General features: G+C 48.3%; 1 protein-coding gene across 1 annotated transcript; it reads left to right on the top strand.

Moving 5' to 3' along the window:
- Positions 1 to 39,728: 39,728 nt before the first annotated feature.
- On the top strand, positions 39,729 to 51,330 carry LOC119250889 (golgin subfamily A member 2-like). Its single transcript, XM_037518467.1, is given in 21 exon segments — positions 39,729 to 39,776; positions 41,392 to 41,514; positions 41,877 to 41,969; positions 42,270 to 42,320; positions 43,820 to 43,939; positions 44,345 to 44,407; positions 45,841 to 45,879; positions 46,109 to 46,171; positions 46,256 to 46,349; positions 46,454 to 46,560; positions 46,928 to 46,986; positions 47,242 to 47,383; positions 49,459 to 49,704; positions 49,797 to 49,872; positions 50,085 to 50,158; positions 50,389 to 50,547; positions 50,549 to 50,611; positions 50,690 to 50,780; positions 50,866 to 50,972; positions 51,044 to 51,197; positions 51,281 to 51,330. Coding segments are annotated over 21 exon segments (2,022 nt in total).
- Positions 51,331 to 72,089: the final 20,759 nt, after the last annotated feature.

Raw genomic sequence — 72,089 nt, 5'->3', positions numbered from 1 at the left:
GCCTCTGAGCACTCACAGGATGTTCCACCCAGTCCTGCGCCGCCTCATGGACAGAGCAGGGCCTCAGGGCTGGGCTATTTGAGCTCTGGAGCTGGTGTCCACATGTTGGACATGGTCCAAGGTCCATCCATCAAGTGACTTTACCCCAGAGGGACAAGCGCCCTTTCTCAGGTCACTGCCTTAATTGGCGTCGTCTTGTGGCTCATCCCAGTGATCATTAGTGCCCTGAGTGTGTCAGAGGCCATTTCCTTAGTTTTTACCCCTGTGAGGACAGACCCTGGGCCCCCCTCAGGCCCATCACCCCCCTGATGTCTGGAGGTACCATGGTGGCCCCGGTGTCAGAGCCAGGAAGAGTCCGTCCACAGGGACAGGAAAGTCACTTCCACCCCCGTGTGCCCTCCTGGGCCTAGCAGGTGTTGGGTGATGTGATGGCGGGTCGGGAGTGGGGGACCGATTGGGGGACAGAGCGAGCAGGACAATGAGCAGACACCCCAGACTGGGTGGAGACGGGGCAGAGGCTGGACCCCCTGAAGTGTGAGCATTAGCGCCGCAGCTACTCTCCCTGTCCTGACGCTCCCGTCGGCCCCTCTAGTGGCTGAGAGTCTGAATTGCTGCTGACCTCGCATGAACATCGCCTTCACGTGGACAGTCCTGCCCGGGTGAGTGTGGGGTGGACACGGCTGGGCTGGGGTCCCCTGGGGGGTGGGGGTCTGGGTCTGCCTGTGCCTCCCAGGCCGCCGCCTCAGCCATCGGAGCCCGGCCAGCAGCTTGGGGATCGTGGTCAGCCGCTGGGAGGGGAGGGCAGGACTCAGGGGACGCTGAGGAACCTGCATGCCAGGAGCCTCCTCCACGCTAGGAGTCGGCAGCAGGTCACTCTCCGGCATCAGAGCCAACCTGACAGTGGTCAGTGGAGAGATATCTACGCCCAGGGGAGCTGTGTGGACCCTGAGGCCGGGGGAGGGACACAAAGTGGCCGAAGTCCGTTTCCTCCACTGACGCGAAGTGACCACTTCATGTGAGGTCCCAGCTGGGCCCGCGGGACGGGAGGACACACAGGACAGTCCCAGAACTCCCCAAAGGGCTCTGCGAGGTGGAGGCGGCCCCAAGGGCAGGAGGTGGGGGGTCAGGCAGTATCTGCTCGGAGCCCGGGACTGGCCGAGACCAGGGTTAGGGATCACATGATGCCCAGCAGGGACAGATAATGGCCGCAGACAGGAGGACGCCTGGTGCTTCACCCAAATCTGATGATCCCCATTGGTGCCGTTTAGGGGTACAGACTCTGCGCCCCGACTGCCCGCTCATGTGCCCACATGTCCCCCCAACCTCAGCCTTGCAGAGGACACATGCCTACCCCTGGGGGATCCTGCCTCTGGGCACTGTGACCACCGGTGCTCTGGATGCCCTAGACCGCCCGGGAGATGACACCCACTTCTTCCTGCTCTGCCTGCGTGGTAGGGGCAGGCGGTGTCAGCACCGGGTGGGGTGTCCTTTAGGCCTCAGAGAGAGGGTCATGGGTGGCTGGAGGGTCTGGGGTGCTGCTCACGTGGGTTGTGGGGGATCCCGCGTCCTCATTTAAACTCTTCTGGTAGAAACGTCTCAGCCAATGAAGGGAACGGTCAGTCCTTCCTGCTCACCCCGGCTGAGAAAGGCTTCTCAGTCCCAGGAGCAGATTCCCCACATTTAAATGCTCCAGACACAGACTCGACTCTGTCCACCATGTGGATCCCGGTGTCCAGCACCCACTGAGGGAAGGGGACATGTGGAAAGTGTGGGCTGGGTGTGAGGAGCTGAAGAGTCGTCATTGGCAGCTCTCAGAGATCCCAGGAAGCAGTAGAACAGAGTCCGCCCAGCTTATTAGACATTAATGCTGAATAATGACATGATCACACCCTGGACTCTGCTGGCCCCGCGGAATGAGCCCATCCCAGGACGGGAACAAACACATCCGTGCTGGGGTCATGACGCGCCAGCAGCTTAGAGCAGAGTCTAGAGCCTGAATCCACCTGCCCGTGACTCTGCAGGCACCAGCGTGTCCTCCTTAGAGATTGTCCGTGTCAACCTTGGCCCGTGTCTTGACTGGGGTGCTGCTCCCTGTTGTGGTGAGGACACACGTGTGTGGATGGAAACTCGCCCTTGTCAGGAGTATGGGGTACACATGGCTTTTCCCAGAGCATGGCCTGTGCTCTCAGTGGTTTCTGAGGCCCAGGAGAGCTCTAGTGTGGGTTGGCCGCTTGTTTATTACCCTTGGGGTTCCCTGTCCTTGAATTTTGGAGGCAGGAGGGTGTTCACATGGGTGTTCCGTGGAGTGTGAGGGTGGCACCGCACACACAGAGGGGCAGCAATGGAACCCAAAAACAGACAGCAAAGACATGACAAATGTCAATTATTACCAAGACCCCATGACACCGCTCTTGGGAGGTCAAATCCTCTTCTCAACAGAGTCAAGAAGCTTCGCTCAAAGCCAAGACAGAAAGTGTGTAAAGGCCGTGGCCTGACAATGATGGAGGCCCAGGGGGGAGACACCTGCCTTCAGGGTTGTTCATAGAAAGATGAGCAACTTGGGGGACTTCCCCACACAGATTTTATTCTGAAATCTCGATGGTCTCGGTCTAGTCATTAACATGCATGTTATCAGAGAAATATTGTCTGGACTTAGTCTGTTATGATCCTTCAGACGTGTTTGGAGACACTGTGTCCCACTGCAGAGAGGACGTGTGAGGGAGGAGCCTCCCCCCAGCTCATGTTCTCAGGATGGGTGAGCAGCCATGAGGGCCCGGTGTTTACAGCACAGAAGCTGCCAGAGAATAAAAATTTACAGATATTGCCGTGCTTCACTTTACATGATGTAGAAAGTGACATAAGCTCCAATGTACCAGAAAGTGGAGAAGAATACCTTGTGCAGGACATCAACAAACAACCTTGTGAACCCCTAAAATGTAGACTCCTAAAAATAAACACAGGAGCAACAAGTGTCTTAAAAATTATAAAACTTAATTGACGAAACATATTTCTTCAAAAATAGTTCACATTTTTAAAACAAACACGCTTTAATGGACTGCAATCAAATCAGAACACTGTATAAATGACCATGAAATAGAGGTTTCAATCATAGACTCCGATTCTTTTTTATTTTTAATATTTTTTATGTATTTTTACACAATTCTTCATTTTTTGCACAATATATGCTTTCTCATGTCAGATGTGGTCCCTGTGAGATCCCAGCACCCTCTCCCCCGCGAGCATCACTGATCACTGCCGTCCCCTGTGCCCATCCCACCTGTTCTGATCCTGCTCCCTCCTGCCTATTGTAGTGTGTCTGAATGATAGTCACCTGTTGGTATTGATTTTTACTTTATTATAATTACTTTATTTTTCCTTTTCTCTTATTTGAATCCTCTATGTTCCTGTTATGAGTGAGATCATCTGGTATTTCTCTTTTTCTTTCTGGCTTATTTCACTGAGCATGATCCATTCCAGCCCTATCCACGTGCTGTGAATGACACGAGTTTATCTTTTTGATTGCTGAGTAATATTCATTGTGTGCATAGACCACATCTTCTTGATCCAGTCATCGATGAGGGGGCATCCCATGTGGAGAAAAATGAACTCTCCTGCACTGCTGGTGGGAGTATGAACTGGTCCAACCACTATGGAGAGCTGTGTGGAGATTCCTCACACTGATAAAAATGGAGTTCCATATGATCCAGCAATCCCACTCCTAGGTACTTACCAAAAGGAAAAAAAAACACATTAGTTCAACAGGACGCCTTTACCGCTAGTTTATTGCAGCACTGTTTACAATAGGTAGGCTATGGAAACAACCCAGATTCAGATAGTTTAAGAAACTTCCACCCATCTGTGGGAGATTCATTTCAAGTGCAATTCCTACTTAACTTTTGAATAGAAGAATGAATTTCTCTTGGAGGACGTTGGCCCAATATGAATCCTGAGGGTTGGGAGGCCCCACATTCTGTCTCCCCTCCCCTCCGCTCCACAGGGTGGGGTCCTCAGTGGAGACACACACAGGGGCTATGGGTACCCAGTGCCCAGAACTGGGGTCCAGTGACCGTGTACTCCCAAGGACAGACCGCCTTTACAACTGCTTGATTTCATGTAAATGTTGGAGATGAATGAGTTCCAGAACATTGTTTCATATACCAGCCATAATATTTAAAAAAAAGAAAAAAAAAAACTAGGATTCATATATTGAATGTCACACAGATATGAGTTTTGAAAAATGGCTGCATTATTTTAGGAAATATATTTTTTAAATATTTATTTATTTATTTATTTATACAAGCACTGGGAACAGTCAGCAGTGCGGGAGGGTGAGAGAATTCACCAGAGCCAGTGTGGGGAGCAGACGAGGCCGACTGACGAAATACACTGCTGAGGGCAGCAGTGGGCGCAGCAGGAGAGGTCTGCGAACCATGTTGGAACTTCGTCAGTGACCAGAGATCGAACAAGCACTGCAGACTCTGCGGGCAGGTTCGCAACACAGTGCACAACCATTGTGCCACATGGGAGGCACAGGAAATATATTTTTGAAGAATAGAAAAATGTTAAAATTTGTCAAAGGTAATCTGTAATGAAATGTCTAATTTACTTTAAAATGGTGATGGTAATAGCTAGAGGGAAAATCTAAATAACTGCAGGATTCCTGAATGTAGATGGTGTAATTAATTAAGGAAAACAACAATATCTCACATGCTGGTGTACTGGCCCTTCATCAGTCTCCCCACAGCCGACTTCATGGCTTGGTTCCTCAGACTATATATGAGGGAATTAAAGTTGGGGGTCACCACCGTGTAGAACATAGAAATGACCAGGTCAGACACGGACAGGGTCTCTGAGGTCAGCTTCAGATAAGCAAAGCATCCAGTGGAGATAAACAGCACCACAACCAGCAGGTGGGGAAGGCAGGTGGAGTAGACTTTGGCCTTCCCTTCTGTGGATGGGATCTTCCTGACAGCAGAGAAGATGTGGACATAGGAAATGATGATGAAAATGAAACATTAGATACTTAAAACCACACAAATGAGAATGGAGACAAGTTTGTTCATCAAATTTCCTGAGCAGGTAATAGCCAATAAGTGGGGGATGTCACAGAAGAACTGGTGGACCACATTGGATCCACAGTAGGACAAGGAGAAGGTTCCAGCAGTGTTCATCATAGCATAGAGTCCCCCACCCAGCCAGGAAACAGCTGTCAGCTGCACACACCTGTCCCTGCTCATGAGGACATCATAGTGCAGGGGGTGACAGATGGCAGCATAGCAGTCAAGGCTCATCACTGTTAAGAGGGTCATCTCTGCACCTGCCGAAAAAGTCATCATGAAGAGCTGAATGACACATCCCGGGAATGAGATGGAGCTGCTGTGCCTCAGAGAGTTGACAATGGCCTTGGGGACCGTGGCTGAGAAGAGGCAGAGGTCCGAGAAGGACAGACTCCTCAGGAAGAAGTACATGGGGGTGTGGAGGTGCCGGTCCAGGGTGGTGATGGGGACAATGAGCCCGTTCCCCAGCAGGGCACACAGGTAGACCAGAGAGAAGAGAAGCGGGTGCAGGAAGCCCATGGTCCCCTGGGTGGGGAACCCCAGGAGGATGAATTCTTTCACGGCAGTGAGATTTGTCACACCTGGAGCCGTCATCTGTATAGAAGAGGAAAGAGGAGCAAGATCTTAATTCTTCCTATATTGAAAATAGAATGGATTATCAATACAAGATAATAACTGAATGTATTTTCTACATGATTATTCCTTCCAGTTTTATGAACACTAAAATCAGCTATGCCTGCTGTTTCATTCAACCCGTTTATTACCACCTCATGTGAATATGTCATTATTACACTCTCCACATAAGTACTGAAAATTGGTGAAAACTGAAAATTTCATCTGTCCCCTACAAAACTTGAACAAATTAGAATCTCGTATTTGTCAAGAAAATCAGCAGAGCTCCTACGCTATGCTCCTCGCCCAAGTTGTGCTGCTCCCCCTCCTGCCCAGGCTCCAGCGTCACTGCCCAGCACACCTCCCAGAAGTTTCCAGGGCACAGCCCCAGAGGATAGGTGACCATGCACAGACCGTCCCCACCCTGGAGAATCTGTTCCTGCTCCTCCAGCAAAGCCCTGTCTGGGGAGGCCCCAAAGTGACGGGTATGCAGGGAGATGTGGTGTGCAGGTCCCCATTTTCTTGCTCCCCAGGACCCGACAATGTCCTGGAACTGAATGATCTGGGCTCCGGGTCCCTGTGTGGCATGTCCTGATGCCTCCTCTTTCAGATTCCTGCCCCTGTGGCCTAACTGCTGACTCCTGGTCCGTCCCCTCCTCTCCTCATCTCCCTGCCCCTGACTCCCCACATCTGAGGACCCAGAGACCACGTTTCCCGCAGAGTCTCCTCCTGAGTCACACCCACATGTCCCTCCTGCAGGATGGGCTCGTCCATCCCGGGTCCCTCCCAGCCCTCTGTCCCCCTCAGACTCATGCATGTCTGTGCAGGGCAGAGGCCTCTCCAGTGCTGAGCCGGATTGTCTGTGCGTGTGGCTGTCCCTGCTGGTCCCAGGGCCCTGGGTCCCCCTGGTGTGGGTTTGTTCCTCCCCAGGCACATGCATGAGTGGTGATGCCTGGACATGGGGCAGCCTTGCCCACTCTCTTCCCCCCAATCTTATCCTCTCCCCCCTCTACTGGGTGATAGAGGGGCAGGCACTGGGGAGGCAGAATTTTTAGAAGAGTATAGTATTATAAAATAATTGAATCACATCGGTTTGAATATTCCAAAAAATTAATAAATACAAGATAAAAAATCAGGATTTTGGTTGTGAAAAATGTTGACATCTGCTGCGAGACCTTAACTAAATATTAAAATGGATAAAATAACTTGACACAGCTCCTCCAGGCCCTGTTTAAATACTGTGGCTCATTTTGCAATTATACGGACAATCCTGAGTACGGAGTTGGGTAAAAATCCCAAGTTCACGTCCATAAATAGTCACACGTCCCTGCCAGAGTCACGTTCATGTCAGAGCCATGAAGCCGTCAACATGTTGCTGCAAAAATTATTGATTTTCTACTTGACTCATTTTTGTCATAATGATTGGGACAAAAAGGCACAACATTCTGAATTTAACAACTAGTTTTATTTTTTTAATTTCTTCTGGAATTCTTTTGTTACAATCTAATCCCATTCATTGTTGTGATTTTATTCAGTGCCCAAGACACACTGAGTGTCCTAAAGCTAAATTCCCAGGTTTGAAGCAATAATCGTCACATCTCCCATATATCAAAACCTATGATCAATATATTAAAAGTCAGTAACTTTGAGCTTCATAATTACAAGAGAATGTGTTTTCTCTCACCGTGTCTCACCCAGGCTGACAGGGCAGTGGGACATGACGACTTGGGCCCCATCAGCATTAGTTGTTGTGATTTACAAAGTGAATAGTGTAACTGTGGCACATTCTCTAGTCTAAAATGAAGCTTGATCTGAAAACCCTGAAGTGTTAGTGGATTCTCCCCTGCAAACGGCTGGGGCCAGATACCTGCAGTCTGGGGGTGGAAGTTCCCACTGCCGTGTCGAGTCTCTCTCCTGAGGTTGTCCTCATGGCAGGACAGAGGGCGTTCTGGCCTCTCACTCCGTGGTTGGGGCACGTGGGGAGCCTCTGAGCATTCACAGGATGTTGCACCCCGTCCTGTGCTGCCTCATGGACCAAGCAGGACCTCAGGGCTGGGCAATTTGAGCTCTGGAGCTGGTGTCCGCATGTTGGACACTGTCCAGATTCCATCCCTCAGGTACCTTCCTCCCGAGGGAAAGTGTGTGTTTACTTGACTGTGTTAATTGGAGCGCTCTGCAGTGTGTCTCAGCTAGTAATTATCACACTCGGTGTGTAGATGTGATGTTGTGTCTGGCTCATGCGTCCCTGGACGTGAAGAGACAAATCCTCATGTCCTCGTTCCATTTCCCACCTGTCGTGTCCAATGTGGTGGGCACCATCAGTCATAACAGTGCCCTGAGTCCCTGTCTAGACAGCTGGACAGACACCCGTCACCCACCATGTGCCCTTCCCGAAGAGGCCCTCGGGATGTGTGTGAGGTGGATGCGGGAAGTCCAGAGGTGGGAGTGAAGGGACATGGAGAAAAGCAGGAGGGACACCAGGGAGGGGGAGTGGGCTGGAAAGTCAATGGATGTCCAGCAGAAGAGAGTGACCACGGGGTCACCAGCCCTTCGGGAATAGAAACTTTACTGGTCTCTGAAATTGTGTATCCTGTGGTTCTTCTCCACCCCAGCACCTGTCCCTGCACTTACATTCGAATTGTCCTTTTGATGGGATAATTTGCTTTTAATCTTTAGGAAACAGTATTTTATGGTTTCTGCTCATGGTGTCATATCCTTTGGTTTGCTGCATGACGATGGTGATGTCACACATGGAAACAGGTGTTTATCTGCTTGAGTTTACTCTTCTGTAGGGGGTGGGGCAGGACCTGCTTCACTCTGCTGCGTGTGTCTGTCTGCTTTTCCCAGCACCATTTCCCCACTTTCCTTGCTCCAGTGCCTGCTCTGGCTCCTCTGTCGTAGAGTCACAGTCCATCCTGATGAGGGTGCGTTCCTGGGCCCTTATTATATTCCAGTGGCCGGCCTGTCTGTTTTTGTCTCAGTGCCATGCTGCTTTAACTATTAGAGCTTTATTGTATAGACTTAGGTCTGGAACATGCTGCCTCCACCACGCTTCGTCATTTATGTTATGGTTGTTTTGGCTGTTTGGGGTTTTTGAGGTTCCATATACATTGAGCACTTTTTATTATAAATTTTATTTTTATATTCCCCATAAAATTGTGACCCTCTTATTTTTACTTACTTATAGTTATTCTTTTTCCTGGTCCCTTATTTAAGTTTTATAGTTTGCTGCTATGAGTGAGACCATCTGGTATTTTCTTTTTTTTTTTTTTTTTTTTCTGGCTCATTTAGCTGAGCATGATCCCTTCCAGTGCCATCCATGTTTCTTTAAATTGCATGTGTTTTTTCTTTTTTGAATGCTGACTAATATTCCATGGTGTATATGTACCACATCTTCTTGATCCAGTCATCTATTTTTGGGCATTTTTGTTGTTTCCAAAGCTTAGCTATTGTAAACAGTGCTGCTATAAACATAGGGGTGCAGGTGCTCTTTTGAATTGATGTTTCTGTATCCTTTGGGTAAATATCTAGGAGTGGAATTGCTGGATCATATGGAAGCTCTATGTTTAGTAGGTCAAGTAATCTCCATACAATCTCAATAGTGGTTGGACCAGTTTGCACTCCCACCGGAAGTGCAGGAGAGTTCCTTTTTCTCCACAACCTTGCCAATATTTGTTATTGCTAGTTTTTTTTTTTTTAATATGTGTCATTCTCACTGGTGTGAGATGGTATTTCACTATAGTTTTGATTTGCATTTACCTAATTACAAGTGATATTGAACATCTTTTCATATGCCTGTTGGCCATTTGTATTTCCTATTCAAAGAAGTTTATTTTTAGCTCTTCTGTCAATTTTTTAGCAGGATTATTTTCTTTGTTGTTGTTGAATCTCATCAGCTCTTTGTAGATTTTTTTGATCAATCCTATATCATTAGTGTTGTGTGCAAAAATGTTCTCCCAATCTGTGGGGTTTCTCTTTGTTTTCGTTGTTGTCTCTTTTGCTGTGCGAGAAGTTCTTTAATTTGTTGTAGTCCCAGCTGTTGAACTTTGCCTTCACTATCACTGCTTTGGGTGATGTGTCTGCAAAGATGTCTTTGATGTGCATATCACATAGTGTATCGCCTATATTTCCTTCTATGCTTTTTATGGTTTCAGGTTTTATGTCTAGTTCTTTTATCCATTTTGAATTGATTTTTGTGTATGTTGTGAGGTAGTAGTCAAGCTTCATTCTTTTGCATGTAGCGACCCAGTTTTCCCAGCACCATTTATTGAACAAACTTTCTTTGCTCCAGTGCATATTCTTTGCTCCTTTGTCAAAGATTAGTTGACCATACATCTGTGGGTTTATTTCTGGATTTTCTATTGGATTCCATTGGCCCGTGTGTCTGTGCTTGTTTCAATACCATGCAGTTTTGATGATTATGGCTTTGTAGTATAGTTTGGAATCTGGAGTGTGATGCCTCCATTCCCTTCTTTTTTTTTTTTTTTTTTCAGGAGAGCTTTGACTATTTGGGGGTTTTGGTGATTCCATATGAATTTCATTAAACATTGTTCTATTTCTTTTAAGAATGGCATTGAGATTTTTATTGGAATATCATTGAATCTGTATAATGCTTTTGGTAGGATGGCCATTTTAATAATGTTTATTCTTCCAATCCATGAGCAGGGGATGTCTTTCCATTTCTTTGTGTCTTCTTCTATTTCTTTTAACAGTGTTTTATAGTTTTCTTTGTATAGGTCTTTCTCTTGTCTTATTGCTCTGGCTAGGACTTCCAGTGCTATGTTGAAAAGCAGTGGTGAGAGTGGACATCCTTGTCTTGTTCCAGATATGAATGGAAATGCTCTCGGCTTTTCACCATTGATAATGATACTGACTGTTGGCTTGTCATATATAGCCTTTATGATGTTGAGGTATGTTCCTTGTATCCAAATAATTTCAAGGGCTTTTATGAATGGGTGTTGAACCATGTCAAAAGCTTTCTCAGCATTGATTGATATTATCATATGGTTTTTATATTTCTTTTTGTTGATGTGTTGGATAATGTTGATTGATTTTCCGATGTTGACCCATCCTTGTGTCCCTGGAATGAATCCTACTTGGTCGTGGTGAATTATCTTACAGATACATTGTTGGATTCTGATAGCTAAAATTTTATTGATGATTTTTGCACCAGTGTTCATTAGGGAGATTGGCCTGTTGTTTTCCTTTTTTGGTGTTGTCCTTGTTCAGTTTCGGTATTAGTGTAATGTTGGCTTCATAGAACGTGTTTGGTATTATTCCTTCCTTCTCAATTTTTTGGATGAGTTTGTGAAGGATAGGCACTAATTCACCTCTGAATGTGTGGTATAATTCATTCGTAAATCCATCAGGACCTGGGCTTTTGTTTTTGGGGAGGTTTTTGATTACCATTTCAATATTGCTGCTTGTAATTGGCCTGTTTAGGTGTTCTATTTTTTCTTTATCTAGTTTTGGGTGATTGTAGAGTTGTAGGAATTTGTCCATCTCCTCTGTATTGTTGAACTTGTTTCCATATAACTGTTCATAGTAGTTACTGATAATTCTTTTTATTTCTGTGGTGTCCATTGTGATTTCTCCTCTTACATTTATGATCCTGATTATTTGTGCTTTCTCCTTTTTTTTTTCCTTTGTGAGCCTGGCTAGGGGTTTGTCTGATTATTGATTTTTTCAAAGAACTAGCTCTTGGTTTCATTGATCTTTTGGATTTTTTTTGTTTCTATTTAATTTATTTCTACTTTGGTTTTTATTATTTCTTTTCTTCTAGTTTTTTTTTTTTTTTGTTCTTTTCTAGATCTTGGAGCTTTGAGATTAGGTTGTTTCTTTGAGTTCTTTCTTGTTTCTTGATGTGAGCCTCTATTGCTATATATTTTCCTCTTATTACTGCTTTTGCTGCATCCCATACATTTAGGAATTTGGTATCCTCCTTGTCATTCAATTCAAAGAATTTTTTTAATTTCTTCTTTGATCTCATTAGTCCAGTGGTCTTCATGTAGTGTGGTTTTAAATCTCCATGAGGCAGGAGAGTTCTTTGCCTTCTTTTTATGTTTTATTTCTAGTTTGATGCCTTCATGGTCAGCAAAGATGATTGGTATGATTTCAATCTTGGTGTATCTGTTGATATTTGTCTTGTGTCCCAGTATGTGATAGATCCTGGAGAACGATCCGTGTGCACTTGAGAAAAATGTGTACTCCGTTTTTTTGGGGTTTAGTGTTCTATAGATGTCTGTTAAGCGCAAGCGCTCTAGGTCCTTATTTAGAGCTTTAGTGTCATTACTTATTTTTTGACAGGTTGATCTATCCATTGTTAATAGTGGTGGGTTCAAGTCTCCCACTACGTATGTGTTTTCTCTGATGTCTGTTTTCAGAGATGACAATAGTTGTCTGATATATTTTGGTGCTCTTTTGTTTGGTGAATATATGTTTATGAGTGCTATTTCTTCTTGAAGTATTGTCCCCTTGATCATAATGTAGTGACCATTGGGTTCTCTTTTTATCTTTTTGAATTTGAAGTCTATATTATCTGATAAAAGTATAGCTGTTCCTGCTTTCTTTTTTTGTCCATTTGCTTGTAGGATTGTACTCCATCCTTTAACTTTGAGTCCATTTTTAACTTTTGTAGCTAAATGTGTTTCATGGAGACAGCAAAACATTGGATTTTGTTTCTTTTTCCAGACTGCTGCTCTGTGTCTTTTCATTGAAGAGTTTAGTCCATTTACACTTAGAGTTAATATTGATATGATAGCATCTGTATTTGCCATTGTGTTTGTCTTTCATTTGATTTTATTTAATTATTCTTTTAATAATTTTTTTGGCCTTATTTCTCTGTTATTTGTCCCTCTGAGGTTCTGGCTTTAGGACACCTTGTAATATTTTTTTGTAGTGGGGGTTTAGTCGTAATGAAATTCCAGAGTTTCTGTTTGTCTGGGAAGGTCCTTATTCTTTCTTCATAGAGGAAGGAGAGCTTTACGGGATAGAATATTCTTGGTTGGCATCTGTTTTCTTGGAGTCTGTTGACTTTGTCCCTTGACTCTCTCCTTGCCCGTAGTGTTTTTTTCAGAGAAGTCTGATGTCAGCCTGATTGGTTTTCCTTTGAATGTTATCTATCTGTTTCTTCCCTCTTGTCAGCTTCATTATTTTTTTCCTTGTCCTGGATTCTTGGGAGCTTTACTATTATGTGTCTTGCTGTATTTTTCCTCTCGTCGTGTAAGTTTGGTGTTCTTGCTTCTTGTATATCAATTTTCAGCTCCTTCTTCACATTTAGGAAGTTCTCTTCAATTATCTCCTTGAATATTTTCTCTGTTCCTACATATCTCGCCTCTCCTTCTGGTATTCCTATAACGCTTATATTTCCTTTCCTCATGGAGTCAGATAGTTCCCTAAGTCTTTCTTCTGTCTTTTTCCTTCATACTTCTCTTTCCTTTTCTGTTTTGGTTCTTTTTATTTCTGTGTCTTCAAGAGTACTTATTCGTTCTTCCATTTCATCTATTCTTCTTTCATTGCTTTCCCCAGAACTCTTTAGCTCGCCTGTTAATCCTTTGATCTCCTGCATTTCCTTCCTCTTTCATTGCTTTCCCCAGAATTCTTTAGCTCGTCTGTTAATCCTTTGATCTCCTGCATTTCCTTCATTTCCCTGTTTAGTAACTCAATTTCATTCTTCTTATAGTTGATTATTTTTCCCTTATAATTGTTTTACTTTATGAGTTCTGTCATTTTTTTTAATTATGGCAATTTTAAATTCTCTTTCTGGAAGTTTCAGAACTTCTTCTAATTTACTGTTGTTGCAACCTAGGGGGTGGTTTTCTTTTTGTGGTATGCTTTTTTCCTGAGGATTTGCTAGGTTACATGTGGTTCTTCTACTCCCCACAGTCTGTTTTCTAATTTTCCATATGCATTGGGACACTGTGTTGCTGGGACTGGCCGGCATCTTGGGTGAACTTCTCAACTCCCCTATGGCTCTTCCAGGAGCCATCTGTTGGTTTCAAGCAGTCTTTACTGAAGAAAGGTCCCTGTTCTAAAATGCCGATTCGAGGACAAACTCTCCTCCATGTCTGTTCTGCCCCATCGGTGAGTTCCAGCTCTCCCTCTGTGTTTGGACTGAAGGTCAGAAGGAGCCTGGCATGGGCAAATTTCCCCACTCACCTCTGGCTCGTGAGGGAGCCTTCTGCTTGTTTCAGGCAGTCTTTACTGAAGAAATGTTCCTGTTCTAAAATGCCAATGCGGGGACATACTCCTTGCGTGACCAGTCTGCCCCGGCAGTGGGTTCCCGCTCCCCCTCTGGGTTTGGACTGCAGGTCAGAAGGAGCCTGGCATGGGCAAACTTCCCTACTCACCTCTGGCTCCTAATGGAGCCTTCTGCTGGTTTCAGGCAGTCTTTACTGAAGAAATGTCCCTGATCTACAATGGCGATGTGTGACACACTCCCTGATTGCACAGTCTGCCCCGGCGGTGGGTTCCTGCTCCCGCTCTGGGCTTGGGAAAACCTCAATGGCTTTGGGGTGCTGTGTCTCCCTTGTGCCCCACCATCGTGGGGATCCCACATCAGGAATTTTGTGCCCAGGTCTCAGTTCCAAAGCTCTCAGGTCTAGGACGCAGGCTGTAGCCCAGTTCAGTGTCCGCAGAAATGGCGCCATTTTCTCCACGCTCCCGTGTCTGGGCGCCTGGTTTCGGATTACTCAGTGAGGGACATTAAACTCAGTAAGGGCCCCTGCACGTCTCACCACAAGCCTAGGTTGCAGGCATGGGGACCTGGGCAGCCGTGATCCATGTTTGCTTTTCAAGAGTGCTGCTTCTCCGAGCAAGCTTACCGGCTGGCCTGGGGCTGTGTGCTGGTCTCCAGGAGTCTCTGTTTTTCTCTAATGGTGCCTAGAGCTGTTCGCTCACTCTGCGGCAAATCCTGCAGTGTTCTCCACAGCTCCAGTTCCCGGGGTGTGGTGGCTGAAATAGTTCCTTTCCACTCAGAGTCCTGCTTGATGCATAGTTTCTTCTTGTTGGTTGGTTTAGTTTTTTGTTTTGTTTTGTTTTGTTTTGTTTTTTCCTCCTTTCTTTTGGTAGGAGAGTGCCGACTTTGTGGGTGGAGAGGGTAAGAATGCCAACAATATTTAACTCACATTTTTTAAAAAGGGGATTTTATTGTTTGCTAAAAAGGTACTCTTGAAATGAATTTTGTCCACTGTCAATGAAAGGAAGCCACTGACACAGAACAGAAAGGTATTGCCATGTCTATCTATGACCTTTATTGTTTGTGACAGTGTGATTTTCAAGGTAGCAACAATGGAAACAGATGTTCTAGTCTCAACCCATTTGAGCAATGTTGAAATGGAGTTGCACACATGCCCCACAAAATGGACATCCTCACCAACATTTCCACCCCAGACGTGAGGACACTCAGGCCTTCCCCATTCATCTTACAATTTTTACATATTCACCATCTTCAGAGGAAACCTGGGCTATTTACATGTAGCTCACTTTGAATTTCCACACCATCATGATGCAGTGGGACCATCGGGTGGGTGTCGCCACCGTGAGTCCCGTCCTGCCATGGCCAGGCTCCTGTAAGATTTGCAGTGAAGTCCCAGCTTGGGCCTGCGGGGTGGGGGGTGGTTATGGGGGAGTGGGGCCGGCAGGGGTTGGGGAAGGAACCTGGTCCTGCAGGACCCAGAATGGTGGCACCCTCTGTGCTTCCATCTGAGCAGAAGGGGAGACCAGAGGGAGGCGAGATTGAGGAGCATCTTCTGTGGGTGGCTGATGGCAGAGTGGGGGGCACTGGTCGGGAGGACCCAGAGGAGGGAGGGCTGGATGTGGAAAACCGCCAGGCGCTGGCAGGTTGTCTTGTGGGCACGGAGGAGCAGAGGTCCGGTTTCACTTCTGAGCAGCCCACTGGGTCAGAACCCGCACTGTGAAGGGGGGCCAGGAGACCCACCAGCACATGAAGCTGTGCTCAGAGTTCTCTGAGCGCAGGACTCAATGGATCAAAGGTAAAAATGCACCGAGATCTACCCTGGAGCTCGCCCTGCAGCTTTGTCACCACACCCGGGGTCCCGCTGGAGCTGGTTGCCACCTGGGACAGAAGGTGCACAGACTCTCTGAGCACCTTCACCCTCCCTGTGGCTGGAAGCCCCACCCTGGGTGTGTGACAAACGCACCCTCTCCTCAATGCCCACGAAGGATGAGCGCCCGCATGGCAGCATCATTCGAGGAAGCCCCTGACTGTTGAGAGAGAGGCTGGCGGGGCTGCCCCAGCACCTCCCCCTAGCAGGCGCCAGGGCTGCACCTCTGACTGTACCGAGTAGGGGAGAGAGAGGAGCCAACAGGCCAGAGCCCAGAGACCACCCACTCTGACAAAATGGAAGGTTCTATGCTCATTAGGGAGGCCAAGGGGCAGTGAAGATAGTTTTTCCCCTAATACCTGAGCCTCAGTTTCCTTATCTGGAAAGGAAAGTATCCCTTCGACTTGAGAGGCAGACACGACCCCTTAACCTGTTGTTGCTGAGCGCCTACTGTCTGCTGGACAAGGACACGGGCTTAGCCGAGCCCACAGCTCAGAGCACACTCAGGAGGAATTGGGGGCACAGGGAACCTCAACAGACCCACAAGAATTGTGACAGGGAGCTTGAGACGCCACAGCCTTTCCTAGAAGTGACACCTGACATGCTCCTGGCCGAGGGGGTGACAAGCAGGGCTGCTGTGGAATGAGCCTTGATACAGACTCGGTCAGGTGAATGGGGAAGCCGGAGAGAAAGAGGTTGTCAGAGAGGGGCCGCAGGCCTGAGACAGCAGGAGCAGATGGCAAGACTCTCTTAAGCTTGTCTGGAGGCTTGGACTTTAGCCTGAGCATGGACAGTGGGAGCCACTGAAGATATTTTTGAGGCTGTAAATAAATAACGTGACAAACAGATTGTCTTGTGAAGGTAGCAAGGACCAAGGGAAGGACTGCTGACAGCCCTCGGGAAACATTTGGTTCCTCCCTCCCTCTCCCCAGGGAGGCAAAGATAGGGGGATGTGAACCAACCCACCCAAGACAGCAGCAACGTGCCCTTGCTCACCAGGTACAAATTCAGACCCCAGGCCCAGCTTCAGAAAGGACCATCCACGGATCAGTGGGTCTGGCCCTGCCTTATCCATTGGTGGGTGACCAGCCCACAATCGAGGATTGTGGATTTTACAGACACACGTGACCAGAGACGTGGCTCTAACTTAATTATCAACTTCATGTTTTCCAGTTTCATGTTTTGAATTTCCTGACTTAATTCCTCTCCTTGATTCCTTTATAAAGCATGAAAATAAGTCACTTAAGTGCAATATTTTCTCTGGTGGCACTGTGAAGCAGATGACAAAGGGATGATCTTACTGAGCGTTCCATCAGCAGAAAGGTGGAAGAATATCCTAATATTATATGATCAATAACTGGTCATCTATTATATGATAAAATGCCTTTGCCTTTCAATCTGAAATATTCCTTCTTCATCCGGAGAACAGACCTACTTCGTCTTTTTAGATTTTATAGAAAATAACACCTACATTTTTTATTAACACTCTGTTTGATGAATGTTCCATAATTGGGAAAAAGTAACATACCTAGATGGGACTTCCTATTTGTATACAATTTACAGATTCAGTGCAATTTCAATGAAACTTTAAATGGTGTTCTTCAACAAATGGAACCAATACTGTTCAAATTCATATGGAATCACAAAACCTCAAATAGCGAAAGATCTCCTGACTAAAAGAGAGGGATAATGGAGGCCTGAGACTCCCAGACAGCTGACAACATGACAAAGCTATTCTCATAAAAACTGTGTTGTGAAAAAACCAGACAGAGACCAATGGAATCAAATTTAAGCTCAGAAATAAAACCACCCATATATGGTGAACTAACCTATGACAGAGGAACAAAGAATATACATTGGAAAAAAAATAGCCTCTTCCATAAATGGTGCTGGGGAAACTGGATTGCAACATGCAAAAGAATGGAACTAGACCACTACCTCACACCACACACAAACCAACTCCAGTAGATGAAAGACTTGCATGTGAAACCTGGCACCACAGAATACACAGAACAGAACATAGGTCAACACTCAATGACACAATCCTCAGAAATGTCTTTGAGGAGTCGTCTCCAGAAGCAAGGAAACCAGGGAGAATGTGGATAGCTGGGGCTACAGCAAGGGACAGTCATCAACACAGAGACACCCGCTGCATGAGGGAAAATATCGGCACACCACACCGCATAACAGCTAAGGGACTGATATCAAAGATCTACAAAGAGCTTACATGACTCAACAAAAACAAACAACCCATCAAAAAAAAAAAAATGCCAGAAGTAAAAAGACACTTTGCCAAAGAAGAAATGCAAAGGCCAGCAGGCACAGAAAAGATGTTCAGCATCACTGATATCAGGGAAATGTCAATCAAAACCACAATGAGCTGCCACCTCACTCCACTGAGAAGGCTCCGCATTTAAAAAGAGAAACTGGAAACAACACATGCTGGAGAAGTGGCGGAGAAAAAGGAGCCTCTGACACCGCTAGTGGGCGCACAAACCGGTCCGACCACTATGGGCAGCTGTGTGGAGGGTCTTCAGAACACTGAAAATGGGTCTACACATAATCCGGTGTTCCACTCCTAGGAATCCACAAAAAGGGACAAAAAAAAAAAAAAAAAAAACCAGGAAACCCGAACTGCTGTGTTCATTGCAGCCCTATTTATAATAGACATGACATGGAAACAACTCAAATGCCAGAAAACAGGTGAATGGATCAAAACATTGTGGTAAAATTACACCATGGAATATTGCTCAGCAATCAAAAAAGACACATTAATGCCACTGGTGGCGATATAGATGGAACTGCAAGGGGTGATGCTAGCCACAATAAGGCAGGAGAAAGATAATTATCAGGTGGTTTCACTTACATGTGAAAAATAGAGAAACTGAGCAAAAGGTAGAGAAAAAAACAACCCTAGCTTGCTGACCAAGACCTGAGGCACCCAGCAGGTAGGGGGAGGGAGGGGGGTGAACTGAGGGGAGGGAAGAGCACAAGGGATTATGGTGATGGGGCACGGGGGCTATTTTGGTGGGAGCACTATGGGGACCGCCCCTGAGGGGAGACACCAATAACTAAAAAAATGACCAATGATGCAAGAAAAGAAAAAAAAAAAAAGAGATGGTCTTTAAGGACAGGGAAGACCCGAAGACAATATAAATAAATAAATGCTCTAAAGGGGGTCTCACCTGAGCACTGCTGCAGGCACTGCCGAGGCATCCCCTCATCAGTTGCTCTAGATCTCAAGGAATTGTCTCTGGCCTTTGCAGCATGTAAGCCTGCTGTGTGTGAATAATTAGAAAAAATGTTACTTTTATTTTTAAAGATTTATTTATTTATACAAGAACTGGGGTACAGGCTAGAGGTGCGGGGGTGAGAGGAGTCACCAGAGACAGAGTAGGTAGCAGAACTGGCGGATGGATTGAAATCCAGGGCTGAGGGGGCAGCGGGGAGATGGGGAGGTCTGCAGCCCCCTCAGGGCTGCTCCTGACCGGCAGGAGTGTATTCGTCCTGCAGGGGCTGGCCAGAGCTGGGGATCTCCATCTGAACCCACTTGCCGCACAGGAAGCCCATGAATATGACCTGAAATGGCCCCCAGTTCTCACCGGGAAGCTGAGCACGATCTGAGCTGTATAACAGATGGCGCTGCCATGGGATTACGATGGCGAGACCTCGCTCAGGGCAGCGACCTCCTGCACCAGGAAGGTGCGGGGCCTCCTGACCTCAGCTCCCCCTGTGCAGGCAGAAGTTGCTGGCACCGTCCCGGTGCCCCCCGCCCGCCCCCTGTCCGCCAGGGCCTCTCTACCCGCTGGCCCTCAGCAGAGGCAGCACCGCTCAAGGCCCCACCCTGCCCGGAACTCTGGATACCCAGTTGCTGCATCCCCAGGACTACACAAACCCTCTGAGCAAGCCCTGGCCCTGGCCACACTCGCCGGGGGCTAGAGGATCACCTGCACCCTCTGCTCGCACTAACAACCCCAGAAGCAGCCTGAGCGAGGGCGAGGTCACTTGTCAGGGAGGCTACCCCAATCTAGCCACAGGCAGTGACCGCACACACAGCCAGGAAATGCAAATAGGCCCCCCAACAGTCACCTCAACACACGCAAGCCCCAGACAACCCGCATCCCTGATGTGGAAAAGCCCGCACCTGCCCCAGCTGACCTGAGAAACCCCAGGCTCAGCCCCCAGGTGAACCAGGCCCCACCCACCCACTGTGAAGGAGCAAAAGTGACAATTTCAGAACCATGGGTAGGGGCCGCCAGAAACCCCCTAGACCCTCTACTCCCTGTCTTCTCAGTATGTGCTTCACAGCCTGTCATTTATCCTCAGATACTTCTCAACACTCCTTACTGCAGTATTTCTCCTCAGAATTTTCTCCACAGAGGCCTGTCTTCTCGCCAGAATCTGCTTCCAAGGGTGTCACTTCTCAGATATTTCTCCTCAACACTCCTTACTACAGTATTTGCCCTCAGATTTTACCCTCAGAGGCGTGTCTTCTCAGAACTTGCTTCCCAAAGGGTCATTTCTCCTCAGATATTTCTCCTCAACACTACTTACTGCAGTATTACACCTCAGAGGCCTGTCTTCTTCTCAGAATCTGCATCACAACATGTCATTTATCGTCAGATATCTCCTCTACACTCCTAACTACAGTATTTCTCCTCAGTTTTTTCTCCTCAGAGGTCTGTCTTCTCAATACTTGCTTCACAATGTGTCATTACTACTCAGACACTTCTCCTCAATAATCCTTACCGCAGTATTTCTCCTCAGATTTTCTCTTTGGAGGCCTATCTTCTCCTCAGAATGTGCTTCCCAATGTGTCAATTCTCCTCAGATATTCCTCCTCAACACCCCTTACTGCAGTATTTTTCATTACTTTTTTCTTCTCAGAGGCCTGTCTTCTCCTCAGTTTGTACTTCCCATGTGTCATTTCTCACCTGATATTTCTCCTCAATAATCCCTACTGTATTATTTCTCCTCAGATTTTTCTCTACTAGGCCTATCTTCTCGTCAGAATCTGATTCCAAGGGGTGTCATTTCTCCTCAGATATTTCTCCTCAACACTCCTTACTTCAGTATTCCTCCTCAGATTTTCCCCTCAGAGGCCTGTCTTCTCTTCAGAATCTGCTTCCCAATGTGTCATTTATCATCAGATATTTTCCCTCTACACTCCAAACTACAGTATTTCTCTTAAGATTTTTCTCCTCAGAGGTCTGTCTTCTCCTCAGAATCTGCTTCCTAGGGGGTCATTTATGGTCAGATATCTCTCCTCTGCATTCCTACTAAAGTATTTCTCCTCACTTTTTTCTCCTCAGAGACCTGTGTTCTCTGTGCTTCACAGTGTGTCATTAATCCTCAGATATTTCTCAACACTCCTTACTGCAGTATTTCTCCTCAGATTTTTCTCCACTAGGCCTGTCTTCACATCAGAATCTGATTCCAAGTGTGTCATATCTCCTCTGATATTTCTCCTCAACAAGAATTATTGCAGTATTTCTCCTCAGTTTTTTCTCCTCAGAGGCCTGTCTTCTCCTCAGAATGTGCTTCCCAAAGTGTCATTTCTCCAAAGATACTTCTCCTCGACACATCTTTTGCAGTACTTCTCCTCATCCTTTTCTCCTCAGAGGCCTGTCTTCTCAGAATCTGCTTCCCAACGTGTCATTTCTCCTCAGATATATCTCCTCAACACTTCTTACTACATTATTTCTTCTCAGTTTTTCCTGCTCAGAAGCCTGTCTTCTCCTCAGTATGTGCTTCCCAACGTGTCATTTCTCCTCAGGTACTTCTCCTCAAGTCCTTACTACAGAATTTCTCCTCAGAGGCCTGTCTTCTCCTCAGAATCTGCTTCCCAGGGTGTCAATTCTCCTCAGATATTTCTCTTCAACACTCCTTACTACAGTATTTCTCCTCAGATTTTCTCCTCAGAGGCCTGACTTCTCCTCAGAATTTGCTTCCCAACGTGTCATTTATCATCAGATATCTCTCCTCTGCATTCCTACTAAAGTATTTTTCCTCACCTCTTTTCTCCTCAGAGGCCTGTGTTCTCCTCAGAATTTGCTTCCCAACATGTCATTTCTCCTCAGATATTTCTCCTCCTCACTCCTAACTACAGTATTTATCCTCAATTTTTTCTCCTCAGAGGCTTGTGTTTTCACTATGTGCTTCTCAACGTGTCATTTCTCACCTGATATTTCTCCTCAACATTCCTTCCTGCAGTATTTCTCCTCAGACTTTCTCCTCAGAGGCCTGTCTTCTCCTCAGAATCTCAATGTGTCATTTCTCCTTAGATATTTCTCCTCATCAAGACTTACTGCAATATTTCTCCTCAGTTTTTTTTTTTTTCCTTAGAGGCTTGTCTTCTCCTCGGTATGCGTTTCCCAATGTGTTGTTTCTCCTCAGATACTTCTCCTCAACATTCCTTAGTACCGTATTTTTTCTCAGATTTTTCTCCTCAGAGGCATTTTTTCTCCTCAGAATCTGCTTCCTTGGGTGTCAATTCTCCTCAGATATTGCTCCTCAACACACCTCACTACAGTATTTCTCCTCAGATTTTTCTCCACAGAGGCCTGTCTTCTCCTCAGAATCTGCTTGCCAAGGTGTCATTTCTCATCAGATATTCCTCCTCAACACTCCTTACTGCAGTATTTCTCCTCAGTTTTTTCTCCTCAGAGGCCTATCTTCTCCTCAGAATATACATCCTAGGGTGTCATTTCTCATCAGATATTCCTAATTCATTGTCTTTGCAAAAAGAAATAGAGAACACAATAGAATGAAAATCATGTATTCCAAGTCAACTGTCACAGATCAATATAAATCTAGTGTCCTGCCAAACAGAACACGTTCATTTTCTGTCTCATCCTAGAAATGAAAACCTGATTATTTCAGCAGAGGTTCCATCACTGACAAGAATGATGGTGGTGTCAAAATTTATATAGATTCTTTTGTGGTAATTCAACAGTGGTTTTATTTCTGGGTAAACTTGTAAACTGTACAAGATCAGAAGTTTCATAAATGAAAAGTGTGCTAAGGCTCAAGGAAAAGGAAGAAAAAAAAAAGAACAACTGGAAATAGTAAGAGGCATCAAGGAACCAAAGAATGCCAACAATATTTAACTCCCATTTTTTAAAAAGGGGATTTTATTTTTGGCTAAAAGGTACCCTTGAAATGAATTTTATCCACTGTCATTGAAAGAAAGTCACTGACATAGAGTACACGGGTATTGCCATGTCTATCTGTGACCTTTATTGTTTCTGACATGGTGACTTTCAAGGCAGCAACAATGGCAACAGATGTTCTAGTCTCAACCCATTTGAGCAATGTTGAAATGGAATTGCTCACAGGCTCCACAAAATGGACATCCTCACCATTTCCACTCCAGATGTGAGGACACTCGAGCCTTCCCCATTCATCTTACAATTTTTACATTGTCACATCTTTGGAGGAAATGTGGGCTATTTACCTCTATCTCACTTTGAATTTCCACGCTGTCATGATGTAGTGGGGCCATCGGGTGGGTGTCGCCACCATGAGTCCCGGTCTCTCCCATCCAGGCTCCCATAAGACTTGGAGTGAAGTCCCGGCCTGGGCCTACAGGTGGGGGAAGGTCGGTTGAGGAGGGAGTGGGGCCGGCAGGGTGGGTCAGGAACCTGGTCCTGCAAGACCCAGCGGGGCGGCATGCTCTGTGCTTCCATCTGGGCAGAAGGGGAGCCCACAGAGAGGGGAGAGTTAGGAGCATCTCCTGTGGGTGGCTGATGGCAGAGTGGGGGGCACCAGCTGGGAGGACCCCAGGGAGGGAGGGCTGGATGTGGAAAACCGCCAGGAGCTGGCAGGTTGTGTTGTGGGCATGGAGCACAGAGGTCCAGGTTCACTTCTGAGCAGCCCACTGGGTCAGAACACTCACTGTGGAGGGGGTGGGGCCAGGAGACCTACCAGCACGTGAAGCTGTGCTCTGAGCGCTCTGAGCAGAGGACCCAATGGAACAAGGTAAAAATGCACCGCGCTCCACCCTGGAGCTCACCCTGCTGCTGTGTCCACCATACCCGGGTCCCACTGGAGATGGTCACCACCTGGGACAGAAGCTGCACAGACTCTCTGAGCCCCTGCACCCTCCCCGTGGCTGGAAGCCCGACCCTGGGGGCACGACAACCGCACCCTCTCCTCACTGCCTACGAGGGATGAGCACCTGCCTGGCAGTGTCATTCCAGGAGGCCCCTGACTGCTGAGAGAGAGGCGGGCGTGGCTGCCCCAACACTCCCCCCAGCAGGCGCCAGGGTTGCGCCTCTGCCAGCACCCAGTAAGGGAGAGAGAGGACCCAACAGGCCAGAGCCCAGAGACCACCTGCTCTGACAAAATGGAAGGATCTATGCAGGCCCGGGGGCGTGGAAGATAGTTTTTTTTCCTCTAATACCTGAGCCTCAGTTTCCTTATATGTACAAAGGAAAGTATCCCTTTGACTTGAGAGGCAGACACGACCCCTTCACCTGTTGTTGCTGAGCGCCCACTGTCTGCTGGACGAGGACACGGGCTGAGCTGAGCCCACAGCTCAGAGCACCCTCAGTTGCTACCAGGGGCACAGGGAACCTCAACAGACCCACAAGAATTGTGACAGGGTGTTTGAGATGCCACAGCCTTCCCTGGAAGGGACACCTGACACGCTCCTGGCTAAGGGGGCGACCAGCAGGGCTGCTGTGGAATGAACCTTGACACGGACTCGGTCAGGTGAATGGGGAAGCTGGAGAGAAGGAGGTTGTCAGAGAGGGGCCGCGGGCCTGAGACAGCAGGAGCAGATGGCAAGACTCTCTTAAGCTTGTCTGGAGGCTTGGACTCTAGCCTGAGCACAGACAATGGGAGCTGCTGAAGATATTTTTGAGGCTGTAAATAAATGACATGACAAACAGGTTGTCTTGTGAGGGCAGCGAGGACCGAGGGAAGGACTACAGACAGTCCTCGGGAAACATCTGGTTCCTCCCTTTCTCTCCCCAGGGAGGCAGAGATAGGAGGACGTGAACCAACCCACCCAAGACAGCAGCAAGCTACACATTCAGACCCCAGACCCAGCTTCAGAAAGGACCATCCACGGATCAGTGGGTCTGGCCTTGCCTTGTCCAGTGGAAGGTGACCAGCCCACAATTGAGGATTGTGGATTTTACAGACACACGTGATCAGAGATGTGGCTCTAACTTCCTTATCAACTTCATGTTTTCCAGTTTCACGTTTTGAATTTCCTGACTTAATTCCTCTCCTCGATTCCTTTATCAAGCGTGCAAATAAGTCACTTAAGTGCAACATTTTCTCTGGTGTCACCATGAAGCAGATGACAAAGGGATGATTTTACTGAGTGTTCCATCAGCAGAAAGGTGGATTAATATCCTAATATTATATGCTCAATAAGTGGTCATAATTCTATGATAAAATGCCATTGCCTTTCCATCTGAAACATTCTTTCATCATCTCTAGAGTACAGACCTATTTTGTCTGTTTTAGAAATCATAGAAAACAACACCTTTTTAGAAATTAAAGAAAATAACACCTACATTTTTTATTAACACTCATTATATGAATGTTCCATAATTGGAAAAACGTAACAAACATAGATGTGACTTCCTATTTGTATGCAATTTGCAGATTCTGTGTAATTCCAATACAAATCACAATGGAGTTCCTCAATCAAATGGAACCAATAGGGCTCAAATTCATATGGGATCACAGCAACCTCTGGTAGCGAAAGTTCTTCTGACTAAAAGGGTGGAGGAGAAAGGAGCTATTGTCGCGTTGGGCAACACCACAATGATACAGAAACGGGAGTCATGGAGCAGGGTACATAATGCAGGATGCTGCTGAAGCACAAAATCCTGGCCTTCTTATTGATCCACAGCATCGGTTATAAGGGCGAGGAGCAAAAGGAAAGGGGAAGATTAAGGGATAGGAGATGAAAGAAAGGGGAAGAATGTAGAAGTTCGGGGATTGTGAGTCTGCCCTCCAGGCACTTCTCATCTGCTGGATGACTCAGTATTGTCATTGAGGTGACACCCAAATCCCCAGCCATGGTGCTAATTTTATCAACAAGGCTTCCACTGATCAGCTTCTGGGCCCCTTTTTGATGCATTGGTCCTCAGGTCCCCAGGCGTTCTCAGTCATACCTCATGATGCATAGCCTTCCCAGCGTGATCCAGCTTTGTGCTCTTGTTTGATTTGAAAGGGCACCTTGAAGGGTTGGGCTCTGCACCTAACTGACAGGGTCATCTTGACCTTGCTTAAAACTATAGGTGACAAAATGGTAGCCAAACAATCCACTTAGGAGCAGCAGACCCACAAGGTATTGCACTCCCAGACATCAAAGAATACTACAAAGCTGTTACAATGAAAACAGTATTAGAACAAAAACAGACACAGAGACCAATGGTGAACTATCCAATTGTTAGGGGGAAAGGATATCCTCAGCTAATCTCATACAGGCTTTGTGGACTCCACCCCCACTCCAGACCAAAGCCATCAAGACAGCTGGAAAGACAAATCCCATCATCACCAAAAGGGTTGCTGGGACCTGAGGGTGGAGTTAATCAGCCAGGTTTGGTAGAAAACCAGACACGTGGGCCTTGGGGGGCTCCTCTTGGCTTCAGGGCTCCTGGCTCTCTGTCACCTCGCAGTGTGCCATTGGGTTTCCGTGTTGGAGGAACGGGTAGGACGCATTTAAGACTTTATCTCCCACTTTTCTCCCTGAGTTGTACATTTCCTCATTTCCCCTTCCCTTGTAAATAAACCTTTCATTATCCTTTGTATGCGTCTGTAGTAGAGTATTAATAAGTCCCTTTTAAATATGCATGGATGAGGGCCCACAGTCAGGCAACCCATTTTATATCAGGGTTGCCCTGTAACAATTCTACCATTATTATCAATTTCATGTTTTCAGTTTCACGTTTTGAATTTCCTGACTTAATTCCTCTCCTTGATTCCTTTATACAGCATACAATTAAGTCACTTAAGTGTAACATTTTCACTGGTGGCACCATGAAGTAGATAACAAAAGGACAATCTTACTTAGCGTTCCATCAGTGTAGAAGTGGAAGAATATCCTAATATTTTATACAGTCAATAACTGGTCATCTATTATATGATAAAATGTATTTGCCTTTCAATCTGAAACATTCTTTCTTCATCTCTAAAGAACAGACCTACTTTGTTTTAGAAGTTATACAAAATAACACCTTTTTAGAAATTACAGAAAAAAACACCAACATTTTTTATAAACACTCTGTTTTATGAATGTTCCATAATTGGAAAAAAGTAACATACCTAGATGGGACTTCCTATTTGTATGCAATTTACTGATTCAATGCAATTCCAATACAAATCACAATGGTGTTCTTCAATGAAATGGAACCAATATGGCTCAAATTCATATGGGATTGTTATAGGGCAGCCCCAATACAAAACAGGGGTGCCTGACTGTGGGTCCTCCCCTGTGCACTTAAAAGGACTTATCAATGCTCTACTGCAGGCACACGTGGAAGGTTAATGAAAGGTTTATTTACAAGGGAGGGGCAAGTGAGGAAATGTACAGCTCAGGGAGAAAAATGAGAGACAAAGTTTTAAATGAGTCCTACCCGATCCGCTGATCTGGAATCCCAAATGGCACTCTGAGAGCTGGCTGCAAGCCAGGAGCTGAGAAGCCAGGAGGTGAGCAATAGCGAGCCAGCCCAAGGCCCATGTGTTTGTTTTTTATATCCAACCTGGCTGCTTCACCCTCAGGTCCCAGCCACCTTCCCTTTGGTGGTGACGGGATTTGTCTTTCCCAATGTCTTGATGGTTTTAGTCTGGAGTGGGAGTGGAGTCCACAAAGCCTGTATGGGATTAGCTCAGGACATCCTTTCCCCCTAAGAGGATCACAAAAACCTCTAGTAGTGAAAGTTCTTCTGACTAAAAGCAGGGGAGGGGGAAGGAGCTATGGTTGCATCAGGCAACACCACACTGATAAAGAAACGGGAGTCATGGAGCAGGCTACATAATGCAGGATGTTGCTGAAGAGCAAGATCCTGGCCTTTTTATTGATTCACATCAGTTATAAGGGTGAGAAGCAAAAGGAAAGGGGAAGGAGATTAAGGGATAGAATGTAGAAGATCAGGGATAGTGAGTCTGCCCTCCAGGCACTTCTCATCTGCTGGATGACTCCGTGTTGTCTTTGAGATCACACCCTAATCTCAAGCCATGGTTCTAATCTTATCAACAAGGCTTCCATTGATCAGCTTCTGGGGTCCTTTGTTATAAATCAGTCCTCCGCACCCCCAGGTGTTCCTGGTCATACCTTGGTGATGTATAAGTCCGGAGTATGTGTTATACATTGGTCCTCAGACCCCTGGGTGTTCCCGGTCATACCTCGTGATGCATAGCCTTCCCAGCATGATCCAGCTTTGAGCTCTTGTTTGTTTTGAAAGGGCACCTTGGAGGGTTGGGCTCTGCACCTAACTGACCGGGCCATCTTGACCTTGCTTAGAACTATAGGTGACAAAATGGTGGCCAAACAATCCACTTAGGAGTTGCAGACCCACAAGGTATTACACTCCCAGACATCAAAGAATACTACAAAGCTATTATAATGAAAACATTATTGGAACAAAAACAGACACAGAGACCAATGGTGAACTAACCTATGACACAGGAGCTAAGACTATACATTGGAACAAGAATAGCCTCTTCCATAAATGGTGCTGGGGAAACTGGATTGCAACACGCAAAAGAATGCAACTAGGGGGGTGGATCAACATGGCAGTGAGGAAACACTGCGAGTAAGATCTCCCATAAAAAAAAAAAAAAAAGTTAATAGGGAGGAAAAACAGCAGGTCCCAGTGAGAACTGGGACACAGAAGATAAACGGATGACTCCGGCAAACTACCCGAAGAAGAAAGTTGCCATAAAAGAGGACTAGAAGGGAGGAAATCTCAGAACCCTGCTACCTTCCCCCAACCACAAAGTCAGCACTCTCTGACCAACAGAAAGGAGGAAAAAACAAACAAACAACAACAACAACAACAAAAACCTAAAACAACCAACAAGAACAAACTGCGCATCAAGCAGGACTGTGAGTGGAAAGGAACTATTTCAGCCACCACACCCCATGAACTGGAGCTGTGGAGAACCCTGCAGGATTTGCCATGGAGGTGAGCAAATGGCTCCAGGCAACATTAGAGAAAAACAAAGACTCTCAGAGACCTACACACAGCCCCAGGCCAGCCGGTAAGCTTGTGTGGGAAAGTGGGGCGCTTGAAAAGCAAACGCAGATCGCGGCTGCCCAGGTCCCCGCACCTGCAACCTAGGCTTGTGGGGAGACATGCAGGAGCCCTCACTGAGGTGAATATCCCTTACTGAGTAATCAGAAACCAGGCGCCTGGACACAGGAGCGGGGTGCAAAAGGCGCCATTTCTGCGGACACTGAACTGGGCTACAGCCCACGTCCTGGACCTGAATGCTTTGGAACTAAGACCCGGGGTATGAAATTCGGGGCATGGGTTCCCCACGACGTTGTGGCACAAGGCAGACACAGCACCCCAAAGCCGTTGAGACATTCCCCACTACTCCCACTCTGTTCCCCATCCGACGGGGTGAAAAAAAACAGCTCCCCAAGGACACTAGGAGAGATCTCTGGCGCCACCTAGTGACCAGAAAAAAATCACCAACACCCCATAGAACAGGGACCTTTCTTCAGTAAAGACTGCTTGAAACCAGCAGAAGGCTCCTGGAGGAGCCAGTAGTGAGCTGGGAAGTTCGCCCACGCCAGGCCCCTTCTGACCAGCAGTCCGAGCCCAGAGGGGGAGCGGGCACCCACGGCTGGGACAGACCTGGTGCTCAGGGGAGAACGTACCAGCATTGACTTTTTAGAATAGGGACCTTTCTTCAATAAAGGCTGCTTGAAACTGGCAGAAGGCCACTGGAGTGTCAGAGGTGAGCTTGGAATTTTGCCCATGCCAGGCCCCTTCTAGCCTGTAGTCCCAGCTCAGAAGGTGAGCAGGCACCCACGACCGGGGCAGAGCAGGCGTGCAGGGAGTGCGTCCCTCATCGCCAGTTCAGAACAGGGACATTTCTTCAATAAAGACTGCCTGAAACCAGCAGAAGTCTCCCTGAGTGCCAGAGGTGATCTGGGAAAAATGCCCATGCTAGACCCCTTCTGGCCTGCAGTCAAAGCTCAGTGGGGGTGCAGGAACCTAAACCAGGGCAGACCGGGCAAGCAGGGAGTGCATCCTGCATCGCCATTGTAGAACAGAGACATTTCTTCAGTCAAGACTGCCTGAAACCAGCAGAAGGCTCCCTCAGGAGCCAGAGGTGAGCTGGGATGTTTGCCCAAGCCAAGCCCCTTGGGGCCTACAGTCCGAGCACAGAGGGGGAGCGGGAACCCACTGCTAGGGCAGACCGGGCGTGCAGGGAGTGCGTCCCGGATAGCCATTTTAGAACAGGGTCACTTCTTCAGTAAAGACTGCCTGAAACCAGCTGAAGGCACCTGGAGGAGCCAGAGGTGAGCTGGGAAGTTTGCACATGCCAGGCTCCTTATGGCCTGCAGTCCAAGCCCAAAGAGGGAGCAGGAATCCACTGTCGGGGAAGACCAGGCACGCATGGGAGTGTGTCCCCACATTTGAATTTTAGAACAGGGACCTTTCTTCAGTAAAGACTACTTGAAACCGACAGATGGCTCCTGGAGGAGCCAGAGGGGAGTGGAGAAGTTCACCCAAGATGCTGGCCAGTCCCAGCAACACAGTGTCCCTATGCATATGACAAATTAGAAAACAGACAGTAGGGAGTAGAATAACCACACACAACCTAGCAACTCCTCAGGAAAAAAGCACACAACAAAAAAGAAAACCACCCACCAGATTGCAACGACAGTAACTTGGAAGAACTTCTGAGCCTTCCAGATAGAGAATTTAAAATTGCCATGATTAAAAAAATGACAGAAGTCATAAAGGAAAACAATGATAAGGGAAAAATGATCAACAATCAGAAGAATAAAATTGAGTCCCTAAAGAGGGAAGTAAAAGAAATGCAGGAGATCAAAGAATTAATGGAGGCACTAAAGAACTCTGGTAAAAGCAATGAAAGCAGAATAGATGAAATGGAAGAACAAATAAGCACTCTTGAAGACACAGAAATAAAAAGAAACAAAACAGAAAAGGAAAAATATATAAGAAGGAAAAAGACTGAAGAAAGATGTTGGGAACTATCTGACTCCATAAGGAAAGGAAATATAAGAGTTATGGGAATGACAGAAGGAGAGGAGAGAGATGTAGGAACAGAGAAAATATTTAAGGAGATAATTGAAGAGAACTTCCCAAACGTGAAGAAGGAGCTGAAAATTCTTAAACAAGAAGCAAGAAGAGCACCAAACTTACACAACAAAAGAAAAAAATACAGCAAGACACATAATAGTAAAGCTCCCAAGAATCCAGTACAAGGAAAAAAAAATAATGAAGCTGACAAAAGGTAAGAAACAGATAACATTCAAAGGAAAACCAATCAGGCTGACATCAGACTTCTCCGAAGAAACACTATGGGCAAGGAGAGAGTGAAGGGACATAGTCAACAGACTCCAAGAAAACAGATGCCAACCAAGATTACTCTACCCTGCAAAGCTCTCCTTCCTCTACGAAGAAAGAATAAGGACCTTAGCAGACAAACAGAAAGTCTGGAATTTCATTAAGACTAAACCCCCACTCCAAAAAATACAACAAGGTGTCCTAAAGCCAGAACCACAGAGGGACAAAAAACAACAAAATAAGGCCAAAAAAAGTTACTAATAGAATAAATAAACAAAATCAAAGGAAAGACAAACACAATGGCAAATAGAGATGCTAGCATATAAATATTAACTCTAAATGTAAATGGATTAAACTCTTCAAAAAAAAAAAAAGACACAGAGTCGCAGGATGGATTAAGAAACAAAATCCAACCTTTTGCTGTCTCCAGGAAGCACATTTAGCTACAAAAGATAAAAATAGACTCAAAGTAAAAGGATGGAAAACAATCCTACAAGCAAATGGACCAAAAAAGAAAGCAGGAACAGCTATACTTATATCAGATAATACAGATTCAAACTCAAAAAGATAAAAAGAGACCCCAACGGTCACTACATTATGATCAAGGGGACAATAGTTCAAGAAAGAAATAACACTCATTAACATATATTCACCAAACTAAGGAGCATCAAAATATATCACACAACTATTTTCATCTCTGAAAACAGACATTAGAGAAAACACATATAGAGTAGGACACTTCAACACAGCACTATCAAAAATGGATAGATCAATGAGAAAAAAAAAATAAGTAAAGACACTAAAGCTCTAAATAGGGACCTAGAGCATTTAGGCTTAACAGACATCTATAGAACACTAAACCCAAAAAAAAACAGAGTGCACATTTTTCTCAAGCACACAAAGATCATTCTCCAGGATTGATCACATACTGGGACACAAGACAAACATCAACAGATACACCAAGATTGAAATCATACCAACCATCTTTTCTGACCATGAAGGCATCAAACTAGAAATAAACCATAAAAAGAAGGCAAGGAACTCTCCTACCTCATGGAGATTGTAACCCACATTACTGGAAGACCCCTGGACTAATGAGGAGATCAAAGAAAAAAAATAAAAAAATACTTTGAGTCAAATGACAGAGGACACCAATTTCCTAAATGTATGGGATGCAGAAAAGCAGTAATAAGAGGAAAATATATAGCAATAGAGGCTCACAACAAGAAACAATAAAGAACCCAAAGAAACAATGTAATCTTGAAGCTCAAAGATCTAGAAAAAGAACAACAACAAAAAAAACCCAAAACCAGTAGAAGAAAAGAAATAATAAAAAATCAAAGCAGAAATAAATGAAATTGAAACTAAAAAAAAAATCCAAAAGATCAATGAAACCAAGAGCTGGTTCTTCCAAAAAATCAATAAAATAGACAAACCCCTAGCCAGGCTCACAAAGGAATAAAGGGAGAAAGCACAAATAAACAGGATCATAAATGAAAGAGGAGAAATCACAATGGACACAGCAGAAATGAAAAGAATAATCAGTAACTACTACTGATTATATGGAAACAAGTTTAACAATCTAGAGGATATAGACAAATTCCTACAACTCAAAAATCACCCAAAGTTAGAAAAAGAAGAAATAGAACAGCTAAACAGACAAATTACAAGCAGCAAAATTGAAATGGTAATCAAAAACCTCCCCAAAAACAAAAGCCCAGGACCTGATGGATTTACAAATGAATTCTACCAAACATTCAGAGACGAATTAGTGCCTATCCTTCACAAACTCTTCCAAAAAATAGAGAAGGAAGGGGCAATACCAAACACGTTCTATTAAGCCAACATTACACTAATACCAAAACCGAACAAGGACAACACAAAAAAGGAAAACTACAGGCCAATCTCCCTAATGAACACTGATGCAAAAATCTTCAATAAAATTTTAGCTATCAGAATCCAACAACGTATCCATAAGATAATTCACCACGACAAAGTAGGATTCATGCCAGGGACACAAGGATGGATCAACATCTGAAAATCAATCAACGTTATCCAACACATCAACAAAAAGAAATATAAAAACCATATGCTAATATCAATCAATGCTGAGAAAGCTTTCGACATGGTTCAACACCCATTCATGATAAAAGTCCTTGAAATTATTTGGATACAAGGAACATACCTCAACATCATAAAGGCCATATATTGCAAGCCAACAGCCAGTATCATTCTCAATGGTGAAAAGCTGAAAGCATTTCTATTAAGATCTGGAACAAGACATGGATGTCCACTCTCACCACTGCTTTTCAATATAGCACTGGAAGTCCTAGCCAGAGCAATAAGACAAGAGAAAGACATCCAAGGAATCCAAATAGGAAAAGAAGAAGTCAAACTATCACTCTTTGCAGACAATATGATAATATACATAGAGAACCCCAAAAACCCACAGAAAAACTAATTCAACTCATCAAACAGTTCAGTAAAGTGGCAGGATACAAAATCAACATGCAAAAGTCAGTAGCCTTCCTATACGCAAACAATAAATCTGAAGAAGAAGAAATAAAAAAAAAATCCCTTTTATTATCAAAACAAAAAAAAAAAATCAAATACTTGGGAATAAATCTAACCAAACAGGTAAAGGACCTATAAAAAGAAAACTATAAAACACTGTTAAAAGAAATATAAGAAGACACAAAGAAATGGAAAGACATACCCTGCTCATGGATTGGAAGAATAAACATTATTAAATGGCCACCCTACCAAAAGCAATATACAGATTCAATGATATTCCAATCAAAATTTCAATGTCATTCTTCAAAGAAATAGAACAATTATTGATGATATTCATATGGAATCACAAAAATCCCCGAATAACCCAAGCTCTCCTGAAAAAAAAAAAAAAAAAAGAAGGGAATGGAGGCATCACACTCCCAGATTTCAAACTATACTACAAAGCCACAGTCTTCAAAGCAGCATGGTATTGGAACAAGATCAGACACACGGACCAATGGAATCAAATAGAAAAATCCAGAAATAAACCCACAGATGTATGGTCAACTAATCTTTGACAAAGAAGCAAAGGCTATGCATTGGAGCAAAGAAAGTTTGTTCAATAAATGATGCTGGGAAAACTGGGTTGCTACATGCAAAAGAATGAAGCTTGACCACTATCTCACACCATACACAAAAATCAACTCAAAATGGATAAAGATCTAGACATAAGACCTGAAACCATAAAATACATAGAAGGAAATATAGGCGAAACACTACGTGATACACACATCAAAGACATCTTTACAGACACATAACCCAAAACAATGATAGTAAAGGCAAAGATCAACAGCTGGGACTACATCAAATTAAAAATCTTCTGCTCAGCAAAAGATACAATAACAAAAACAAAGAGTAACCCCACCAACTGGGAGAACATTTTTGCACACAACACTAATGATAATGGACTGATTACAAAAATCTGCAAAGAGCTGATGAGATTCAACAACAACAAAGAAAATAATCCAGTCAAAAAATGGGCAGAAGAGCTAAAAAGAAACTTATCTGAAGAGGAAATGCAAATGGCCAACAGGCATATGAAAAAAATGTTCAACAGCACTTGTAATCAGGGAAATGCAAATCAAAACTACCATGAGATACCATCTTACACTAGTGAGAATGGCACATATTAAAAAAACTAGCAACAACAAATGTTGGCGAGGATGTAGAGAAAAAGGAACTCTCCTGCATTGTTGGTGGGAGTTCAAACTGGCCCAACCACTGTGGAAAGCTGTGTGGAGATTCTTCAATCTATTTAAGATAGAGCTTCCATAGGATCCAGCAATTCCTCTCCTATATATTTACCCAAAGGACACAGAAACATCAATTCCAAAGTGCAACTGCACTCCTATATTTATAGCAGCACTGTTTACAATAGTTAATCTTTGGAAACAACCCAACTGCCCAAAAATAGATGACTGGATCAAGAAGATGTGGTACATATACACCATGGAATATTACTCAACATTCAAAAAAGATAAACACATGCAATTTACATCAACATGGATGGCGCTGGAAGGGATCATACTCAGCAAAATAAGCCAGAAAGAAAAATAAAAATACCAGATGGTCTCACTCATAGCAGTAATTTGGAAAACTTAAATAAGGGACCAGGAAAATGAATAACTATAAGAAAATGAAAATCAAAATCAACAAAAAATATGAACAAGAGACACTCTATAGGGGTGGGGTGCTGGGAGGGGAGGGATTGGGGTCAAAATAAGGGATTGAAATTGTATGGGGAATATAAAAATAAAATTTATTAAAAAAATGCAACTAGGCCACTACCTCACACCATACACAAACCAACTCCAGTGGATGAAATGCTTGCATGTGAAACCTGGCACTATAGAATATACAGAAGAGAACATAGGCAAACACTCCATGGGCATGACATGATGCTCAGAAATGTCTTTGAGGTTTCTTCTCCAGACACAAAGAGACCAGGGAGAATGTACACAACTGGGGATACAGCTAGAGACAGTCATCAACAGAGACACCCGCTGAATGTGGGAAAATAGTGGCACACCTATGACAGATAGGGGGCTGATACCAAAGATCTACAAAAAGATTACATGACTCAACAAAAACAAACAACCCAGTCCGAAAATGGAAATGCAACTCAAAACCACAATGCTATACCACCTCACTCCAGTGAGAATGCTCCACTTTAAAAAAAAAAAAAAAGAAAAACTGGAAACAACAAATGCTGGAGAAGCAGAGGAGACAAAGGAGCCTCTGACAGTGCTGGTGGGAGCACAAACTGGTCCAGCCACTATGGGCAGATGTGTGGAGGGTCCTCAGAACACTGAAAACAGGTCTACATATGATCCAGCATTCCACTCCTAGGAATCTACCCAAGGACAGAAAAAAACAGGAAACCTGAACTCCTGTGTTTATTGCAGCACTATTTACAGTAGCTATGATATGGAAACAACTCAAGTGCCACAAAACAGATGAATGGATCAAAATGTTGTGGTATAGTTAAACCATGGAATATTACTCTGCAATCAAAAAGACAAATTCATGCCACTTGTGGTGATATGGATGGAGCTGGAAGGGATGATGCTAGCCACAATAAGGCAGTAGAAAGATAAATATCAGATTGGTGTGAGCCAGGCTACACATGCTGTTTGACGGGGTCCATGCAGGGGGGGATTCCTGAAAGGTCGGGAAGCTCCGCAGCCAGCTCCAGCTACTTCCTTTCATTTGTTTATGGCAGTTTTCAAAGTCATGGAAATTTTCTATAAAGCTTTAAAATGAGTAAGTATTGATGTTAATGCTTGTTTTGGTAATGCACACTACAGCAGTTTAAAAAATATACATTCCAACATAATTGATAATGTGACGATTTCCAGTATTTCTTCATGCCCCCTGATTTGTAAATCATATACCATGAGCAATGCTAAAATCTTTAACAAATCATACTTGAAGGAACTTTTGGAACCAAATCTGGTAGAAGTCCTCATAAGAGGAGGCACTGAGGTGCCCCAGAGACAAATTGGCCTGAAAAAAATGCACCACATACTATTCCCACAGTAGGGGGACCCATTGTCCCAGCAAACTAGGAAGCTGCCTTTTGATCTTACAATGCCTGCTTGACCTTTATGTAGTTAACTAGCGTGGCCACATAAGTCATACTCTGTCTAGCTCTTATTTCTAGTTCTGAGAAATTTACTTCACTTAAAGACAAAATGTAATCAGGTTAATCATAGAAGAGGAAATTTGAGTAAAGACTGTGCACTGTTAATAATTTAAAAATAACCTCTAGAGAATGTAAAAATAAAATTGCATGATTGCATGATGTAATGATAAAACAACAAATTTCCAATGCATAAATAAAACTCTGCTGAGGCTATCAGGAGGAGATACTTGTCACTTGATCAAGTGTCAGTGTCGCCTCATTCCCTTATTCCCTCTGACACCTTCCTTACATTCGTGGACCCTGCATTAGCTGGAGTTGGACTCCAGCATCAGATGGTTTCACTTACCTGTGAAATATAGAGAAACAGAACAAAAGGTAAGGAAAAAGGCAACCCTAGCAAGCTGACCAAGAGCTGAGACATCCAGCAGGGAGGAGAAGGGAGGGGGGTGAGCAGAGGGAAGGGAACAACACAAGGTGATGTGTCATGGGTGCTATGGTGGTGGGAGAATTATGGGAACCACCCCTGAGGGGAGAAACCAGTAACTAGACATAAATGAACTACTATGTAAGCAAAGATGAAAAGGGCCTCCTGGTGGTGGAGGCAGCTGAGCGCAGTGCTTTGAAGCTGTCCGCAGCCTCTGCAGTGGCGGTTCGATCCCCACCAGCTGCAGATGCCCACATGGAACAGCAGATCTCTCCTGTCTCCCCTGCTGCTACCCTCAGCAGTGTATTTCAGTCAATCTGTCTATCCAGCTCCCTGCTCTGTCTCTGGTGACTCCTCTCACTCTCCCACACATCTGTCCTGTACCCAAGTTCTTGTATAAATAAATAAATCTTAAAAAAAAAAGAAGAAAAAAAGAGATGGTCTTTAAGGACAGGGAAGACCCTAAGACAATATAAATAAATAAATGCTCCTAAGGGGGGGTCTCATCCTGAACAATGCTGCAGGCACTGCCGAGGCATCCCCTCCTCACCAATTGTTCTAGATCTCCAGGAATTTTCTCTGGTAGGTGCAGCAATTAAGTCTGTTTTGTGGAAATAATTAGAAAAAGGCTATTTTTAACTGCAGTCTCTTGCAAGTAGCAATCACATTTGGGATTAGAGCCATTCTAAAACTATTAAGTCAATCACGTTCAGTATTAATGACAGCATCTTCACACAGTGCAATGAAGCTTGAAAGTTTTGTTCTGTCTTGTTTTAGGCCGAAGCTCCTTCCTTATGGAGGAGGACGCCCAGCACCCTAGGACCTGATCTGAGGATGGGTGGGGGCACCCAGATTCCTTCCCTCCCCCTGGCCTCCAAGAGGGTTACAATTTACCCTCATTTTATTTATTTTTTAAAGATTTATTTATTTATTTATTTCTACAAGCACTGGGTACAGTCAGAAGCACGGGAGGGTGAGAGGATTCACCAGAGCCAGAGCGGGGAACAGAACGTGTAGACCGCCAGAATACACTGCTGAGGGGAGCAGCGGGCAGCAGGAGAGGTCTGCGCGCCTTGCGGGACCCTTGCCCTGAGGCCAGGGATAGAACTGGTGTTGCAGATGCTGCGGGTAGCTTCACAGCCCAGCGCTCAATCGCTGCACAACTGGGGAGGTCCTACCCTCATTTTAAAACCTCTAGTTCAGTACAAAACACAGATTTGGGAATCCAAATATATCTGGCCCTTGATCTAAGTGAAGTTACTGATCCATTTTGGACCTCAGGGTCCACGACTACAGGGTAGGAATAATATCTCTATAGCATCATTAATGGAGATCACATAACTGAAGCAATGAACTTGTTGCTCCAGCAGGTGCTAAATAAATGATGATTCCTTTCTCCTTTCCAGAGAAATTCAACTTCTCTCCAAAGCGAGCATAACAGAGGGATTGGCAAGGAAGGAGGTGACATCAGTTTAACACATTAAAAGGTAAAGTGCAGCCTCCCCCACCCCCCAACAGTGGCCTAGGAGTTAAATCTCAGTGCTGTCACCAAAATGGTCTTAGTTTGATCCTGGCCACGGAGCTACCCACATGGTGCAGCAGACATCTCCTGTCTGGCCTGATGCTCCCCTCAGCAGTGTATCTCGGTAAATCCGCCTGTTCTACTCCCTACTCTGTCTCTGGTGAATCCTCTCACCCTCCCACCCCTATGGCCTGCACCCCAGTTCTTCTATGAAAAAATAAACAAAAACTTTTTTTTTTTAAAGATAAAATGGAGTATCTCCAAATGTCCAGTTCTCACATGAGTCACTGTGGTTTACACAATCCCTGAAATAGGAAGAATCCAATCAGCACCATCTATAGAGAAAAGATCTCAAGAGCTTAGAAAAGGGCCCTTCAGTGTCTCACATACTCCCCATGAAGAAACTTTCCACCCCGATGGGTGATGGTGCCCAGCTGTCACTGCTGTGGGGTTTCTCGGATGCAGAGAGGGCCACTGCTTTCAGGCCCTCGGACCAAGGGGAGCCTGAGCTGCGCGCTCACCTTGCGCGTTCAGGCCTCGCCCCTGCCCCAGGTGGGCTGGGACAGGCAGAGGCACGCGCAGCTCTCCTCAGGCTCCGCCCCTGCCCGGGCCGCAGGGTTCTAACCACGCCCCTTTCCCTTTATCTTTTGCCATCGACCAATGGGATTGGCGGGAACCAGCCACGCCCACTCAGGTCGCCTAGACCCCGCCATGACCCACCCCTGCCGGTTCAGTTGGGTCGCGAGTCTGTGCGAGCAGGATCGCTGCCGGGAGAGTTGAGAGTTGTGGAAGTTTCGCTGTGACCCCCGCCCCCCCACCCCATCCCTGCCCCCGCGATGTCGGGAGAACCCCGACAGAGCAGATTAGCTGAGGCCAAGAGAAAGGTAACCAGGCAGGGTGCAGTTTCCAGGCCCAGCCAGAGGCCGCCTGGGGTGGCCCGAGCCGGCTGCCCCCTGGGCGCCCCCTGGCGCCCAAGTAGGCCCGGCAGCCCCGCCCCCGCCAGCCCCGCCCCCGCCCGTCGCACCGGGGGACTTTGGAGGGTGACCCCCAGGGTTCCCGATGGCTTCCGCTGGAGGATCGGCCCTCTGCTTTTAAAAAATAATAATGATTTATTTTTATTTATACAAGAACTGGGGTGCAGGTCACAGGCGTGGGAGGGTGAGAGGACTCACCAGAGACAGCGGGGAGCAGAACAGGCAGAAGGACCGCAGACACTGCTGAGGGGAGCAGCTGGGAGACAGGAGAATCTGCCGGGCCATGTTGGTAGCTCCCTGGTGGGCCGGAAATCAAACCGGCGCTGCATAGGTTGCGGACAGCTTCACAATGTGGTGCTCAACCCGCTGCGCCACAGGGGGACCTGGCCCTCTCCTTTTGCCACCCAGAATCGGACCCCTTGGGCTCTGGCCTCCAAGGACCTCCTCTCCGCGGCCCCTCCCCCAACACGGAGAACTACCTGGGCGTCGGTGGGGAGGGGTGGAAAGCGGTGATGTCACAGTCGCCTCGGATCCATCCATAGTCACCAGCCCCGTGCTTGATCTGTTGACCCAGCCCCCCAGCGCTCACCCCTTCTCGGGTTCCTCTTGTCGCCCGAGATTACCAACTTGAAGGGGGCACAGGACCATGGAGCTTGACCACAGGAGTGGGTTCAGGCTGCTTGCTCTGTACCGTACCCCACCATTGAACAATGGTAGCCTGCCAAGCCCGCCCTTCCCTAGTGCTCGTGGAACGTTGACAGCCGCTCTGGGGGACACTGGGAAGAACTTTTTAGTTTGGTTTATTGTGGGGTGTCTACTCCGCGGAGACTTTCCAATTTGTCTCGCTTCTCCCTCTCACATTCTCATTCCTCGTGACCCTGGGGCCAGACACCCCCCAGCCAGTGCTCTTGGCAGGGATCTGTGTATCCTCTGTGGCTTAGATCCCAGCACACTGACTTCCCGGCTGGGAATCTTCCCCCAGTCGCCTCAACCTGGGTTGCTCTGAGTGCCCTGGGGTCAGCAGGTGGAGGAAGCAACCATGCTGCTCGGGCCTGAGGACAGGCCTCTGTGGCCATGCACAGATGCACAGGTGTGCGTGATGGTGTCAGACTGCCCGGAAATGTGCTGGCCTGGGCCTCAGCAGGCCCCTCCCTGCCGCCTGCCACAGCATCCGTGGGCGCAGGAGCTTGAGTGATGCTAGCAACAGCTCACATGTGTATGAAAGGGCCTGGCGTCTGAGGACTCACATGCTTGCTGGTCCACCCCTCGCTGTTGTGGCCCCCGACAGCTCCTGAGTCACAGCTTCCCAGAAGTTCGAGTCTGAGGATGGAGTGTAACTGCCTCACCATTTTTTCTTGAAACCATGTTATCCGTCCCTGTCTTCTGTCATGGAGGGTGGGGGAACTCATAGCACCTGGTAGAGTTGCTGGTAGCATAAAGGCAGATGGCAAATCTACCTTGTGAAGTGGGGTGCAAGTCCAGGCGCTTGCAGTTCTCGTGAGCCTCATCTTTTTCCTCTCTGCAGCTGAGGGACTACCAGCAGAGAAACAGCTTGGGGTGTCCTGCAGGAGCCAGGAAGAAAGGGAAGAACAAACGTGTCCGCAGGCCAGAGACACCCGCTTCTGGCAGCTGGAAGTCATCGAAAGATGTAAGTCTGGCCTGGCTGGCTTCCTAGGAGAGGGGTGCTCCGGGGCCGCCGAGTGAATGGTCAAGTGCACGAGAGAACCAGTGAGGAGCCCAGGTCTGAGTGCAGCCTCTGGGCAGCTCTGCTGGGATCTGATTTGGGGCAACACTGTTGAAGCTCTCCCTGCCCCAAAGAGTCAGGGCGCTGCAGTGATCCCGAAATCCAGGTCGCATCCGTGAGAGGATTGTGTGTTCATCCCTTCATGTGGGGCCGGTGCGCAGCTCGCCTTCGGCCCAGGGAGTGGCCAGTGACTTCTCGCTCTGGCAGTTTCCCTCATTCCTGCCCTCTGGGGGATGCAACCAGTGAGAACCCCCTCTCCCGTTCAGGTGGCACAGACGCGCCTGGGTGCCTGGGACCAGGCGGCCTCTGCGGTGGGAGTCTGTTTTTGCAGCCTGCTTACCGGGGGATCCCCACGAAAAGTACGTCCTCCCCGGGACTCGGATGTCTCCCCTGGCAGAGGGGACTGTGGAGCCAGACCAGTGTGCTCCAGGCGGATCTGGACGCGGGGCTCCGTCCCTTGGCTTGCATAGCTTTCTGCTTCAGGCGATGCATTGAGAGGCCGTCAGGAAGGATGCGCAGGCCAGGGTGTGGACCCGTCCTCCTGCCTCCGTTGCCCAAGGTCCAGAGCTGCTCTCTCTCTCCTCTGACCTTCTTGTCCTCTCTGAGGCACTTTTTTCTTCCTCCCCTTGCCCTTGTTTTTCCCTTTTCACCTCCTGAAGCGTCAGGACATTCCGCAGGTGCTGGTGTCCAACCTTAGCCGCTCCAATGGGGTAGCACCCCACCATCCCCAGCCAGGAGGAAGGTGTGGACGCGCTGAGACCCCTCTCTGGCCTACTGTCTCCCTGCCTGTGGGCCACAGCTTGTCTGGCACGGGGTCCTTGGCCTCCGGCTGGCTTTCTGTTGCCATTGTTAGCCTTCGGCGTGTCGGCATCTGCACTTTCACCGGCTTGGCTGATGGCTGGTTTCCTTGCCATGCATCTTCGTCTTCTTGGGAAGGTGCCATGTGCCGTGAAGGGTGAAAGGTCATTCGGAAACAGCTTCCAGAGCAGGGGTGCGAGAGTGGGCCGTCCGGGCCTCCAGCATGAATGCTTGGGGCCGTCCTGCAGGAGAGCGTCCTAACTGCCTGCAAAGGGCTTGCCCTCAGGCTAAGAGAAAGTGGCTTCTGTTCCAGGTGCATGGGTTGAGGCTTGCTTATAGCAGGACTGCAGAGCCACAGAGGTTAGCTAGAGAGGAGCGACTGGGACATTCCGCCCCCGTTGTCTTTTAAAAAACAACTGGACACTCACCCACCCTCCGGGGGCCCTTGGCGGCTGGTGCTTTGCTTGGCCGCGCAGTGGGATGTGGAGCTGCGGGAGCAGTTGGCTGTAAAGGGTGTGGAGGCTAGAGGGTTTCTCTTTTACCAAATCCAGCAAGAGAGAATGGAGTCCAGGGGGCAGCTTCTTCCCCAGAGAAGGGAGGGCTGCCCCACCAGAAATAAAATAATTCTGATGAAATGGGGCAATTGAGGGGAGTGTCTTTTTGAACTCTAAACTTAGTTCCAAGCTCAAAGAATATATTTGGTCACTCACAGACCAGTCATGAACGTGTAAGTTCTAAGGATTGGGCCTTTTTCCCCCTCCTGCATGCTCTTGTGTCTTAACTGTAAAGATCCAGGGAACCCAGGAGGCAGAGGCACCAGAGCCTGCCAAGCCCCGGCCAGTTGTGCCAGCCTCGCCACAGCCCCTGCCCACCGGCTGCCTTGCTCTGGCCTCTTAGGGTACGGTATGGAGGTTGGCATGGCAACACCAGGTTCCAGCCACTGCCCTTGGCCCCTGCCCATGCTGAGCTTCCCACACCGCTGACCCCTGAGTCCATCCCCGGGGCTTTCAGGCTGGGGGAGGAGGACAGGAGGAAGTGGCACAAGAGGGGAGAGAAGTACCTGGCAGCCTTGCCGTCTGCCTCTCACACTGCCATTCTGCCCTGAAGGGCCCAGGGTGCGGGCCAGGTGGCTTTCCAGAACAGTGCCTCGCTTCTCCTGGGCTTGGCACACCTTTCTCCTGCAGTGACGACCCGTGCCACCCCGCCCGGGCTCGGGCTGTCGTCTGGAAGGCCGCAGAGAGCCGTGAGGCCTGGACTCCCTAGGCCACGTGCCACGGTGACTCCCAGCATGGGACCGTCCTCTGGCCGCAGCATCCCCGTGCTCCCTGCCTGCACCCCTGCACTCGGGCAGAGAGGCAGCCCCTTTCCTGCATGGCTTCCCTAACCCCCGCCCTGCTCTGCCCTGTGCCAGGCGCCCTGCGGCTGCGCCCCTCCTGCGGAGACACCGGCTGGCGACCACAACACCGTGTGCCCTGGTGTCCCTCCTCCTGACGCCACCCTCCCTGACGGGAACAGCACGGTGTCCACTCAGGTCTGTGCCCCTTATCCCTGCCTGCACCCCACTGGCTTGCCCGCCCTTCCGGAAGGGCCGCACCTCCCCCATTCTCTCCCATGTCCTCCGTGTCACTCGCTTCCAAGACCGAGGGTCCTTCCTGAGGACTGGGTGGGGAGACCGAGAGCTTGGGGAACCGAAGGTGGTCAGAAAGCGCTAGGCCCATCCCAGCCTGGTGGGCTCTCCCCAAAATGAATGGCCACCCCCTGCATTTCTTCCCACACAGAACTGTGGCGCAGAACATGGCTCTGGTTCCTTGGGTGAGAGCATGTAAGTGTCTCCCATGGGGCAGCAGCCCCTTGTAGAGGGTGTTGGGGCACCTCCTGCTCGTGACCCCCACTCCACTGAGCTTCCTGTGCCCCTGACTCCTCTGTCTGTCTCCAGGCTGTCTCTTCTACCAAAGGCCTGCGGCAACTCTCCTGTCAGCTGAATGGACTTCCAGCAGAGGTGCTCTGGGGATGGGGCCCAGAGCAGTTGGGGGGAGGTTCAATAGGAAGACACTGAGATAAAGGTTCCCAAGGGGGGCGGCGTCCTGGGGCCGGCCCTCACTGCCAGGGGATGTCTAGCTGGCCGTTGCTCCTTTGGAGCGGTCAGATGAAGGGACGGCCCACGAGTCTGTGGTTCCATCCTGCCGCGGAAGCACGGGGTGAGGGTGACAAGGGGGAGCTCAGAACCAGAAGAAGTTGGCACAAAGGGATTATGAGCAGAAGGGAGGCCAGAAAAGGAAAGTTTGCAAGTGGATGGGGAATCCGGGGGCTTAGGTCTTGAGGGGGACAGAGAGCTGCTCCATGGGTGCTCTGCTTCCCTCCTAACCTCCCTCCTGTGTCAACAGGGAGGACCAGGTGTCTGTTGTTAACACAAAGGATCTGGAGGTAAGGGACCCTGAGGCCAGTCCCCCCGCTTCTCCCAGAGTAGGGGCTGGGTGCCCCACTGCCAGGGGAGACTGCCCAGATGCCCCTCCAAACCCTGCGGACTACTCTCTCTCCCTGTCCCCCGCTCCTCCAACCCTCCTCCTCTCTGCATGTGCCTCAGAGCCAGCATCAAGGACTGGCACTAGCCCTGGACTCCAGCAATCTAACAAATAAGCAGCTCACTAGCAAGATAGAGTAACTGGGAAGAGCCTGCTGGGGCCCCTGATTCCCAGCTGCAATCCAGGACTCTGATTTCCTCTTGGGGCCCCGAAGAGAGGGTCCAGGGGTCCTGGAGCCAGGGGAGAACAGGGTGTTGGAGGATCCAGGGCTCAGCTGTAGGGGCCCCGGAGCACAGAGCTGGCAGCATTGCTCTCTTGTGGCTGCCCTCTTTGCCCCTTCTCTGCTCCCCAGACACCCCTGCTTGTGCTCCCCCTTCCTGGGGGAAGTACTGGTTTGGCTGGTGTGTTCCGGCCCTGACTCAGCCCCTCACTTCCTCTGCTTTCACCTTGTACAAGATACTTCTTCGCCCTGGATTTAGTTCCTCCAGGAGGCAGATGTAGAAGGTGTCAAGGTCTCCGGTAGCTCAAACAATCCCAGGTCCGTTTCCTTCCTCTCCCTCTTCCTGTGCACACAACCAGCCTGCAGCTCGTGCCGCCTCAGTCTCTGTTGGGTGAACGGACAGACCCTGCCAGGTCACCCGCTGGCAGAAGGGTCGTCTTCCCTTCTCAGACTCTGCCTGGGGCTTAGGGTGTTGTCCTCCAGGGGAGCCAGGTGCAGACTCTCCCCTCTGTCGCTGCGAGCAGCGCCCCCCAAGACCCAAGGTCTGTCTCCTTGGGAACGTGAGGAGGGTCTGGCAGCTCATGCATGAGAACTTCAAACCCATCGCTGGACCTGCACATGTCCCCCCGCTGGTCTGAGAAGACGGAAAAGGGGGGCACTCAGTTCCCTTCCTTTGACTTTTCCCCACAGAAACAAAAGAACCAGGAATCTTTGGATCAGCTGGAAAAAGTAACATTTACTTGTTCATTCCCTGACGTGGGGGTCTGGGATGGGGCTGATGTGGGGCGTCTGGGCTTGCCTGCTTCCAGCCTGGAGACACGCAGGGCCCCTGGCTCCTCTCCTGCCCCTTCTCCCAACCCCCATGGTCTGGGCTCGCCGGTGGGCCTGCCTGGGCCACTGGTGGCCCGCGGGGCTGTGCCTTGCCGCTGCCTCCTGGAGACCCTTATTCCCTTTGCAGGAGAAGAAAGACCATGAGTGGAAGCTGGTGAGGGAACAAGGTGCGCTCCGGGAGCAGTTACAGGTGAGGGGCAGCCCGGGTTCCCCATCCCCAGAGGAAATGCCTCTTTTCCACCTCATCCCGACTTATTTGCTTTGTTTCCCGAAGAGTCACATCCAGACCATCGGGATTCTGGTGTCTGAGAAGACGGAACTGAGGGCTGCGCTGGCCGATGCTCAGCAGGCAGCCAGGCAGAAAGCAGGTGGGGCTCCAGGCGCCCTTCATCCATGCACCTGGCACGCGGCAGGCCCATGGGGCGGGGGGATGGTTCCTCCTCAGAGCTTGCTCTGACCTGTCTCACAGCAGGCGAGTCGGAGGAACTGGTTGGTCGCCTCCAGTCTGCGTGTCTGCATGTTGGAGAGCTGGAGTGCATGCTCTCTGCTGTCTCCACCCATCGCAGACAGTCTGACCAGGCGAGCCGCCTGCCCAGCTGCCGCCTGCCCAGCCCCTCGTGGGTGCCCCTCCCATCAAGGCGGGGGCGAGCCTCAAGGTCCCTGATGTGGGATGGAGCTCTCTCCGCCCAGAAGGAAGCACAGTCAGCTGCTCAAAGGCTGTGGTCAGCTGCGGCCTGAGGTGGGTGGCCGCTGTGCGCCTCGTCCTTTGCTCCCGAGCTACTAGTGAAGGCAGATGAGAAAGGGGCTCGGAAGTGCTTTGAAAAAAGGTGAAGTGTGACTCCGGGCGAGGAGGGCTGTTCTGTGCTGGTCCCTGTCTAGTAACAAGTCTGCAGGCTGCATCCTTGCCCACAAATCCTGACCTCGCATTTGCCTCTCATGTCTGCAGCACAACAAGGAGCTAATCCAAGAGAGAGATGCTCTCAAGCTGGAGTTATCCGAGAACAAGTAGGCCTGGGGGCGGGTGGGGTGCTGGGGGGCAGGCTTTGGGCCCAGCCATGTGCTGGGCAGTGGGAGGGATGCAAGTGCATGGGGTGAGGAGGGCAGACAGCTCACAACCCCTCCCTGGCCAACCTCTGGCGATGCTGAGCCCTGGGGCCCTGGGTCCTGCCACTGCACTGGGGTCTGTGGCGAGGGTGGGGTAGATCTCCAGGGGGACCCTTTCTGGCTCTGGTTACGCCTCTCCCCTTTGTGTGGCCCTAGAAAAGCCAATGAGGACCTGCAGCAGTGCCACTCCGAGCTGGAGGAGCGGCTCCGGCTCTTGTTGGAGGAGAAGGACACCATGCAGGCGAGACTGGAGGACCTGGAGAAGAAGCTGGAGATGTCTGAACTGCTGTCGAAGCAGGTGAGGGGCTGGAGCAGAACCCCAGGGAATCTGTGCTCCATCCAGGTGGGGCTGGGTCTCTAGGGGTGACTGTGATCTAGCTGAAACCCTTTCGGGGGACATTGCACAGAAGACACTGGGCTCCACACATCACCCCCTCACTTTTTGAAAATTTTTACTTTTGCATATAACTGGGGGGTAGGCAGGGTGAAAGGACTCCCCAGAGACAGCAGGGAGCAGAGCAGGCAGTGAAAACCTATTGCTGAGGGGAGCAGCAAGGAGACAGGAGAGGTCCGCTGCACCCTGTGGGTCGCACCCTGGCCAAGAAACTCAGCCAGTTGCAGGAGAAGCTGGCAGAGCTGCAGGAGACGGTGAGCCCTGCACCAGCTGGGAAGGTCTCGGGGCCTCCGGGAGGGAGGTCCTTAGGCCAGGACAGAGGGAGCCCCAACTCAGAGCGGGGGCCACCAGTGACCTTGTGTCCTGCCGGGTCCATGGCCACCTGTGCCTTAGGCTCTGCCATGGAACGTGTACCCGGGACTGTCGGTCACCTCCCTCCTGGAGGCACGAGCCACTAGTAGAGAGATGAGGAGACATGGAGACATCCTGGATTCCAGCCTTGGCTCCAGGCTCGCTCTTGACTGAACAGTGCTATGCCTCAGCATCAGCATCCTTCCCTTCAGAGGGCCCTCGCAGGCAGTTCTGAGGAGAGTTAAGGAAGGGGCCTGGGCAGGCAGCAAAGTCCCACAGTGCCTGCCTCAGGAAGAGGGGCCCAGCCTGTCCCCCGCATCTGTGCGCGCAGATCTGGGAGGAGCCTCAGTGGCGGGAGCCAGCAGCAGTGATGGTCTCTCACTCTGCCGCTCCACCACAAGGCTGTTGTGGCAGTTGCTCCTCAGAACTGGCCTTTTCTACACGCTTCCTGGGTGATGGAAAGGACTAAAAAGGTGCGGGCTATTAGCTGATGGGTGCCAGACGGTCCAGTCAGCCGCAGGATGAAAAATGGTCCAGGGCCTCCCTGGTGGCCCAGGGGTTAAATGTCGGCACCATCACCACTACTTCCTGAGTTTGATCCCTGGTCGGGAGCCGACCCATGGGGCGCAGCAGACCCCTCCTGCCTTGCCGGCTGCTCCCCTCAGCAGTGGATTTCAGTGAGTCAGCCTGTTCTGCTCACTCTCCACCTCTGGTCAGCACCCTGGTTCTTCTGCACAAAAAAGGAAAAATGGTGGAATCAGACTGATGTCAGGGCACCCTGAAGAGTGATAGAAGCCAGGGTCAGAGGGAGCTCAGGGGCTCTGTTCACACCTCCAATGAAAGAAGGGGAAGACTCTGTTCCTGGCCTCTGAAGAAAGAAGGTCCAGAAGCTGAAAGAAGAAAAGCAGCGTCCAGTAGCCAGCCTGTGCAGGAGGAAGAGAGGATGAAGACCTCTGGCAGAGACTGGGCCTCCAGTCCTGTGTCTCACATCACTTGCATGGGGTGCCCAAGGCTCGGGCCTCATGTCTGAAAGAGCTGCTTGTCGGTGTTGTCCAGCAACTCACCAATGGCTTTTAACGATTGGCGTCTCTGACACCGGCTGGGATCCCAACTGAAAAGGGGAGTCACAGGGCATGAGGATGGGATGCTAAGACAGGGCGCAGTGGCCACCCACCTGCCCCAGCTCGAAGACAACAGAACCGCCAAAAAGCCCCAGCACCAAATCCAAGGGCCGTAGCAACACAGTCCCCATCAATAGGGGCCTACAGGCTAGAGCCAAGGGAAGGATAGTGCCCAGTAGGGGACTCATCACTGTGCTTCTCAGACATGTGAACAATTGCAAGAGACTTCAGCATCTGGGAACAACCACCTTGGGGTTCATTTTACAAATGGGCAACAGCTTACTGTGGCCACAAGTGGTGTCTGGCACACCCAGGTAGTGTCCACCAGAAGTACCAGCAGATTTCCAGTCACCCGTCACCAGGAGTGCTGGGCAGCACTGGCCAGTAGTGATGGTCACTACCGGTACCCCTGTGATAGTGTCTAGCTGAGGCAGCTGGGTTCCGGTGACAATTTGGAGACCGACCAAAACCTGCCCTCACCCTCCCCTCCCCACGTCTCCCCTGCAGGTGGAGGAGAAACATCAAGAGGTTCAGGAGCTGCAGCAGCAGCAGGACCAGTACTTTGGTCACCTTCACCAGTACATGACTGCCTACCAGCAGCACGTGGTCGCCTACCAGCAGCTGGCCAACGAGAGGGATGTCCTGCAGAAGCAGGTGCTGCTTAACACCCAGCTTGTCCACCAGATGCAGCACGAACAAGAGCAGAAGAAGATGGAGGTGGAGTTGGCCCGCCAAGAGCTTCAGGAAACACAGGTGGGGCAGTTAGAGTGCCAGACCCCCAGGGGGCCGCCCTAGAAGGAAGCCCTTTAAGTGGCATCCCTCCTCCCGCTTTTCTGACCCCTTAGGGCCGCCTAGAGGCTGCCAGCAATCAGAACGAGCAGCTGAAGGCCCAGCTGAAGCTCATGGCTCAAACTGGAGCAAGTGAGTGGGACTTCAGCAGAGGGCAGTTTTGCAAGAGAGAGAAGCCACCCCTCGGACAACTTGGATCCTTCTCCTTTGGGGACTTGCTGGCGCGGGGTTGCAGAGAGAGGAGGGGACAGAACTTGCTGGCTTTCAGGGCTGCTTCAGAACCCAGGGGTTTTCTGAGCCCCTCTGGCTGCCCCCCAACAGTAAATGGACTGAGCGGTGAGAAGGAGAAGAAGAGGCGGACAAGAGTCCCCTGCTGAAGCTCAGCATCCTGGACGACCTGGACAGCCGCGAGGCCGTGGTGAGCTGGGCCTGCAGGCCCCTTCCCTGCCCCACCTTCTCCCTCCTTCCCGCACACCTTCTTCCTGGTTTCCCTCCCTTTGGTTACACTTTCCCCCCACCTCTGCTGGGGACCATCGGGCAGGCACCAACACCAGCCTCGGCTCTCAGGTGTGCCCATGAGGCCCCGAGAGGTGTGCCTCCTTGGCCCCTGCCTGGCCCACAGGGGCACCCTGCACCTCTGGCCCACAGGTGGCATTTTTTAACAAGGACTTGGCAGGTGTTGAGGAAGAGTGGGCACGGCTACGCGGGCAGCTAAAGGGGCAAAAGCAGCTCTGCTGGCGCCTGGCTCAGCAGGCGGCCGCATCAGATGAGGAGCCCGAGAAGATGGAGGCCCCAGCCCCCAGGACGGGGGGGGGAACGTGTTTCTGGGGAGACCCACCAGGCCCTTCAGGGAGCCATGGACAAACTGCAGGTGAGTGTGGTTCTCCAGAGGGCTGGGCGGGCCGGGTGCTGGGCGGGCCAGCACCCTGAGCCCACTGTCTGGCCGCAGGGGCTCCTGCAGAAGAAAGCAGCCTTAAAGGAGCGGGTGGAGGAGCTGGAGCTTCGATGCATCCAGCTTTCTCGAGAGAAAGATACCATCGGTGAGCGGGGAGGCCGGAGCCCTGGGGCCAGGGCCAAGGCTGGCGAGACCCCAGCAGCTGAGCGGCCCGCGCGCCCTCCCTCTAGGAGAATACATCATTCTCTACACGCACCAGATAGCACTGATGAGGGCGGAGCTCCGCGAGAAGCAGCAGCACATCAGCCAGCTGGCCCAGGACAAAGAGGAGATGAAGGTAGTCAGAGCTCTGGCTCCTGGGTGGTGCGGCTAGGGATGGGGCTGGCTTCCAAGCGTCTCTCCTTCTAGGTGAAGCTGTCGAATATGCGAAAGCTGCTATTCCGGGTGGCAGTGGAGCGCAGCGAATGGCGGGCGAAGTTCCAAGCAGCCAACCAGAACCCTGCTGCTGAGCCCACCGGCGCACAACCAGCCCCCAAGGAGCCTGGTGATGCCAAGGGCCAAGGTGAGGAAAGCACCCCACGGGCAGCTGGGCAGGAAGAGCACCCTCCGCCCGGCACTCAGTGCCCTGTTTCTGTCTCTCCAAAGAACCGAGTGAGGTGCGCCTCGCCGCCGCCTTGCGGCCAACCCAGGGATAGGCTCAGCTGGGCCAGACACCCCTGGAGATACAGAGCCCCCAGGAACACGTCACCACCGAAAACAGCCTGCTTTTCCCATTCTTCTACTGGGCTGACAACATCGAGGTGGTGAAAATAATGGTGGTGTAGGCCACCAGCATGGGGCCGGGGGCTCTGCCCCCACCTGGCCTTCACCAACCCATCCCCATTCCCCGGAATTTTCCACCCTGTCCTTTGGCTCCCAGTCCTGGTCGTCTTCCTATCCCCAGGCTGACAAAAGAGGGATAATAACTCCCCCATTCAATGGGGGAAACGGGTGCAGACCCCAGCATCTTAGGGAAAGGTGCCTCCCCGACCATGTGGAGCAGGGCTGCACTTCGAAGGCCCTGCACACCTGTCTAGACTAGCCAGAGAGAGCCACAAAGGGGTGACCACCCCTGCCCCCCTCACAAAGGACCCACGGGCATGAGGCCACCCCAATCTGCAAAGGGGTGGCATTCCCTGTCCCCACTCACTGCAAGGGTGTGGACTCCCCCGTCGCCCACTCACAAAAGCCCCGTGGGCGTAAGGCCACCCCAATCTACAAAGGGGTGGCCTCCCCCATCCCCCCTCACAAAAGTCCCATGGGCATGAGGCCACCCCAATCCACAAAGGGGTGGCCTCACCTGTCTCCCCCTCATAAAGTCCCGCAGGCATGAGGCCACCCCAATCCGCAAAGGGGCGGCCTCCCCCATCCCACTCTCACAAAACTCCTGCGGGTATGAGGCCACCCCAATCCGTAAAGGGGTGGCTTGCCCTGTCCCCCCCCCTCACAAAAGTCCCGTGGGCATGACGCCACCCCAGTCTGAAAAGGGGTGGCCTCCCTTGTCCCCCCCACAAAAGTCCCACGGGCATGAGGCCACCACAATCCTCAAAGGGGTGGCCTCCCCTGTCCCCCTTCAGAAAAGACCCATGGGCATGAGGCCACCCCATTCCGCAAAGGGGTGGCCTCCCCTATCCCCCCTCACAGAAGTCCCAAGGGCATGAGGCCACCCCAATCCACAAAGGGGTGGCCTCCCTCATCCCCCCTCACAAAAGACCCACGGGCATGAGGCCACCCCAATCTGCAACAGAGTGGCCTCCCTTGTCCCCCCTCACAAAAGTCCCGCGGGCATGAGGCCACCCCAATCTGCAAATGGGTGGCCTCCCCCGTCCCCCCCACCAAAGTCCCACGGGCATGAGGCCACCCCAATCCATAAAGGAGTGGCCTCCCCCATCCCCCCCCTCACAAAAGTTCCGCGGGCTTAAGGCCACCCAAATCCGCAAAGTAGTGGCCTCCGCCATCCCCCCTGACAAAAGACCCGTGGGCATGAGGCCACCCCAATCCGCAAAGGGGTGGCCTCCACTTGCAGTCTTTAAAAAGTCCCGTGAGCCTCTGTGCCTACATATCTTGGAGGCCACCCCAGATCTGCAGAGGGGTGGCCTTTGGTGCTGCTTTTACATAAAGTCCCCATAGAGGGGATGTGTGGCTTATTTGGGCAATTTGGGGGTACACACGTACTCCCCTAGCCATGTGGACAACTGGGCTTGGCTCAGAGGCCGGACCGTGGTGGCTGGTAGAGGCCAGGCGGAGGGCGCAGGGGTGCCCCGTCATGTGCACGCTGTCCTCGGACACCCCGGGAGAGGAGGCATCTATGAATTATTTGACATGGAGGAAACTTATTTGTTGCTTGCCTGCGCCAGATGGAGGAGGCCAGGACAGGTTGTGTTCCCGGCTGTTGCACTTTTATTTCTGAATAAACCTAATTCACTGCGTGACAGACTCATCTGTCTTGGCGGCGGTCCTGGGACCTGGGGTGGGGCGCCATGCGGGGGTGGGTCTTGCGGGAAGAGGGCAGGCTTCGGGGTGGCGAGGTGCACCCCACGCTGTGTCGGCATGTCCAGCCCTGCTCAGCTCTCTGGCCTGCTGGGCCTGTGGGCCGTGCACCTCCCGGGAGGGCCAGGGTCCTGCTCGGATGATAAGGCTGGGAAACCTGGTCGAGTCCTGTGGAAGGAAAGCAGGGTGCCAGCACCCCAGGAACTGGCCTCCAGCCTGGGCATCTCTGCTCTCCCCCTGCTCCTCTGGGGTGCCGAGTCAGACACTGCGCGGCCTCCAGGCTGGCACCTACCCCCGGTGGCCACAGCAGGGCTCCAAAGATGACCAGTGAATGTCCAGGTGCTTTCCAGGGCAGCCTGGGAAAGACGGGGGCCTTCCGGGCACCCCTGCACACCCCGCCCATGCTTAAACCCTCCCTTCCCCCTGAAACCCCGGGGCACATCCGCCTGCAGCCCGTAGCTCCCACCGGTCAGAAATGGGCTTTGCTCGCAGTGAGAGGCCTCAGGACGCGGCGCTGGAACCACACAGCTGCTGGCAAAGCGCCCTCTCGGGGCAGGGCAGGGGATGCTGAGGGTGACTGTGCCAGGCGGGAGTACGGGGGCTGCCAGGGCACAGGGGTTGGCGGGGGTGGGCGGGGTGCAGCATTTCCCTGCAGCTGGGCCAGGGGCTCCTGCGGGTCAGCTCGGGGTTCCCAGCACCAGAGATGCGTGTAAGTGTGCATGTGTACGCGCATGCACACGTGCGTGTGTGCACATGTTTGTGTGTGCATGTGTGTGCATTGAATGCACACATGTGTATTTACAGATGTCTATAGGACAGGGCAGGCACGATCCCACAGGGGGCACCAGGGTCAAAGAGGCCCACCGGGCTGTGTCACCACAACACACTAAAGCCCCAGGCGAAGCGGGGCTGGGGAGCCCCACCACGGAACAGCCCCCCGCAGGCTCGGGGAGGGAGGTGCGCGGCTGAGTGGGGTCTAGTTAGAGGTCGAGGGGGACTTGGGGCTCAGGACAGGTGACTCGCCCGCCACTGGGCTGGCAGCTGGAGAGGGCCATAGAGGATAGGTGAAGGACAGGGGCAGAGCTGGCAAGGCAGTGCAGCCTGGGATGCAGCGCAGGAGGGGGTGGGGAAGAAGACATGCAAGGGGCGGGCAGGGGTTCTGGATGAGAGAAGACTGGGGAAGAGGGGCTGAAGGAGGAGCAGGAGCTGGAGCCTCTCCCTGCAGCTAGTGCCCCCCACACACACCAGAGGGTGCCCCACACTCGAGACGTGCCTTGGCCAGCGGCTTCCCTCCCCTGCTCCCCTGTCTTTCAAGCTGCAGGCCCAGGGCCACCATCAGCCTTGGGAGTAGGGGCTGCCAGCACCACGCCACACCACCATCTCGGATGGGGAAAGGCAGGCGGGAGAACACGGTTTGCACCAGGAGGGCAGAGTGGAGAGGATGGCAGGAGGGAGCCTGGGGGCCCCCTGGGGTAGGCAAAAAGCCCAGGAGTGCTACGGAGGGACCCAAGGGAGGCAGGGAGGGCAGGAAGCCGGATGCCAGTGGCCACAGGCTCCTCAGTCTGAGAGGGGAGGCTCCGCTGCCTGGGGGCTGCAGGTCACTTAGGTGAGGCTGGGCCCTTCCTGCTGCGGAAAGGCAGAAGAGCAAGCACCAATGTGGGGGTGCAGGTGCAGGCAGGTCCGTGGGGTATGTGTTATTGCCCGGCTGAGGCAGAACTCAGAGAGGCCAAATTGCCTGGGTCAGCAGACACTGAGGCCCCCTGCCTACAAAGGGGAAGTGACCCTAAGGAGCCACAGGCCCAGGTCCACAGCCTGCAGATGGGCCACAGTGCTTCCCCTGGGGCACAAGGGCTGCCTTGGCCCTGCACTGGTGGGCACAGCCACACCTGGCATGGATCCAGTTGTCACCCTACAAGCCTAAGACTTTGGAAAACACTAAGTTTAGTTAGAGCAATTACAAAAGAGCCACAAACCTTGTGTACCACTTTAGGGTTGATCTGTTCAAGCCTTCCTATTAGAAGTCAGTCCTGGGGTGCCCTGGACAGCAGCTCAAAGAGCAAATTCAATATCAAAGTACAGAAGACCCCTCCCCACACTCAGGAGAAATGGCAACAACATAGGGAAGAAAAACCCAGTAGAGTTGTATGAGGCACTGTACCGGTGCTCTGACCACAGCCGCCCCTGAATGTCTTCTAGCAGCTGTGCAGTCAGCATTAGTCCATCAATTGGAAAAAATCAGAGTGAGTCAAGAATAGGTCTCTCTTCCTCTGACAAAGCTCAGCAAAGTACCATGAGGGTAAAAGAGTACCCCGATTTTTAGATGATCTGAACAGACTAATTTGTTACAGGAAGCCATAGAAAGCAGTTTTAGAATGCCATCATTTTATTTATTTATTTTTAACATTGTATTTATTTATGCATACAACTGGGGTACAAGCCAGAGGTGCAGGGTGTGTGTGTGTATGTGCATATGTGTGTGTGTGTGAGAGAGAGAGTATTCACCAGAGACAGAGTGGGGGACAGAACAGGCAGACTGAACTGAAATCCACTGCAGAGGGGAGCAGCGGGTGAGACAGAAGAGGTCTGCTGCACATTTGGGTAACTCCCTGGTGGGCTGGGGCATTGAAGTCTTGCTGCAGAGGCTGCCAACAGCTTTACAGCGCTGTGCTTAACTCCCTGCACCACCAGGAAGTATCAATACCTTGATTGTTATATAAAAAAAAGACTAAAATTTGGTGTTACATAGGTACACTACTGATATTTAAGTCAATTAAAATATTTTCCCCTAAGTCACTTGAGCACACAAAATTTCTTTTTCTAAAATTTGTCATTCAGACCTTTGACCATTTCTTTTGATTTCTTATTGGTAAAAACTTTTGCTTTCTCATTGGTTAACACTTTTGCTTTCTTAATATTTCTTTTTCTCCCTCTCTCAGACCTTTAACACTTGCTTTAAAACTTTTTACTTTACCTTTTACTTTACCTTTAAAATATATATTGTTGGGCCTCCCCGGTGGCGCAGTGGTTGAGCACTGGGTTGCGAAGCTGCCCGCGGCCTCTGCAGCACCGGTTTGATCCCCAGCTGTACTTCAGTCCTTCTGCCTGCCCTGCTCCCTGCTCTGGCTCTGGTAAATTCTCTCACCCTCCCGTGCTTCTGACTGAACCCAGTGCATGTATAAACGAACAAACAAACAAACAAACAAACAAACAAACAAACAAACAAATAAATAAATAAAACATGTCTCTATTAAAAGAAAAACAATAAAATATATATTGTTAATACATGCTTTTCTTTGCAAACACTCATCTCAATTTACATCTATTTAGCATTATTCTATCTTTTGTTTTTAGTAAAACATGTAATGGCTGTTACACTATCATCTGTTTAGAATAGATAAATTAGACATAAGCACAGGCTTTCAAAGAAATTGAAAATTAGCTTCCTACCTGACAAGAAATAAAAGGTTACCTGAAAGCTCAATGATTTTATACAAAGTGACTTAATTATTTAACAAACTTTCATTGTTAAACTTAGTAAAACCTCAGTTTTATAAGGAATTCTGCCATTATTTAAATAAGTGATATGCAAAAATCTAAACATTAGAACTACCTTTTTTTAATCTAATCACAAAATGACACAAGTTCCCTGTGAAATCTGTCAACAGAGGAAACATGAATATCAAAACAATCACCAGGAATACCAACATTCTGAGGACACTAGTCACAGCTTCTGGTATGTTCCCCACTTAGATAGATAAGCTAGATCAACACATTAACAATCAAAGGGGGTCTCATCCTGAATAACACTGCAGGTATGCTGAGGCATTCGTTTCTTATCACTTGGTCTAGATCTCCAGGAATTCCCTCTGGTAGGTGCAGCAGCAAGCCGCTGTATGGGAATCATTACAGAAAAGGCTATTTTGAAAGGCCGTCTCTTACGACTGACAATCATGTTTGGTTACTTTTCTTAAAAGATTTTTTTTTAATTTATACTAGAACTGGGGCACAGGCCGGATGTGCAGAAGGGTGACAGGATACACCAGAGCCAGAGTGGGGAACAGAACAGGCAGAAGGACTGAAAATGTTATAGGACAGGGAGAGGGGTAGCCCAAGCCCCGCAAACCTGCCTATTCTAAATGGGTTCTGCCATCCGCCGCATCAACACAAAACATATGAGACTTTAATGGGAAGGAACTTTAATAAAACTAGGAAACAATACAGGTAAGGCAAAGAGTCTAGTTTCTAAATGAAGCACCCAAAGTTACCCGTCCCCTCGTGGGTAAAAGTCCATCCATATGGGATTGGCCCAGAACAAGGCCCCAAAGCCTGCCACAAGTCTAAAGCATCTTCCTGTGGGGACCCACAGAAAAGGGTCAGAAACAACCAGACAAGCCCGGAAGGAAAAGAGCAAAATCAACATCAATATAAAAGCTGCCACTGTCACCTCCCCATGGGTCTCACCCACATCTGTGTCACCCCGTCCACGACCAAAAGACAAGCGCAGCTTCTTCACATGTCTCTAGGCTCCATATGCCTCCTCCAGGTCTCCTTGCTCCATCCTGCTTCCTTCCTCAGTCTCTTCTTCAGCTTCTCCTCTTCCTGCTCAGCTCCACCCTTCCTTGGGTGGGGCAGGGAACCTCCCCCTTTCCTGGGGACCACCCTGTTACAAAAACACTACTGAGGGGAGCAGGGGGTGCGGCAGGAGAGGTCTGCGTCGTCCAGGAAACAAAATGACCCGCGCAGAGCTCTCCACCCCGAGCCCGCCCCACCCGGGTCCCATGACTGGCCCGCTCTGCACCAGCCACTGGCAGAGACTTGTCCTCACCTCCCTCTTGCTCCGGGTGATTCCTGAAGAAACTGGGCTCCCGCAGGCAAGAGCTTCACCCCGAGTCTGGAGCAGCGAGTGCCAAGGTGACCCCAGCAGCGGGGGAGGCGGGTGTGGGCTCAGGGCCAGGGCTGCAGGGGCGGGTGTCGGGGCGGGCCCAGGGCCGGGGCCAGCGGGAGAACCCTGACCCCCGGGCTGCTCCATCCTCGGCCCGCGGGTCCACTCACTTCTCTGGGGCAAGTGCTCCTGGCCCCAAGTCTCTGCCACTTCCACTCCCGCTTCAGCAGGCAGGGACTTGAGGCCAACACACAGGGGGCGGGGCAAGGCCAAGGAAGGACAGGCTCGCGCTCGCGGGGGAACCAGGCACAGAGACGCTGCACGAGCCTCCTGGTGGCCGGAGTGGGGGTCAATACTGTCCAGTAGGAATAATGGGGGGCAGAGGCCCCAGGTGGTGCCAGGGGTGCAGGGGGGATGGAGCCGTTGTAGAGGGGTGGGTCAGTCCGGCCAAGGGGAGATGCAGCCTAGGAGAGTCATGGAGGAGGTAAGCTAGTGCAGAGGGGGGTGCAGGAAGCGGGAGTGTGTGATGTCAGAGCCTTCAAGATGGAGTGACAGAATGACGTGGAGGCAAGAACCCGATGAAATAGGGGTTCTCGCTCATTTAGAAAAATTTTGTATCGCCCTTCTGTGTGGAACTTTGACTTCAGCTATTAGAATTTGGAATATTATATATATGCATGTGCATTAAAAGAAATAGTAATGCAGTGTTTGAGAAATGACCTAAGGAAATGCTGTGAACACAAATAAAAATGTATATCCGTCAAAATGCTAACCAGCACTTTCTTGTACTAACAAATACAGGAAACAATCTCCATCAGAAGTCCAGGAAACAGTCAAATATGTGACAGTAAATGTAGCAATTAGGTGCCATCATTCTGGTTTTCAATGACTTTAAAAATACTTATGTTATAATGTTAAATGAAGGGAGAAATATATAAAATTGTAAAGAGTGTTAATGCAGCATGGATATAAAATACGTACGGAATAATATACTGTGCATGTATATAGAAGGGAGAAGTTACTTTGCATTAAGTGGAATACTATGCAACAGTGAAAATACAGAGACTCTAGCTAAATCCAGTATGTGGGTCACCTTGCCTGCATGTTGTTGAGTGAAAGTCAGGATATAAAAATAAAGTAAGGATTTATTTAAAAATTTAAATATCAGACAAATTTGAAATCATGTGTTAATATGGATACAATTAGTAAGACACTTAACATCACACTGAACATCAGATAGATTAGTTGGAAAAAAAAATGAACATAAAACCACACACTCATGCATACTCACCCCATTCCAGGCCACAAATTCTTGGTTGCAAAACAATCCAAATCAGAATGAGAAACAACATATTTTATCAGTGTAACCCTAAATAATGACTATTATCTTAGTTATCATATAACCTAAACTTAATGCACATTAACCCTCACTCTCACTCAAATTTAAACCTGAATTCCTAATCCCTACCCCCTCAAAAAATAATATATGACCCTAATTTTCTAAAACAGGAACACTCAACTACATTCAGTCGAATCAAAAAAAAAAAAATTCATCACAAGAACAGAAAACTAAAAACCTGGTCCTTTAATCCCTAGGAATCCTCCAGAAAATAAAAATATGAAACCACAACCTATTAAAATATGGAGACACTACAAACTAGTAGGTTTTTCCCAGACATTTGGGTTTGTTAACATCCTAAACTCATGACATGCAATAAACCCATGAACTGTGAGGAACAAACACTGATCGTGACAACTGATCAGAAAAAAACTTTCTACAAATTCCAGCACACTTTCATGATATAATCACTGAAAAAGCAAGAATAAAAGGGAATTTTATCAATATGATATAGAGTATTATACAAAAAAAAAATAATGAATATCGTGTTCTGTTTTGAGACCTGAGCGCTTAACCACATGTGTAAAGAATGAGGCCGGATACCAGCTCTCACCACTGTCATTCCCAATTTTACTGGAAATTCTTTCAGAGCAATGAGGAAAGAAATAAAAAAGGCATCCAGTGTGTGAAAGGAGAACATAAAAGTCTGTCTATTCACAGGCGGCAGATCACATCATATATATATATATATATATATATATATATATATATATATATAAACAAAAATTGTTAAATTGTAAACTAATTTTCCAAATACAACCCAACATCTATATTATGTGTACATGCAGCCAGTTAAAAAAGGAAAATAAATTTTGAAAATATTAAATACATTTGAGATAATGACTACAGTAATAAAATATGTAATAAACCATTAATGCCTCAAGTGGAGGACTTGTACATTGAAAATTAGAAAACACTGATAAAAGGAACCCTAAATAAATGGGAAAAAAACATCCACAGTTGTTAACTGAATGAATCAGTATTGCTTAGATGACAATCATCATGACATATTCAGATTGAATGGGATTCCTATGAAATGTACAACGGGGAAACACTGCAAGATGAGCCTACTTTGATATGTAGATGTCCGAGGGCGCACAGACAGCCAAGACAATAGTGAAAAATAATCAGTGTCAAGGCTCACACTTCCCAATGTCAAATATCACTGCAGAGCAAAGTGACAGTGATGCCCCTTCAGTACATACAGAGTGCCGTGTCCCTTCACAAACATCCCATTGGTGAGAATTGTAAAATAACAGATACCGGGCCTCCCGGATGGCGCAGTGGTTGAGAACTGGGTTGTGAAGCTGCCCGCAGCCTCTGCAGTGCCGGTTCGATCCCCAGGCACTGGTGAGGGTCCCACATGGTGCACAGATCTCTCCTGCCACCCGCTACTCCCCCCAGCAGTGTATTTTGTCAGTCTGCCTGTTCTACTCCCCGCTCTGGCTCTGGTAAATTCTTTCACCCTTCTGCACTTCTGACTGTACCCAGTGTCATATAAATAAATAAATCTTAAAAAAAATAAAATAAAATAAAATAAAATAAAATAACAGATACTGGCAAATACGATTTTGGAAAATCAAACACTGGGCAAACTATACCTGACACAGCTGGATATTTTCCACTAAAGTTAAAGACAGAGTAACTGTGTGGTTGAACATTTCCACTCCTAAATGTGTATCCCAAATAATGGAAGTGGTGGTTAAAGCCAGAGCCTGTACAGGAATGTTCTTAGCACCACTGTTCACAACAGCCAAAATGTAGATGGAGAGGACACCCATGCCTTACTTTAATTTACAAGATCAAATCACTCCATTTGACAAGGAGTCCTTCCAATTAAAACACCAGTACTTCAGGAGGACTTGATATTCATATTACAATTGCAGCCAACAAGACCTTGTGGGTGGGGCATTGGTGGGTGGGGCATTTCAACAACCCTGAGCATGAGCCAATCATGGCATCCTGACTGGCTGGGTGATCTTTTGTTCCTCAGGCCAAAAGTTGTGTGTGTGTTTGTGTGTGCGAGTATGTGTATTAGAATGTTTGGCTTTTAATATTTTTGTAACTTTTTATACAAGTGATTTTTGTTGAACTGAATAAAAATATTTGGTTCTAAAAAAAATACCATTTTGTTCTAAACAAAAATCACATCGGTCATAAAAAGCATGTAAAAATAAAAGGTTGGGACCTCCCTGGTGGCGCAGGCCATTGAGTGCCACACTGTGAAGGTGACCGCAGCCTCTGCAGTGCCTGTTCGATCACAGCGGGCCGGCGAGGGTCCCACATGGCCGGACTGACCTCTCCTGTCTTGCCTGCTGCTACCCTCAGCAGTGTATTTTGTCTGCCTGGCTTGTTCAGTTCCCCACTCTGGCTCTGGTGAATCCTCTCACCCTCCCGCACTTCTGACTGTACCCAGTGCTTGTATAAATGAATAAATAAATCTTTAAGAAAAAAGAAAATGTCAGCTAAATTTAAACAGCAAATCATAGAAAAGCATGCTTACAGTATAAAGGTTGATAAATAATTAATCCTTTCAAATGTGTTACTTTACCAGTTTTTAGTGTCCTCTTGTGAATATCAATAAAAATCCTTTCACTTTGTGGCTGCATTGTAAAAGTCACCATTTTCTATAAGCCAGTGTGTGCCCAACTTTTCATATGATGCCATCGTGCCCGCGACCCACGTACGATTGGACTTCTGTGAAAATATTTTCACTACACGATGGCATCTGTAGAAGGGTTTAAATTTTTCAAGTGGAAAAACACTATTCATGTCCATTGAATGGTGAATAAACAAAAGCTCTATTAATTTCATCATATAAAGTGGCACAGCTGCCATGGGAAAGCATTCTGGCCATTCCTTTGTAAGTGAAACATACAATGAATGGCTGGCAGAGCAATTCCACTACAGGGAAAACTCTGAAGAATTCAAAGCAGCAACTCAAACTTGCTGCAGGGGGCCTTGATGCCCAGCCAGATAAGACACTGGCAAGCAGCTAAGTAAAAGAGCCTCACACCGTGGGGCTGAAGATTCCTTGGGCCTCACACCATGGGGCTGAAAATATAACATCCCTTTGTTTATTGTTCTTGTTCATAAAACCAGAAAAATTTTCTCAAAAAGTACATTAGGCAATAAATTATATGTATCAGCATACTGTAAGTAAATGGCACAGAAAATTATCTGTTTAGAAATTAGTTATTAAACAATTTGGCCCACTTGACAATGGGAGACAATTTATTGTACATGTCTGACAAGCAATCCAGCACAACAATTACAGTAAGTCCTTCTTTTGCTTTTTTAGAAGTTTCCTTTTTAAAAGAAGTTTCTTAGGAAAGTTTTTAAATGAAGTTAATTGTGTTAAGGAGTTTCTAGGTAGAAAAGTTCTGACAGTTGAGAAGCAGCTGATCGCCAGCTGAAGGCCATATGAATAGAAGAGTCTTTGGATGCTTAGGCTTTAGCTGATAGGGATGTACTGGCAGCTATCCACTGTCTTAGGTAATTGTCTAGCTGAAATAATGAGTTTTAGTGTAAGGCTTAGTTTTTTATCTATTAACCTTGAAGGTTGCCTTCTTGCTGAGAGCACATAGCAGCCAAAAGCCTATGAGAAAAGAATGCACTGATTGTTTCTGCTTTGCTTCCATGCATAAGATGATGTCATCTCACTGCTTGCAAAAAATGAATAAAGACCTGCTGAGACCCTCAGAAGAAGATACTTGTACCTCATCCAGTGTCAGTGACTCCTCACTACTTCATCCCCTTCCCTCAGCCCTTAAGGTTTTGCCTAGGCCGTCTCATCCTTTCAGGGACTCCTGACACGACATTTTGCTGCGGCTGGTCGTCCGCACAAAGTGAAATCTGCATGCCCATAATCATATCAGAATTACTCACAACCTGTCAAAATCTAGAAATAACTTGTGTTTAAACAGAGGTATAAATGAAAAAAAAAAATATATGCTATGGACAGTTATTCAGCCCTAAAAATGAAAATTCTGATACATACTAGTAAAATGCAAATGGACTAACAGGCTATTATTCCATTTCTCTCAGGGGTCCAAGCAGTCAAATTCAGAGACAGCAGCAGAATGCAGTTGCCAGAGGATGAGGGTGAAGAGGAGTGGGGAGCAGTGTTGACCTGGGGGAATGGAATGTTGTAGGGTAAGGAAAAATGTCAGGCTTTTCTGCCCTCCCGCCATCAGGATAGATGATGGATCCTTGAGGTCCTGAATGCATGTCTGATAGCAGACACCTGGAATAGGGTGTCGGCAGATGTAGGTAGGATTCACCTGGGTTAAGACTGGGCATTTAAAGGGCGGCGTCATGAGGACACCAGGAAAAGCTGAGAGAGAAGCGAGAGAAGGCCAGAGAGCCCAGAGTGAAGACCTGCTGGGGGCCGGGAGGCTTACCAGCCTACTGGCCCCCAGTGCTCCTGCCTTCCATGTACCTGGTAATCCCAATAAAAACCTGCAAAACCACTGAGGACTCTGACTCCTTTACCCAGTCTGCTGGATCACAGAAAACCTGCACTGTGTCCAGTCCTGCCATCTACAAATGTCTAGACCTGGGTGGTGGGATATTTGTGCAACAATGTGAACATAGTTAATGCCATAAAACTCCTGGATTAAAAATATCTAGTGTGAGATATTATGTATATTTTATAACAATGAAAACATAAGCATAATTCTGACACATTTGCAATGCACATCAGTATGAGAAAGGAATCTGGAGGCACAGGGAATGTCAGACAAAGTTCTACACAGATTTACAACCAAATTATCACTAAAAAATGGTAATAACCAGGCCTCCCTGGTGACCTAGGGATTAAATTGGGGAACTATCATGACTAAGGCCTGAGTTCCATCCCCATCCAGGGAGCTGACCCTCATGGCACAGCCGAGCTCTCCTGCCTCGCCTGCTGCTCCTGAAGCAGTGTCTTCAGTCCTTCTGCCTGTTCTGCTCTGCTGCTCTGTGGTGAATTCTCTCACCCTCCCTCACCTCTGACTGTTCCCCAGTTCTTGTATAAATAAATCTTTTTTAAAAAGCAGCACCTTCTAATAAACAGTGAGGTTTCTGAGCTTCAGAGGGAAGGGAAGGGTAATGAGGTAAAAGAGATGAGGTTGGGGAAAATTAGTATCAGGTAGAGACAGATGTTACAAATAAAAGGCTGTGAAAGTGGTGAGTGTAGATGGGGGTGCATTATAGACAGTACCTGAGAAGGGTCCCCTGAGAATATTATTTCACAATGAAGGGCAGGACCTCAGGTGCAAAAGCCCTGAGGTGACAGTGTTTGTCTTGATCATACAGTATCAATAATGCCTGTGGGGAAACAGGCACTACATGAAGCCGTAAAGCTGAATTGCTGGCCTGTTCTTCTCAGTGTTGTCATGATCCAAGTAAATTCATAATAAAATATCATCTGTCCCGCCTCCCGGTGGCGCAGCGGTTGAGCGCTGGGAAACTGGCACGGCCTCTGCGGCGCCAGTTCGATCCCGGCTGCTACCGGAGGAGGGTCCCACATGGCGTGCAGAGCTGAGCAGTGTACTTCGGTCCTTCTGCCTGTTCTGCTCTCTGGTGAATTCTCTCAGCGCTTGACTGTACAGTGCATGTATCCAAGTAAAGCATGCCTCTATAATAAAATAAAATAAAATATCATCTGTCCCTTGGCTGAAAGCCACTCAAGAAGTCCCCTCCAAGTCCACAAACACTTCCACTTTTAAGCTCACCCTTAAGCCAACAAACTACGGGGGGGGGGCGCATAACAAGAACACACAAACGCGCCACCCCTCAGTACAGGGGCCCCCAGAAAGGCCACAGACAGGAGTCGTCGTGTGCCGAGGTCCAGGCGGTGGAGGCAGGACAAAGGGACAGTGGTGGGGCAGGGAGAGGGGATGGAAAAAGCCACGTCACACAGGCAGGGCAGGTGATGCAAGGTAAAGTGATGAAATGGAGGATTTGAACCCGGGAAAACTTCAAAAACTGAGACTTGGGATTTTGATCCTAGGAAAAGTGAGCGGCTGGACCCGAAGCCCTGCTGTTCAGACAGGAGGGGCATCTGCTCTGCCCACTGGGCTGGACTGAGCTGCCTCCCTGGAGGCGCTGCTGGGGTTCAATCTCCGCCTCTAAGAAGCCCGGAGGGGACGCCCAGGCTAGCGGGTTTAACCTCCTCTGTGGCCTCCAGAGCCTGGGGGTGAGGACCCGCTTCCGCTGTGGGGCCGAGGCCTGGACGGCGGGTCCAGCTGCTCAGACTGGGGGTCGGGCCGTGGCTTCCCCTCCTGCCTGCAAGATGCGGGCCGGGAGGGGGTGTCACCCCAGAAAATCTTAGTCTGTGCCAAGGACATCATCACCCACAGTGACAGCCACGCGGGCCGAAGCATCTCGTGCTGGGAGCAACTCGGGGACCCACGTCCATCAGGGGGTCCACTCAGGCATGAAACCGATCCCCTGCGTGACCGTGTGAACCCCAAAGAGCCCCCAGTCCTCCGCACCAGCACCCCCGTCCTCTGACCGGACCCTCCCGTCAGCCGCCCAGGGAGAGGCGCTCACCTCCCGCCCCGGCTCACCTCGTCCTCCCGCGACGCGCAGGGGCCCGCGGGGTCCTGAGGGGCGGGGCCCGAAGCGTGACCTCCCAGAGCCCCGGGACGCCAGGAACGCCGGAGGGGGCGGCCAGGAGCCGCGCATGGGGGAGGCCAGGGGGGCGGGCAGGTGGGCGGCCAGACACACCTGGGCGCTCGCGTGGCCACGCCCCCGCCGCGGCTGGCATTTCAGGTTCAGAGACCAGGGCAAGCAGCCTCGTCGCCCCAAACTAATGTCGGCAGAGCTCGGAGCCCCGAAAGGCGGGACGCGTCTACTTGGAGTTAGAGACTCACACGGCTCCACCTTCATGCCCTCCTGGGCGCGCCCCCATCCTGCAGCCCTGGCCCACCTGCTCCTACTCCCTACGCCCCCCGCGCAACCCGTGCTGCGCCCCGCCCCACGTGTCCCGCCTGTCCCCCCGCCCATCGCTCCTACCCTGCCCTGCCCGTCCCTGCCATCCTGCCCCTTCCGCTCCTCCTCCCTGCGCGGCCCACGCCACGCCTGTCCCGCCAATCCCGCCCCTTCCGCCCGGCCCATCGCTTCCCGTCCCTAACCACCCCCATCCGTCCCGCCCCTCCCTCCTCTTTCTCCTTCTCCCGCGCTGCCCACAACCGCCACCCTGCCTGCCGGATCCCAGAGCCTCCGTCACACTCCCCCGGGCGCCGCTTCACGGCCTCCCCGCCAGGGGGCGCCCCGGTGCTCAGCCTTAGCATCCCCAGACCCTCCAGCCTTCGTCTGCCCCATTCATGGGCTGCCCGCTAAGGGCTGCACCTCGGCGCACGGACATACGGTGAGTCCTCACCCATTCCCGAGGGTTTCCACGCAGATGTTTCCAACTATTTGTTACTATAAGCAGGTGCTGGTCAACACTGTCACACGTACAGATTTGTACCAGTAGTTCAGCCTTTCCTTAGGTCATTTCCAAAAATATAGAATTACCAACACAGGCAGAATAAATAGCCTAAATTCACGGTTGTCTGCAGAATAGCGGAACAGTGATTCTTTCCTCAGGAATGAATGAAAGTACATATTTCGCCTCACCCTTGCCAACAGTTCGTTCATCGTCTCTTCAAGATTCTGATGCTACCTTTGCACTAGAAACAAGTACACGAAGGGCTTCATTAGGAATAAGATATAAAAACTTTGCACTCCCAAAAAAGGAACAGCATTAGCTCTGTACTACTAGCAAATGAAAAAAAAAAAAAAAAGCAATCTCAAAGTTTAGGAAGTAAAATAAAAGGGTAAAGAAATAAAAAGCAGGTGTTTTCCTTAATCATCATGAAATTTTAATGCCACAGGTAATTATCCATTGATGCACTTTATGTATTCAACACACATAGACAAACACAAATAAAACCTTCCCTCTCTCTCCAAGAATCAGTTTTCACCCTACTCCAGTCGCTATGGCCACTACTGAGAATGTCTTGATGATAGAATATGCAGGATTGGAGGACTGTACTTCAGTATTCCTTGCAGCACCCAAAGCAAGCGAGGAAAGAGAACACACATGGGCCTAATGAAAAAACAAACAAACAAACTTGTGTTGAGTCAGCACACTCTGGAAACAGCCTGAGCTAAGAGCAGGAAGAGCAACTGGCAGAGCTAGTAAGTGTCATGAAAGTGGCCACCTCAGGGGAGATGAACCTGCAGTGCCCACCTGGATCTATTGAGTAGGGGGAAGAATCCAGGTACACACTCACCTTCATAGCATAGCAAAGAGTTTCTGCACGGTAGTCAGGCACATTTCAGAAAGATTTCATTGAGAGAATAAATCATATGATTATCAGATTCTATCCTCCTAGGAAAAGGACTAGACAACTACAAGTCAAAAGCTGTCTTATGCTTATGGCTCTGCTGATACCAAGGTGTAAGAGGAACATGGCTGAAGGGCTGCTCGTTGTTGGCTGACCTGGTCTGCTGCTCACCAAGAATCATCTCAAACACTCACCTGAGTTTTCCTTCTGGTTCTGAGTTCTACATAGTAAGGCATATAGGACAAGGCACTGACCTCTCAATGCACTTTGGTTCATGAGCACACAGGCTTTAGCAGTTTTGGCAGCCAGAGTTGTAACCCACAAACTTCTTCATCCACAACAGTTATATAAAACTTGCAAGGATTCATTCCAAGACATCGAAGTGAACCATACATGATAAGCACTCCTTCTACCTCGATGATCTTCCTGCAATTCTAATGATGTTAACTTCTCCGTATTCTTTAATATCCGTGGTTCACACCGGGACACTTAATACTTACTCATTTCAGTAAAAACACCCAGCTACACTGCTAACAGAAAGGAATATTTTCCCTGAACATGGACATAGCATTTGTATGTTAGGGACACTCAGACCTCAGCCTGCTTAGCTCATATCAAAATTATTTATAAAAAAGTATAATCTTTGAACTCTTAGGTGCTTAAGGAAAAAAGGCACCTGCCACTGCAAATATCATGGTCTTTCTGTGTACACTAATGCTGAATATGCACCCTACAAGTTCTTTCTATAAAATTCATGAACTGCAGACCCAGGTAAAAGGCTAATTTTAGTATTGGTACATGTATGTCCTCTGCCGTCGACCGGCGCAGTGGCAGAGCAGCAAGTCTGACCCAGGGATGAGAGACTGAGCTAGGCGGTCAAGGATTCAGCGCAGAAATGACTTGACAGACAGACTTCAAGAGTGAAGATCTGAATGAAATGTGCTCAAAATCATCATAGACTTTATACCTTTCTAACAATAGATGATTTCATACAATTAATTCTTTCTCAGCATAAATACTTTGTAGGCATAAGACATCTACTTTGTTATTCATGTTCATGTGATCGATGTTCCATGGCATGGCACATCAAACAATCTCAAAGTACTGAATCTACACATCAGTTTTGTTTACACAGACAGCTTCTTTAAGCTAGCTTTCTTGATTCGTTCCCAAAACCACAATGATCAAACATTGATATTTATATACTGGCACCTTTTACTTTTAGTGATCACGAGCAATATTTCTCTACGTAAGCATTTGATTTTTATGGTGTTGTCTCATGTGAGAAGTATTATGATTATTATAAAACTACTATTGCCACCACTATTTTCTTTATCATGCATTTCCTGAAACTGATTGCACACATATAAGAAAAGCAAAGTAAGCAAAAAAGTAGTATGATTATAGACAGGTTGCTAAGTTGTTACTATTTCTGAAACAATGACTATCTGGTTAATGGTTAAGCTGCTTTGTAGGTAATTCCATCAGGCTTGCTTGCAGGTGACGCTCTTAGCAGCCTTATTTCCATCAAAGAAGGGGTTATTTACTGCGGGCTTGTTGCCTAAATTAGGCTTATAGGCATATAGGCCTTGTTTGATCTGAACGCCAAAGTTTATCATGATGAAGCCCCTCGGGGACTGTGCCTGTCTTAGGTCGTCAGGAGTCACAGACATAAGGCTGGCCAGTGCCTTCTTTAGTCTGCCCCCGATCTTACCTGTCATTGACTGTCCAGTCCAGCGCACAGGGGAGGGGTTCTTACTCACTCGGATGTGTCTGAGTGAAAGCCTCCCTCTTTTCAGTAAGTTCACTGGTGTTCAGCGGCAGGGGCTGCTGTAGTCCTCAGCTTATTTTACACAATTGGAAACCATGAAAGCTTAGCACCAAATATTGGGAACAAACAGAACAGGAGGTTCACTCTAAAACCATCAGAATGAAGTGACCACTGAGGATGTACAAGCAATAGCACATGCATTATTCTGGACTCAGAGAGAACATAATACCACGGACAGACACACAGACTCATTCCCAATTATTCCAGATTATTTGGAATATTAGCTATTATGATATTCTAAATTATTTAATCTGAAATGCAATAACTGCATCTTCCATTATACCAAAGATGCCAATTTTTCAATTGGCTTCAAATTGCAAAGTCTGCATCTAAAGAATACTACCAATTCTACAGTTCTCAGAGGAACATTTACAAGCCTCTTAGATAATGCCCACAATCACATTATAATGAAATTTTTTTCATTCACCTTCAAATATAACTTTTAAATATTTATAATTGTATTTAATAACATTAAAATGACTTAACAAATAATTGTGCTTATCCAATATCAAAACAAACTTTGAGAGCCTCCCTGGTAGCCTAGGGCTTACGACTCAGCACTATCACCACAGTGGCCCACAAGATTGCCTGTTTCGATCCCCAGCCAGGGAGCTGACCCACATAGGGCACAGCAGACATGTCCTGTCTCACCTGCTGCTCCCTTGAGCAGTGTATTTCAGTAGATCTGTCTGTTCTGCTCCACACTCTATCTCTGGTGAATCCTCTCATCCCCCACACATCTGGCCTACACTCCAGTGCTTCTACACAAAAATAAACCAAATCTTTAAATAGAAGGAAAAACAAATTTTGAATTAGAAATTGGTAGAGTTCTTGTATGCATAAGTAAATACAAATGCTTAAATAGAAAAAAATCTAAAATAGCATCAATGATTCAAATCAACAAAGCACAGCAATGGTACCATCACCCCAAATGTTGACAGTAGCGTCCAGTTTGGAGAACAAAAGGATCAGAGTGTTGGCAGGGAGTATTGGCTTCCTCACTGTGGACACATGGATTTACAGCCTGAGGAACAATTTAGCCAGAAGTCAAGTCATATGTGTTTTCCTCTGTAGCTTTTCAATAACATAATCAGAACTAAATTCCTCATTTTCTACTTACAACTGTCTTACAACTGATATTCAACCAATGGTAGATACAAGGTTTTTAAATTTTTAAAAGGCCACAATAAATTTTAAGATGGCTGTGTGTATATCACAGTCCCTAGCAGACAGCAGGCACTTGGCTAATCCTTGTTCACTACTTTGTGTGTTCATTGAACTCTCTATCATGGAAAAGAATACACACTCTCCCGTGCTGACATAACTGATGAAAAATAGTTATGCACATACATCATCATTAAGTTGGAGTCCACTTATCCAGGGATGTATACTTTATTAAATCCCAAAGAATCATTCTCAGAAGTGTGTATAAAGGCATCCCCCGTCCTGCTTGCTTCACATTTTCAGATACCTGTCAGATACCTCTTTTAACAAATTGAAGGTGTGTGGTGGCCCTCACTGTGATAAGTCCAGCAGCACTATTTTCCAAAAAAGTATATACTCACCTCATGTCTCAGTGATATCTCATTAGGGTATTTTCTTATTAGACAAAATACCATTGCACACTTAATAGTAAACACTACAGGTTGAAAAAAATTTATTCACACTAGGAAACCAACAAAAAATAGTGACATGATTTATGCAATATTAAGTTTGTTGTGATATTCAGGAAATGAACCAAAAATATCTACAAGGTGTGCCTGCACTACCTTTTATTGGTGCAGTGTAAGTAAACCAATTAAATAAAAAAAAATATTTTGCTAAGGCTGCTGTTTGGAGCTGGCTCTATGCCCACTATGGCAAACCTAGTGAAGGTGATCACAGCTGGTTCTGGGATAGAGAAATATTTGTCACAATATGTTTAAGGACATGTATCATGATGAACTGGACCAATTTTATCTCCATAGAATTGTTTAGCATATTGTTTATGCCAAAGGACAATTTAAAAGTGAAGGTAATACAGGACAGTTCACAGACACAAGCAGAAGAAAGAGATGCAAACAAAACGTTTGTGAAAAGAAACACCTGCACAGTCACAGGCAGGCAGAAGAGCTGCCCACATCTCCAGGTTATCTTTTTTTTATCTTTCTTTGAAGATTTATTTATTTATTTTATACAAGCACTGGGTACAGTCAGAATTGTGGGAGAAATTCTGTGAGAGATTCTGTGAGAGAATCCACCTGTACAGGAGCAGAACAGGCAGACTGATGAAATATACAGCTGAGGGGAGCAGCGGGCAGGCAGGAATGTTCTGAGCACCATGTGGGACCATTGCCCGCTGGCTGGGGATCAAACCAGTGATGCAGAAGCTGCAGACAGCTTTGCAGCCCAGCGCTCAACTGCTGTGCCACCAGTGAGGCCCTCGAGATTCTCTTTTTAAAGAAGGACATACATCTTCACACTCAATTTACATTTGTTTCATTGTGATG

Source organism: Talpa occidentalis, unplaced genomic scaffold, assembly GCF_014898055.3.
Source record: "Talpa occidentalis isolate TD23 unplaced genomic scaffold, MPIMG_talOcc4v2.1 talOcc4.18, whole genome shotgun sequence".
Lineage (NCBI taxonomy): Eukaryota > Metazoa > Chordata > Mammalia > Eulipotyphla > Talpidae > Talpa > Talpa occidentalis.
The sequence above is the reverse complement of the archived record's forward strand: the minus strand, read 5'-3'. Positions and strand labels throughout refer to the sequence as shown.